Here is a 72,089-nt window from a genome sequence, read left to right on the forward strand (position 1 = left end):
AGATTGGGGTATGTACTGGAAGCAACCAGTCAATGTTTCTCACATCAGTATTTCTCTCTCTCCCTTTCTCTCTAAAAGTCAATAAAAACATATCCTCCAGTGAGTACTTAAAAGTAATAAAAATAATCAGCTCATGATATAATACTTATGCCAAAGAGGTATGTTTTGGGTGTCATATTCTGCTCCCCTTCATATTCAATGAGACATAAAACTTGAAGTTTATTGAGAACCAAGAGCATGCCCTACAAAATGTGCAAGGTTTATTCTTGATGTGCTTAGTTTTTAAGTATGGAATTAACAGCCAAATAATAACTTTTATATACAGATACTCCTCGCTTTACAATAGGGTGTTGTCCTGATAAACCCATTGTAAGTTGAAAATATAAGTTGCAAATGCATTTAGTACACCTAATTTACTTACCGAACAACAAAGCTTAGCCTTGCCTATCTTAAAGATGCTCAGAACACATTAGCCTGCAGTTGGGAAAAATCATCTAACACAATGAATACACTATAGAGTATCTGTTATTTACCTTCATGATTGTGTAGCTTATTGAGAGAGCTGCAGCTCACTGCTGTTGACCAACATCACAAAAGACCATTGCTAGCCCAGGAAAAGGTCAAAGTTCAAAATTCAAAGTACAGCTTTTATTTGATGTGTATGGCTTCCCCATCATAATAAACTTGAAAAATCATTAGTCAAACCATTATAGGTCGGGAACCATCTATATAGTGAAAGGAAGCAGAATTACCCACCCCAAAATGCATCTCTTTGACATAAGGATTATTTTAGGCTGATTATTTTTTTAAAAAACAGCAGATGTTTACTATGATTTTCCATGTTATCTCCCATAACTGCTACATCCCATCCACTCACCCTTGCCCCACACTGCCAACATCTTTTGCCTTCAACTGAAGATGTTACTTCTGTCAACATCTTTTGTCTTCAACTGAAGATTTTACTTAAGGTGAAGGCTTGGGCTATTTTAAGGAGTTTCTCAGTTTTCCTGGGGGTACATGTTATTAAACTCCTGTGTACAAGAGGTGTACATGTTATTAAACTTCTGTTTGTTTTTTTTCCTGTTAATCAGCCGTTTATTACAGCGGGTCTCAACCAAGAACCTAGAAAGGTAGAGAAAAAATTAGCATTTTCTCCTGACAGCAGTAAATCTTCCTTCTCTTGTAGCTATTGAAAGAAAGACCCATCTGAATTCCTAAAATGATAAATTAGGAATGCTTTAAGAGGAATAGTTTTTAAACTTTCAAGGTTAAAATATACTATTAGTAGCCACATTTGAAAAATGTTTTCACATAAATGTTATGTTTAATTGTTCTTACTATCCAATAAATTAGGTAATATAATATGCTTCTCTAAATCTCAAGGTATCAAAGAAACTAATAATTTCCTGGATCTCTCAAAGGCAAATCATGGAAGAACTGAGTCTGGAGTAATTTGTTTCACTCTAAATTCCCTTTCTTATTTATTGTACCAGCTGTCTCTGAAAATGATGCCCTAACAGTTCTTGGATGACAGAGCATTTAGAATTAAGGATTATTTGCTTTTTTTTTTTTTTTTTTACTTGTTTGCTCTAAAGTAACAAGGATGACTAAACTGCATGCTGCTTTGATGATTGTACATGCCATAACTATTACTCATATGGAGGATGAAGTAAATGATGCCTCTCTGACCTAGAGTTGTGCAGCAGAGGCACTGATTACTCAACTTTTCTGTAATCAACCATTCTCATTTCCAAGATAACTAAAATCACACCAGGGTTAAAAGTGAGTGGAGAGAACATCTAATCCAACTACTTAACTTTACAGATGAAGAAATCTGCCTAGAGATTTTCTTTCAAATTTATGAGATCAGAAACTAGTCTTTTTGATTCCCAATATGCTGCTCTTTACACAATACACAAGTTTTAGGTACAGCTTTGGTTATGGTGGAAACTTACCTTCCCAGATATTAAGTACTTAACCTAGTAATTTAGATGAAAGGTTATTATAATAGAGTAATATAGTATATCAGTATATACTATACTGTCAGGGAAGGAGAAATTTCCCCCCTACCCTGTTTGAATTCTTATGGCTAAACTAGTAATAAAATTGACGACGGGAACTAAGATGGTAATATAGATCAACACCTATACTTGCTGCCTCTCCCAATACATCAAAACCACAACTAAATGACAGAACAACTAGCACCCAGAACCTTGGGAAAGCTGGCTGAGTGGAAGTTCCACTACTAGAGAGGTGAAGAAAGTGCATTGAGACTAGTAAAAGGTGTGGAGATGCAGAAAGTGATGGCACCTGGATGTGCTGCTCTTTTACTTGGGAGGGAGATACAAGCTCTTGCTTGCTTTGAACTTCAGTTCCAGGAGAAACTTTGGGGAACCCAGACACATACAGGGAGAAACTGGACTGACTGTCATCTGAACAGGAACACGGGACAGCTTTCTCTTAAAGGGGTTCACAGTGATCATTGTTCCTGCATGGGGGCACAGGACACTGAGAACTGGGGACTTCTCCGGTTCAGGGCTGACTGGGAGCCATTGCTGTTTGTTCTGCCCTGGTGATTCCCAGAGACCCCACCCCACCCAATTTACAACTCCACCCAAGCTGTGTATGTTGGCTTTTGCACATGGACAGCCTGTCCTTTCGCCTAAAACAAACTGCAGCTGGGTCACAGAGCCCCAGAGCTTCCAAAAGAAGGCCCAAAGCTGAGCCAGCCTTGCTTCACAGCTAAGCCATGTCTGGGCACTTCCAAACCTCATAAAAAGAGGAGGAATCTGCAGATGTCTTCTGATGAGCATCCCCAGACAATGCCTGACCTTGCACCTCCTTGAAGATCCAAGAGCCAGTGTACCCAGTGGTCAGAGTGAAACCATACTAGATTACAACTCTTCGCATCCATAAGAGACACATTCAGGGGCAGACTCAGTGAGCACCAAAGTCCCACTGAAGCAAGTTCTGCTCCATTAGGATGTCACCTGTGCAACAGATCTTCCAGTGTAGATACAGCTGGTCATCACAACCAATTAGCCTGGAGGTCAATTTCTCTCAGTGATACCAACAACAATCAAGGCTTAACTACAAAAAGACTGTGCACACAGCCCACAAAGGGGTGCACCAAGAGCGTCCACCTCAGGTGACTAGGGAGGCTGAGCAACTGGGCCCTATAGGACACCTAACACACAAGGCCACTCTATCAACAGGGAAGCAGCCAAATGCAGAGACAAAGAAGCATGATGCCACAAATAAAAGAAATGGAGGAAAGCAAACTACTGGATATAGAGTTCAAAACCACAGTTATAAGGTTACTCAAGACTCATCTAGAAATCTTTAAGGAACTTAGTGAGACCTTCAAGGATCTTAGATAGAATGCCAAAAAAAAAAAAAAAAAAAAAAAATGGAAAAGGACCAGTCAAATATTAAGCATACACTGACTGAAATAAAGAATAATATACAGAAGTTCAAGGATATACAGGACTACAGGATCTCAAGAATCAAGTCAAAGATTTAAAATATGAGGAAGCAAAAAACACCCAAATGGAAGAGCAAAAAGAAAAAAGAATAAAAAAATATGAAGATAGTGTAAGGAGCCTCTGGGACAACTTCAAGCATACCAACATCAGAATTATGGGGATGCCAGAAGAAGAGAGGGAGCAAGATATTGAAAACCTATTTGAAGAAATAATGACTGAAAACTTCACCCAACTTGTGAAAGAAATAGACTCATAAGTCCAGGAAGCACAGAGAATCCCAAACAAGAGAGACCCAAAGAGGACCACACCAAGACACATCATAATTAAAATGCCAAGAGCAAAAGACAAAGAGAGAATGTTAAAAGCAGCAAGAGAAAAATATTTACCTACAAGGGAGTACCCATACGACTGTCAGCTGATTTCTCAAGAGAAACTATACAAGCCAGAAGGGAGTGGCAAGAAATATACAAAGTGATGAATAGCAAGAACCTACAACCAAGATTACTCTGACAGCAAAGCTATCATTTAGAATTGAAGGTCAGATAAAGAGCTTCACAGACAAGAAAAAGCTAAAGGTGTTCATCACCACCAAACCAGTATTTTGTGAAATGCTGAAGGGTATTCTTTAAGAAGAGAAAGAAGAAGAAAAAGGTAAAGATAAAAGTTATGGACAACAAAGTGACTCTAAGTACATATTTATAAACAAGTGAATCTAAAAATCAAGTGAATAAAAAATCTGAAGAACAGAATAAACTGGTGAATATAATAGAATCAGGGGCATAGAAAAGAAGTGGACAATTCTCAGGGGGAAGGGGGTGTGGGTGTGCAGGAAGAGACTGGATAAAAATCTTATACCTATGGACGAGGACAGTGGGGTGGGGGTAAGGGTATGGGGTGCGGGGGGGGGGGACCAGGTAGAGAGGAGCTAAGGGGGGAAAAGAGGAACAACTGTATTAATCTAAACAATAAATATTTATTTTAAAAGAAAAGAAAAAAATGACATAAAACAGATTAATAGGAGAAAAGACAATTTTATTTTATGCACAGGGAGATCAAAAAATTTGTGCTCAAAGAGTGACTTAAAGTCAGGCAGCTTTTACATATTATTACACAAATAAATAATTTGTGAGGATTTGACAGGACAAAGAAACTTAGATTGGGTGCTCAGTAGTAAGAAATCTAAGCAAAGTTTGGGCTTGAGTAGTAAATTTGCAAAAAAAAAAAAAAAAGTAACATTTGTTTATACAGGTGTCTGAGCCCTGGATTCTTTGTGGTAATAAGGATGTCTCCCTCTCCAGGTGCACAAGGGCACTTTTCAAAGGGGAGATTTATTTTCTGCATTCAGGAAGACAATGGAGGGTTAAGGTATTGTTATTGCACTGGCTGCTTTTAAAGTAACTTTCATTCAAAATAACCAAAATTCCAAATTGGCATATTTTAGGTGCCCTGTCTGGACCCCAACATCACTATTACTTATATCAGTGGTTCTCAAACTTTAGCATGCAATCAGAATCACCTGGAGGTCTTTGTAAAAACAGATGGCTGGCTGCCCGTTCAGCATGGCTCAGTGGTTGAGCATAGACCTATGAACCAGGACATCACAGATGGCTGGGCTCTACCCTCCAAGTTTCTGATGCAGCATGTCTGGAGTAGGGCTTGAGCATTTGCATCAGCAGCCAATGCTGCTGGATCAGGGACCACACTTTAAAAACTGTTGGTTTAGATCAGTGTTTCCCAAACTTCTCTCATGATGAGAATCACCTGGTGGAGTTGTTAAAACACAGATTCCTGAATCCCAACTAAGAAGTGCTAAACTAAAATTTTTGGGAACATATAGGTAAAATTGTATACTTAACTAGTGCTCTAAGACAGATTTTATATACAGAGCACTAAGTTAGGTATGCAATTTTACCTATATGTTCTCAAAAATTCTAGTTTAGCACTTCTTAGTTGGGATTCAGGAATCTGTGTTTTAACAACTCCACCAGGTGATTCTCATCATGAGAGAAGTTTGGGAAACACTGGTTTAGATCAAAGGCTTTTTTTTAGTATTGATTAAGGTATTACATATGTGTCCTTATCCCTCCATTGCCCCCCCCCCACTCATGTCCTCACCCCGCTGGTGTCTGTATCCATTGATTAGGCTTATATCCATGCATACAGTCCTTTGGTAGATCTCTCCCCCTTACCCCCACCCTCCCCTACCTTTCCTCTGAGGTTTGATAGTCTGATCAATGCTTCTCTGTCTCTGGATCTACTTTTGTTCATCAGTTTATGTTGTTCATTATATTCCAAAAAAAGGTGAGATCATGTGATATTTATCTTTCTCTGACTGGCTTATTTTGCTTAGCATAATGCTCTCCAGGTCCATTCATGCTTTTGCAAATGGTAAGAATTCCTTATTTTTACCGCAGTGCAGTATTCCATGTGTAGATGTACCACGGTTTATTAATCCACTAATCTGCTGATGGGCACTTAAGCTGTTTGAACATATTTGCCAAAATTATCACCGATAAGTATTAAATCTCCAACATTTACAGGGAGCTCATACAACTTAACAAAAGAAAGATAAACAACCCAGTCATAAAATGGGCAATGGACTTAAATAGACACTTTTTGAAAGAGGACATAAGGAAGGTCAAGAGACATATGAAAACATGCTCAAAGTCACTAATCATCTGAGAGATGCAAATTAAAACAACAGTGTGGTACCTGTCAGAATGGCTATCATTAAAAATAAGCAAACAAACAAAGACCAGTGCTGGCGAGGATGTGGAGAAAAAAGAACCCTCGTGCACTGCTGGTGGGAATGCAGACTAGTGCAGCCACTGTGGAAGACAGTATGGCGTTTCCTCAAAAAATCAAAAATGGAACTCCCATTTGACCCAGTAATCCCACTTCTAGGAATATATCCCAACTAGAAACAGCAATCAGAAAGGATATATGCACTCCTATGTTCATAGTAGCACAATTTACCATAGCTAAGAGATAGTTCAAAGGCTTTTAAAGCCAACTTATCTGCCACTGAAAGCTGTGTAAACTGTGGCATATTCATTTTTTGTGCCTTAGATTTGTCATCTGTAAATTAACATGTACTTTATATGAATTTAGTATAACATGAAACAATATATGTAAAGAACTACATTTCTTGTGTCTAAGGCACTTGATACATAGTTGCCATCATTATATATTTTTATCATTATCATTGATTTTCTAAGCATTCATATTCACTATGCACAGAAAACTAAGTTAATCACAAATGATTTCCCTTTTATATAAAATACTTATAATTTTTGCCACTGAAAACATTTGAAATAGTTTTGTCAGTAAAGTAAATGTTTGACCACCCAACTCCTCCTACCCCCACCTCCACCCCCTTGAGTTTAATAAACTCAATTTGTTTGGTAGAGCCCTACTTTATCTTCAGAAAGTAACTGGTTTGAACTGCCATCAATTTGAGTCACTGGAGTCTGCATTAATGTGGTTTTACTGTGTGTAAATGTTTAAGTATAGGGGGGGGGGTCTTTGTTCAAGAAATAGAGTTTTTATGGAATTCAAATGCCCTCATTGATTGCTAGATAAAAATATCTTCAAATGCAAATGCTTATTATCTGGAGGTAAATAATATCCAAGACATTTGAGCAACATAAAAAAAGAAAAAGCCAATTCTTTTCAATCCCAAATGTCAGATGAGTGGTAAAAAGAATTCTGTTGAATGTATTCAGGGAGGAAAGTAATTTTTTCCCCCTGAGCACTCCTTGCTACTGTGCCACTCTATATTCTGTGGCTGGCCTCCTGGCAGATTGTTTCATTATCCAGCAGTATCATTAATCTTTTTTTATTAGCACCTTGAAAAATAAACAAACAATGATTTTGTTATGTTTGACACAAGTAGTGCATTTTAATTTTGTAGGCTTGTATTATTGACTTGAAAGAATCTGCAACAATTCAGATTAAAATACCACACTCAATCTTTAACAATACAAAAACACTATTTGATGTGTGGAAATAAAATGGCATCTGTTGTACATATTAAATGAAGCAAGCTATTTTTGCATCATCCACATGGAGCTTTGAATTAGCTAGGAAAGTTAGTATTAATTACTGCTGAAAAATGAAAACTTGTCATTCAATTTTGTACTCTCCATGAAAACATTACATGAAATGAGTCAACACTTCATGAAATATATTCAGAATCATTTGACAAAGACCACACAAAAGAATGCATAATGGATCAGCTAAATAAGATACATTTCAAAGTTAGTCAATAAAAATAATATATATTTGCTGTCATCACATATTTTTTCAATTTCTTAAGCCTAGATTATGTTAATATGTTTATTACTCATGAGTAAAATTCATTAGTTATAACAAACAAGAGATAAGTATAGCAAAAATTAAGATAAATCATAATTTATGCTTTTATTCAATATATTCATATATTTCATCCTACATATTTATAAGTTACAGATTTCTTTACTGTGAAACAGGATTTCTTAAATCTGTATGCATATGAAAATCTTTGCAGGTTTTTTTATGAGTGATTTTTGAGTCTATAACATAAATTATTAAATTTCAGTCTTCAGGGCTGAGACTAAGAACCTATATTCTTTTTTCTTTACTAGTGGTTTTATTGCAATTAGCAAGTCATCAGTCATTTAATAAACATTATTATAATGTACATTATTATAAGGTAAGTGTTGTCAAATGAGAAAATTAAAACAATTTACTGATGAGTTTGATGTCCTATTTTTAAGGGAAAGCAATCCATGGACTGGGGAGAGTACAGGGCCTCTAAATCAGTGGATCACTCTTTCTGAGGGATTTTTGGAAAGAGAGTTTTATACAAAGTTAGAAGTTGCAATGTAGAAACAGGGCATGATTGGTTGGAGGTTCGGGATTTCCTTACAGGGCTAGTGTGTCCTATTTTTATTTTATTTTTAAAATTAAACTTATTGGGATGACATTGATCAAATGCCATTATTGAATGGCTTCAGGTATGGGTTTCTATGTTACAAGATAGGTACATTGTACTGTGAGCCCACTACCAAAAGTCAAATATTTTCCTGATACTATATATTAGATCCCCTTCTCTTCCCACCCTCTTCCCTCTGGCAATCACCACACTGCTGTTTGTGCTCACCAGTTTCAATTTTATATCACACATATGAGTGAAATCACGTAGTTCTTTAGCTTTTTTTTCTGACTGACTTATTTCACTTCGCATAATGTTCTCAAGGTCTAGCCATGTTGTTGTGAATGGCACTATTTCATCTTTTCTTGTGGCTGAATAGTATTCTATTGTGTATTTATATCACATCGTCTTCATCCAGTCCTTTATTGTGGGACACTTTCTTTGTTTCCATATCTTGACTACCATGAACATGAGGGCAGATATATTCTTGTGAATATACTGTATGTACCCAGGAGAAGGATTGCTGGGTCATATGATAGCTCTATCCTTAATTTTTTGAAGAATCATCAGACTGCTTTCCATAGTGCTTGAACCAATCTACATTCCCACCAACAATGGATGAGGGCTTCCTTTTTTCCACAGCCTCTCCACCACTTGTTATTGCTTGTCTTGTTGATAATGGCCACTTTAACATGTGTGAGGTGGTATCTCATTGTAGTTTAGATTTGCATTCCCCTAACTGCAAGTGAGGTTGAACATCTTTTAATATATCTATTGCCTGTTCATATGTCTTCTTGGAAGACGTATATTTTCAGGTCCTCTGACTTCTTTTTAATTGTGTTTGTTTGGTGTTGAGTTTTATGAGTTATTTACATATTTTGGAAATTAAACCTTTGTTAGAGTTACAGTTTGCAAATACCATCTCCCATCTGGCTGGCTACTTCTTTTTTGTTGTTGTTGTTGTCAGTGTCTTTTGCTGTGTAGAAGCTTTTTAGTTTACCTTTACTTCCCTTGCCTTTGAGGTCAAGTTCATAAAATGTTCTCTAAGACCAATGTCCATAAGTTTGGTACCTAATTTTATTCTATGTAACTTATTGTTTGGGGTATTCTATTTAGGTCTCTGATTTTAAAAAATTAATTCAAAATGAAGACCAATTTTCTAAGGTAAAGTAAGCTATCTAAGACTGAGTTGGAGAATTATGATTGGTGTGTTTGGTTTCTTTTGACAGGTGTGTCACTTAAGTGCAGGCTGACTTAGGTTTCAATTTGTGATGTGTGATGGCCTACTGTAGTGGCATTTATTTTGTGCGGCTCAAAATAAGAATTAATTTTATCAGTTATTTTATTGTAAAGCTGTTATTAAATTAGAATTTTATTTTCTGAGAAAAACAAGAGCAGCAATGCCAGAGATGCCATTTTATTATTTTCTAGAAATTGTAAGGGAAAAAATCAACAACCTTACATAAAATAATTAACCAAAATCAAATAGACTATACATTCCTATAGAAATAGTTTGCACAATCTAACATTATCTGACATGCTATAAAAACTTGACTTTGAAAGAACACTTATTTAGAATTAAAGTTTCTGGAATGGACATAGAAATAGATATTAGCTTCTCCTTCTCTGACTTTGGAACAAAGCAGGCTTTAATAAAAGCACAACATGTGATCCAAACACTCAGTGAGCATAATAATACTTACACAATATAGTCTGTTACCAACCTTCATTCTATAGCAGCATTTCACTGACAATGAAAGTACTTCCTTCGGCTCTAGGGTTCCTCCCCAAATAGGAGCAAATCACTCCAAAGTTTTAAAACTAGTTAGCATTCAGATATGAAACTAGGGGGTAAACCATATTTCCATAGATCTGGTCTATGAGGATTAGACGTTAAAAGAGGTCAATGGGGGAAGAAAGGGGATATATGTAATACTTTCAACAATAAAGATTTTTTTAAAAAAAGTTAAATGCAAAAAAATTACTGTAAGTAAAATATAATAAAAAAGGAAGTTCAGAAAAATACTACCATTGTGTTACTACAAATTAGTGGTAAATGCATTGTTTCATAAATGATTTTGGAAAAACGGGCTTTCTAAATAAAAAAAAAATCAAACTATATTATATTCAAAGATAAGCATGAATAATTTAAAGACCTAAATGAAAAGGTAGAAGTATAAAATAAAAGATGAAGTGAGGGATAATTACTATAATTTTGATAGAGGGAAAGACCTTTCAAGCAATAGCAGAAAGGACACACCCTTGGACCAAAAAAAGAGAGATGTAATTATATAAAAATTATGAATAGCAATTATGTAGAGAATCCAACTTCCTTAGTGTAACAAAACAGTCTGATTTGGTTTTTAGCTAAACTGCTTTCAGGTGCACCCCTAATTATGCTTGGATTGAGAAGAAGATAGTTCAATTGTTCTGCATAAAAATTGAAGTTGAGTACTGGAGTCAGAGGTGAATGAGCTAGTGATTAGAAGGAAGGAGGAAATGAGCATGAGGAGAAGAATGAGACAGAGGGATAAAAAGAGAGAGAAATTTTAAGAATAAACATATATAGTACTCATTTTCAGATTTTTTTCTGCTTGTTGCTAATATGTAACAGCCCCCTGTACTTCTTCCTTGTCCCCTGTTGTGCTTAAATCTTATGTTTAGTACTATTATTGCATGCAATGACTATTTGTGAATACACAAAATTGAGGGACGAAGGTGATGTTTCATATCTGGGTTTATGTGAGTTGGATGGATAAAGAAAACAGCTGCAAGAGTCCAATTAAATGTTCAATAAAAACAGAAAAATATGAGGCAAGAATGACCAAGTGTATCATAAGTACATGATGATAAGAATATTTGGAAGGATTCAGGGTTCTTCACTATATGTGGGATAGGGTTTTAACCAAATACAGGTACATCTTAAAGGTCATCCCAGCTCCAACTCATATACATGATAGAAATTAGGCCAATCAGATCCTTTCTCCCTGGACTTGAATCTTGAAAGTGAAATAACAATGGTTTCTTGATGAAGCACCCCATTAGACCCTATTCCCTGATTGTCCAGAGTTGTCTCAGCTTTTTAATTTTCCAAGTTTATATTGCAATTAAGAAATTTTAATTAACACACATGTAAAAGCTGCTTGGTGATTCATTTTATCCCACTTTATTAGCCCCTCGTGAATTTCTTTCCTTTTCTTGTCAATATGTTCCTCCATGACTTAACATTTCATTCTCTTACTTTTCCCTTAATTCTCTTGCACACTTACCTTGCCTTTGAATCTCTCCTTCAAAATCTCCAATCCTAGCTTAATTTAACCTTCTATTCACTGTTACACCTGAATAGTTGAAAATTGAAATAAATTTCTGTGAATTAGAACCAATATGAGTTGATAGCATTCAGTCTCACCTCTTTCATTATCATTGGTCATTATTCTTGTCTTTAAACTATTACCAATTATATTTTCCTTTTATATTTTCTTTTTCTCCACAATTCAAACTTCCTCTCAAACCTTACTCCCAACACAAGAGTGTACCCATGTCTTTAGCCTTGTACTCTATCTCCTTATCTTTAGCCTATAAGAATGGTTGTCTCTTATCTTTCAGATACCCTAATATACAACAATACTAAATCAGAATTTCTGGTGCTTATTCCCTAATATGTGTATTTTTAAAATGTTACCCAGGCAGCACTATTATGGACCCCATGTTAAAAAAGAGCAACTACATTAATGTGAAATAATAAAAATAATAATAAAAACAAATAGATGCAGTAATCTTGAGAAAGAAGAACAAAGTTGGAGGGATCTCAATAATAGATATCAAGCTATACTACAAAGTCACTGTTTTCAAAACTGCCTGGTATTAGCACAAAAACTGACTTATATACCAATGGAACAGTACAGAGAATCTAGAGATTGGTCCAAGCCATTATGCTCAATAAATATTTGACAAAGAAATCAAGAGCAAACAATGGAGTCAAGACAGTCTCTTCAACAAATGGTGTTGGGAAAATTGGATGGATACATGCAAAAAAAAAAATGAAAATAGACCACCAACTCACACTATACACAAATATAAACTCAAAATGGATAAAGGAGTTACCATAAAAGTAAGACAGGAAAACATACCAATTCTATAAGAAGCTATGGGTAGAAAACAGCAGACATTTGCCATAGCAGTATCTTTATAAAAACAGCTCCTAGGGCAATGAAATCTAAGAAGAAAATAAACAAATGGGACTACATCAAAATAAAAATCTTCTTCACGGTAAAAGAAACAAAACAACAACAAGAAAGCCCACTGCATGGGAGAACATATTTGTCAATGTTATCACCGATATGGGTTTAATTTCTAGCATTTACAGAGAACTCATACAACTTAACAAAAGGAAGATAAACAATCCAGTCAACAAATGGGCAAAGGACCTAAACAGACACTTTTAGAAAGAAGACATACAGAAGGCCGAGAGACATATGAAACATGCTCAAAGCCACTATTCACCTGAGAGATGCAAATCAAAGCAACAATGAAGTACCACCTCATATGTGTCAGAATGGCTATCATCAACAAATCAATAAATGACAAGTGCTGGCGAGGATGTGGAGAAAAAGAACCCAATTGCACTGCTGGTGGGAATGCTGACTGGTGCAGCCACTGTGGAGAATAGTATGACATTTCCTCAAAAAATTAAAAATGGAACTCCCATTTGACCCAGTGATACGACTTCTAGGAATATATCCCAAGAAACTAGAAACATCAATCAGAAAGAACATATGCATCCCTATGATCATAGTAGCCCAATTTACAATAGCCAAGATTTGGAAATAGCCAAAGTGCCCATCAACAGATGAGTGGATTAAAAAACAGTGTACATCTACACAATGGAATACTACACTGCTTAATAAAGAAGGAATTCTTAAGATTTTCAACAGCATGGATGGAACTGGAGAGCATTATGCTAAGTGAAATAAGCTAGTCAGCCCTAACTGGTTAGGCTCAGTGGATAGAGTGTTGCCCTCCAGACTGAAGGTTCCCAGGTTCGATTCTGATCAAGGGCATATGCCCAAGTTGTGGGCTTGCTCCCCAGTGGGGGAGGGAGAGGCTTACAGGAGGCAGCCAATCAATGATTTTCGCACATCATTGATGTTTCCATCTCTCTCCCTGCCCCTTCTTCTCTGAAATCAATATATACATATAAAAGCCTAAGCGACCTTTATTAATGGAAGACTGGACAACTGGCCTGTAGCTATGATGCACACTGGCCACCAGGGGGAAGATGCTTAATGCAGGAGCTGCCCCCTGGTGGTCAGTGTTCTCTCACAGCCAACCTCCTGCGGTCCCTCCACTTCCCCCCTAACCTCCAACCCCTGGCTGGCCAGGCTGTGCATGAATCCATCCACCAGGGCCACAAGTAAATATATATATTTAAATAAGTAAAATAAATAAGCCAGTCAGAGAAAGATAAATAAAGATAAATATAATATTATCTCACTCATTGGTGGAATATAATGAACAACATAAACTGATGAACTAATATATAACCAGAGTCATAGAAGCATCGAACAGACTGTCTAACCCTGTGGTCAGCAAACATGCGGCTCTTCGACTTGGACAAGTCTATTTTGAAAAAGTGGCATTAAAAAAAGTTTAGCCAAAACCAGTTTGGCTCAGTGGATAGAGCATCGGCCTGTGGACTGAAGAGTCCAGGGCTTGATTCCAGTCAGGGGAATGTACCTTGGTTGAGGGCACATCCCCAGTAGCGGGTGTGCAAAAGGCAGCTGATCGATGTCTCTCTCTCATTGACGTTTCTAACTCTCCATCCCTCTCTCTTCCTCTCTAAAAAAATCAATAAAATATATATCTTTTAAAAAAAAGAAGTTTAAGTTTTAAAAATGTGGCTCTCAACTCTCAAGAGAAATTTCAATTGTTGTACTGTTGATATTTGGCTCTGTTGACTAATGAGTTTGCCGATCACTGGTCTAACCTATGAGGGAAGGTGGAGGTGTGAGGGGGTAAGGACTTGTATGCATGCAGATGAGCATAAACAATGGACACAGAAGGGGGGAGGTGAGGGCATGTACTGGGGATAGAGGCAGTCAGGGAGAGGTCATTGGGGGGAAAAGGAATCTATATATATATATTTTATTAATTTTTTACAGAGAGGAAGAGAGAAGGATAGAGTTAGAATCATCGATGAGAGAGAATCATCAATCAGCTGCCTCTTGCACACCCCCTACTAGGGATGTGCCCACAACCAAGGTACATGGCCTTGACTGGAATTGAACCTGGGACCTTTCAGTCCTCAGGCCGATGCTCTATCCACTGAGCCAAACCAGTTTCGACGGGAATCTTGTATAATACCTTAAACAATAAAGAATTTAAATTAAAAATAATAATATATAAATAAAACAGTGACTGTCTCCAAAAGAAAACAAAAAAGAACAAACTTTAGATGTTCTAAACATAAAGATCAAGTTGTTTAAATATTACGGAAGATTTTACAAGAAAACAAAAAATTAAATAATTTTCATTTTAATAGCTCAAACAATTGTATTTATAGTTGCATGTGTTTTTTTCCATAACAATTGGAATTATCTGAGAAACAGGGACCATATGTTATATTTTGGTATCAATAATTCACTTGGAGGCAAGGGAGGGTGGCATGAACTTTGGATTCAGACACATTGAACACACACTATTCTAGTTATTTGTCTTTTAAAATGTTACTTAACCTTCCTGAGTCTGTTTTCTCCTTTTAGAATGAGCCTGTAATAGCACCTCTCTTATTGAGCTGTTGTAAAAATTAAATGAGATAATGTATGCAATGAATTTAGTAAAGTCCCTGGTATATTGTAATTACTCAGAAAAGTAGCTACTTTTATCGTGCTCATAGTAATCATACTATGCACTTGAAGTCTTCATGTTTCTTGTATTTGTACTTAGACAAAATATTCTACTATTTGTTTAGCACTTTACTAGGTATTTTAATTTATATTAAAAATAATCCTTATAAAACAACACAAGTTAAGGATAATTATATATTATAGGTTAGAAAAATTAGCCACCGATGGGTAATTTAGGTTACATAGAAAGCCTGGATATGAGATAATATTATAGGTCTGGGGCCTTCATAGATTGGGAGGGAACAGTGCAAAACAATAAGGATTGAAAAGTAATCTACTTGAAACTACAAATTATATTGTAGTTTACAGCTATGGTTATTGTTGATGTATATGTACATAATCATCTTGTTTCTGAGTTGCCTCCAGGATCATAGACTGAGAAAATAACGCATTTGGTTATCAAATTAATCTAAACACCTAGGTTTATTTCTAAGCTGCATAAATATTTCTGGGACTTTCTTATAACAACAGCTATCTAATGACACACTAATAGCACATTTATTAATAGAATCAATGTCATGATATATGTAGAAGATTGATAAATGAGCATCTTGTCTATATCTTTCTGTTTGATTTCACACGCTAGCTGATGTTATGTCTTTCACAAAAGTCACACTCTGAGTTCATTTTATCAGTATGAGGTTTTGTTTTTGTGTTTGTTTATTGTTTGTTTGTTTTATTTTAACCAACAGGTGTTTGTTTCTTCCTACCCTAGTGAAGTACAATTACTATTGAAGAGCTGCTGGACACTGTGCTCCTACAGGCTTTATATTCTCTTCCTCTCCCTTGGATTTCTTCCAAAGTCATTTTTGTTTAATATGCCTGCTGCTGCTCTATAAGTGACATCTGTTCAAATTTACACTCTTTATCATGGCTGACATGTTGTTTGCGTGTCTGTTTACCTCAAGCATAGTCCCAACTTCATCTTGCCAATAATTTGTGATTTCTTCCTTCAGTCTATTAGAGGTTGATAGTCATTGTGTTTGTTTATGCAATCTGACTTATACTCCTTATTTTTGTCCCTTGCACTACCTGTAATTATGCTTTGAAGGAAGCTGGAACTTATATGACAGGGAAATATAAATTAGTAAGTTCAGTGGGAACCAAAATAATTTTATTGCTTGCTCACCTTCGGGTACCACCAAAATATGCTCCAGTAATTAGGCAAACTGACCTGCATGAAACCCAGAAAATGTATATCAAGGAACTTTATTTATTTATTTTTTTATTTTTATTGATTTTCCACAGAGAGGAAGGGAGAGAGCTAGAGAGCTAGAAACGCTGATGAGAGAGAAACATCGACCAGCTGCCTCTTGCACACCCCCTACTGGGGATGTGCCCGCAACCAAAGTACATGCCCGTGACCCGAACCGAACCTGGGACCTTTCAGTCCGCAGACCAATGCTCTACCACTGAGCCAAACCTGTTTTGGCTATATCAAGGAACTTTAGTGTGTGGGCAGAAAAATACATAGAAAGAATGCTCAATGCCTATTCTTTTTTTTTTTTAAAGACTCCTGGAAAAGGTTGAGAATGAGCAGAATAAAAATGTATCCCCATAGTAAATATGTGAAACTGTAATTTTAGCCACCAAATTCACTGCAGTTGGATCACAGCCAATTAATTGTAAGGAAATCATTTAAAACTGAATCTAAAAATAAAGGCGATAAAAGAGTATAAATCATTATTCCCTATATATTACAGTAGTAAAAAGAGATTAATATAAAAAACAGCAGCAGCAAGGCAAATTATTTGAATTCTGCAATGTGAATTAATTTTGTGTACTGATTTTAGGAATATCAGTGAATGCATTATGGATTTGTAAGATCACATGTAAGACCCATTAATAGCAATTAGAGCAGAGACACACATTTAAAAGTACAATAGATATTAAGAGTAAATGCAAATAGCAGGAACAGTACATCTGAGAATGAGTATCAGTCAGGCAGAGCAGTGAAGAATAGTATGGATGAAAAGCTAACATGGTCAAAAATACTGGTGTTATTTCTAAAATAAATAAATAAATAAATAAAATTAAAGACTATTGAGTACCTCTTAGAATGAATTTTTAATGTCTAGAAAACATTCTGAGATTTTATTGACTTCATTAACATCTCCCAGGGAAATGTACCAACCAAAGAAAGATGCGTGAGCAATTTTTATTTACAGTAAAATAGTTCCAATTGCCTACACAGGAAACATTGTGTATCCTCTATCCATTCTCTTCCCAGGTTCTAGATGTAGATATCTATTTCATTGGTTGTCTATGTAAAACATAAGAAGGGTTGCCTTTCTGAACTATGTCATGATTGTAACTGCATCAGAACCTTTGTTTCTTTGATTGTAGGAATTACAAGAATAAGAGAAGAAAAATGAATCTAGCTTTCAGTTTCTCAAAGCTGTATTAATTACTTTTTCCTTTCTATGCCTTTCCCATGCTATATAGTCTCTCTAATTTATTTTTCCATTTAGGCCCTTGAGGCTAGGTACTGTGAATATGACAACACTTTTTGGCAATGGCAGTGTACAATCATGACACTTGGAATAATTTCACCGGTGCTAGGAACATTTTTCTGCATTTTTTTCAGATAACACATTAGTCAAATATTTCTTTATTGAAGAATCTTGGCAAATAAGGAGTTTCAAAACCTGGTCCTCTTCAATTACTTGAGAAGTATGAAGATTAGTAGCAGAGAGCTATAAATTACAACATCTTGAAGACAGGTAGGCTAATGCAAAAAGAGACCATATTTTAGCAGTGTAATGTTTAACTCAAGTACAGGTTAAAAGGAAATTAATGCCAAGGTGGATACTTGTTTTCAAACAAAAACATAAAAATGGATCTGGTTTATTTCCATAAATTATCAGCAAATGTCTTCATTTTTATATGCTGAAAACATGTATTTCATAACACCTGCTATAGTAAGTCAGTCACTTCCAGGGGTAGGGGGTAGATATTACACTCAAAATGAGTGGTGAAGGCATTTTTAATGCTATTTTAAAATTAAATTTATTGGGATGACATTGGTTAATAAAATTATACAGGTTTCAAATATACAATTCTAAAATGCATAATGTGTATATTGTATTGTGTGTTTACCATTCAAAGTCATATCTCCTTCTGTCGCCATATATTTGACCCCCTTTACCTTTATTACCCCCTCAGCCCCTTTTCCTCTGATAACCACCATACTGTTGTCTGAGTCTGTGAACATTTTTGTTTGTTTGTTTTCTTGTTTGTTCATTTGTTGTTTTGAGTTTTATATTCCATATATGAGTGAAATCAAATGGTTCTTACTTTTTCTGTGTAACTTATACCCTTCTTCTGGGTATCTACCCTTCAAATTTAAAAACATTTATTCACAAAAATGAATGCATCGTATGTGAGGGTTTTTTAATCCTCACACAAGGATATCTTTTAATTGATTTTTAGAGAGAGAAGAAGGGAGAGGGAGACACACACACATACACACGTGTGTGAGAGAAACATCAATCAATTGCCTTCTGTATGTACCCCGATAGGGGGAGGGGGATCAGTCCAGCAACCTGGCTATGTGCCCTGACTGAGAGTAGAACCCACCACCTTTTGGTATAAGAGTCAACATTACAACCAACTAAACCACTGGGTCAGAGCTGCATCCCTATGTTCATTGTGCAGCTCTGGCCCAGTGGCTAAGACATGGAAAGAGCCAAAGTGTCCTTTGATAAATGATTGGATAAAGAAGATATGGAACATACATACAATGGAATAATACTCAGCCATAAGAAAAGATGAAATACTGCCATTTGCAACAACATAAATGAATCTTGAAAATATCATGTTAAGCAAAATAAGTCAGATAGAAAAAGCCAAGAGCCTTGCAATTTAATGCTATTTTGAACTAGAAAATTCCGTTATTACTAAGAATTCAGCAAGTAAAACCCTTGATAAACACCTGAGATTCTTCTTCTTATAGATGATTAATTTACATGCAGAAAACTATACTAGTATTGTCCTCATACCATATGTAAGAAGCTTTAGGCGAGTACTCAAATGTTAGCATAGTGAAAGACATTCCCAAATTTTAAATCCTTATTAAATAAGTACATATTGTTAAAAAGAAGTGTACCATCTCAGAAAATAATCTCCTTATTAAGTGTTTGGTTTTTATTATTATTATTATTCTTTATTGTTGAAAGTATTACATATGTCCCCTTTTCCCCCCATTGTCCTCTCCTAACCTGCCCATGCCCCCCAGCCCTGGCTTTCAACCCCCTCATTGTCTGTGCCCACTGGTTATGCTTATATGGATACAAGTTCTTTGGTTGATCTCTTATCTCCTCCTGCTCCCCGAGGTTAAGTGGTCTGTTCCATGATTCTGTGTCTCTGGATCTATTTTTTTCATCAGTTTATGTTGTTCATTCCATTCCACAAATGAGTGAGCTCATGTGATACTTATCCTTCTGTGACTGGCTTATTTTGCTTAGTATAATGTTCTCCAGGTCCATCCATGCTGTTGCAAATGGTAAGAATTCCTTCTTTTTTACCACAGTATAGTATTTCATTGTGTAAATGTACCACTGGTTTTTGTATTTTTTTTTTTAATCCACTCATCCACTGATGGGCATTTAGGCTGTTTCCAAATCTTGGCTATTGTTAATTGTGCTGGTATGAACATAGGGATGCATATGTTCTTTCTGATTGGTGTTTTTGATTTTTTGGGATATCTTCCTAGGAGTGGGATTACTAGGTGAAATGGAAGTTCCATTTTTAATTTTTTTAGAAAACTCCATACTGTCTTCCACAGAAGCTGCACCAGTCTGCATTCCCACCAGCAGTGCAAGAGAGTTCCCTTTTCTCCACTTCCTTGCCAGCACTTGTTTGTTGATTTGTTTCTGTCAAGTGTGAGATGGTACCTCATTCTTATTTTGAATTGCATCTCTTTAGTGATTAGTGACTTCAAGCATTTTTTCCATATGTCTCTTGGGCTTCTGTATGTCCACTTTTGACAAGTATCTATTTAAGTCTTTTGCCCATTTTTTCCGTTGGATTGTTTATCTTCCTTCTTTTAAGTTGTATGAGTTACTTGTAAATGCTAGAAATTAAACATTGATAACATTGGCAAATATATTCTCCCATGCAGTGGGCTTTCTTGTTATTTTGTTGATGGTTTCTTTTACTATACAGCTTTTTATTTTGAGGTAGTCCCATTTGTTTATTTTCTCTTTCATTTCCATTGTCCTAGGACAGAGGTCGGCAAACCACAGCTCGCGAGCCACATGCGGCTCTTTGGCCCCTTGAGTGTGACTCAGCATTAGAACCACTTCTTCAAAATATACTTGCCCAGGCCGAAAACCGACTTTTGTGCATGGGCAACAAAGTTTCAATCACATTGTACGTGCACGCCCACAAGTGATATTTTGTGGAAGAGCCACACTCAAAGGGCCAAAGAGCCGCATGTGGCTTGTGAGACTAGGTTTGCCAACCACTATCCTAGGAGATGCTTCAGTTAACTTTTTGCAAGGAGTTATATCTGATATTTTTCTGCCTGTGGATTTTTCTAAGATTTATGGTTTTCTTTCTTACATTTAAGTCCTTTATCTATTTTTAGTTTATTTTTGGTATGATGTAGTAAGTTGGTGGTCAAATTTTATTTTTTTGCACGTATCTATCCAATTTCCCCAGCACCATTTATTGAAGAAACTGTCTTGACTCCATTGTATGCTCTTGCCTCCTTTGTCAAATACCAATTGAGCATAATGGTTTGGGTCAATTTCTGGGTTCTTTGTTCTACCATTGGTCTATGTGTCTGTTTTTGTGCCAGTATAATGCTGTTTGAAAACAATGATTTTGTAATATAACTTTATGTATAGTATTGTGATCCCTCCAACTTTATTCTTTTTTCCCCAGGATTGCTGCAATTATTTAGTGTCTTTTTGTTTGTTCGTTTTGCTTTGTTTTTGTTTTTTTTTGTTGTTTTTAGAGAGCGTAATTACAGCATGCAATGTCAACCTCAAAGATTAAAGATGTTTTTGAAATATCCTGTTCTTTTCAATAAACTATGGATTTTCATTCAAATATTCTAAACATTCTTGAAACTATTTTCTTTTTACTTTTTTAAAATATATTTTTATTGATTTCAGAAAGGAATGGAGACAGAAGAAAGAGGGAGAGAGAGAGAGAGAGAGAGAGAGAGAGAGAGAGAGAGAGATTGATGATGGGAGAGAATAATAGATCAGCTGCATTGAACTGTGACTGCCTGGTTCATATGTCAATGCTCATCCACTGAGACACGCCCTCCGGGCGACTTTTTTACATTTATTTTCAGAGCAATGATTTAATAGAAAACTAGTCCTAATAAACAAACTGTTATAATAATTATACCAAACTTTCTGAATCACTTTGATGATTTTTATGGTAAATTGAAAAATTGTGCATACAATGCATGCCAAATTGAATTTTTATGTAGGTAGTATTTGAAACATTAAAATGAAATTGCTGCTCTGCTGGAGGTCATAGTTTATTTCTGGTCAGGGCATATGCCAGGGTTGGGGGTTTGCTCCCCAGTGTGGGGCCTGCAGGAGGCAGTCGATCAATGATTCTCACTCATGACTGATGTTTCTCTTTCCCTCTCTCTTTCTCTCTGAGATCAATGAAAAAATATTTTTTTAAATAAAATAAAATTGCTGTGAATTGTTTGGTTAAATCAATTACAAAGACGACTTCATAAGTCTGTAGGAATATTAGATTAATTTAGATTTATCTAGATTCTAGAACACTTTATTTGTCCATGGTATTAGATTAGATTTTGGTTTACTCTTAAGCTGATATGATATGTGGCTTTAGTCATGAAGAAAATATTTGCTAATGTATTTATAACGATTTCTTTGGTACAGGCTATTGTGCAGCTAAAATTACCTTTTGTTGTAAAAAATGTAATCTCTTTTATTTTCTTCAAGAGCAATAATTATTGATATTCATGTGTCATGTTGCTTGTTCAAGCGTTACTCCTTTCCTCACTTGAAACAATAAGACGTGTTTTGCATATTGCCAACAATGATATTTGAAAGCAAAATAATTCTACTGTATCTTCTCATAAAAGAGTGGCAAACGTCATTGAACAAACTGGAAGTGTTATTTTCTTGAGGATTTTCTCTCACTCTAGAATAATGTATGCTCCTGGAGTAACTATTTGTAAATGCAACCCCTTTCCAAATATATTGATATTAGAGGCCCCATGCACAAAATACGTATGTGCACTGGGGGAGGGGTCCCTCAGCTCGGCCTGAGCCCTCTTGCAGTCCAGGACCCATCAGGGGATGTAGCTGTGTGCCAAGCAGCAGGCGGCCAGGGAGGAGCCTGAATCAGGACCGGGCAAAGTTCCCTCTCATCCTGGCCCACTGAGCCTGATGCCACAGAGTGGGGAAAGGCTCCCAACTTGGCAGTTGTGCTAGCCAGCTGTGAGCCCAGCTCTGGCTGAGCAGTATTCCCCCTATGCAAGCACACTAACCACCAGCGGGCAGCTCCTGCACTGAGTGTCATCCCTCTGGTGGTCAGTGTGCATCACAGTGACCAGTCATTCGAATTGTTCCACCATAATGGTCACTTAGGCTTTTATTATGTAGGCTAGAAGCCCAGGGTACAAATTCTTGCACCAGTGGGATCCCTTGGCCTGGCCTGCGGAATCAGGTCGAAACTGGCTCTCTGACATCCCCTGAGGGGTGCTGGATTTTTAGAGGGTGCAGGCAAGGCTGAGTTACCCCACTGGTACATGATTGGGCCTGGGAAGAAACGTGGGAGGTTAGCTACCTCGGGAGGGACCACAGAGGGCTCCAGGACATGTATGGCCCGATTTGCTCAGTCCCAATTGGCCAAAGCCCAGCACCATGCTAACCTACCAGTTGGCGCATAGTGACTGGTCCACTGGTCAACAGTCTGCCCCCTGGTGGTCAGTGCACATTATAGCAAGTGATTGAGCAGCCTTAGCATATCATTAGCATATTAGGCTTTAATTAGTTGAATGGACGACCAGACAACTGTACTCTTAGCATAATAGGCTTTTATTACATGGGATTATGGTAAGTATGGTTCATTAAGATATAATATTGAGTATACAATATACCTGTATAGATTATAATATTTGAAAAACAAAGAGAAAGGGGAGAAGTTAGGGTATCACTAAAGAAAATACATTTTAGTACAATTTGGCTTAGGCCAGTTTTTAACAGACCTTTAGAATTATTTGTAAAAGTTACTGAGTTGTTTCGGTTTATTTTTATTTTTAATACATTTTTTAAAATGTAAAACAGTTTCATTTTTGCAGAATTAGCATGAATTGTATGGAGAGTTTCATATATTTCAAACTAAGTTTCCTTTATTATTAATATTTTACATTATATTTTTCACAATTAATTACTAATATTGATACATTATCATTAAAATTCACATTTCAATCAGGTTTTCTTCCTTTTCCTTTACTGACCTTTTTCTGTTTCAGGATTCCACTCAGGATATATTACCACATTTAGTAGTTATGTCTCCTGAGGCTCCTATAATCTGGACAATTTCTCAGCCTTTCCATGTTTGTTTGTTTTTTAAAAATATATTTGTGTTAATATCAGAGAGGAAGGGAGGAGAGGAAGATAGAAACATCAATGATGAGAGAGGATCACTGATTGGCTGCCTTCTTCATGGCCTCTACTGTAGATCAAGCCCACTATCCGGGCATGCGCCCTTTTCCAGAATCAAACCTGAGACTCTTCAGTCCACAGGCTGATACTCTAACAATTGGGCAAAATTGGCTAGGGCACCGTTTCATGTTTTTGTGACCTTAACAGTTCTGAAGACTACTGGTCAGGTACTTTAAAAAATATCCCACAATTTGCATTTGTCTGTTGCTTTTCCCACAAATAGACTGGGGTTTTGGATTTTGGGAAAGAAGACCACTCATCACATTATATGGAAGGACATACTATCGATCTGACTTACTACTGTTGATACTGATCTTGATCATCTGGCTGAGATAGTTTTTATCAGGCTTTTCCACTGTAAATTAACTCTCTTTTTTTCTCCCTTTCCACTTTGTAATCTTTACAAGAAAGTCATTTAGCTCAGCAAACAATTAAGGATGGAAAAGATATATCTCACCTCCTTAAGTATAAACTACATAAATTATTTGATATTCTTCTATGTGAACAATTTGACATTTCTACTACAGTCATGTATTTATTCAATTCTTTATTAATATCACTGTATACTCATGGTCTATCTTTTATATATCGAATTAAAATTCAATAATCTTTATTTATTTTGTTAATCAGGTTATTTCAGCTTTAAACATTGGGAGTTTTTTCAGTTGACTTCTGTTTCCCTTTGTCACACTCCTATTGTTTTTGCTTTTTATTTAGGATTTTTAAAAAAACTTTCTGGCACTAAAAAATGTTCCAGGTTAATCAAATATGTTTTATGCCCCAGTCCTAAAATCAGCCATTTTTCTAAGAAACCCTAGGTAATAGTATTGGGGGAAAAATCTGGGTCCTAGGTATGCTTGTTGCTACCTGGCCATAATTACTTCTAGGCCCTCTTAACTAACAAAGCAAGGAAAATGTTTTTGTGTATACTAGCCTGTGTGTGTATGTATTTAAGTAATCTGTGTCCCTATTAAATTAAATATTTGTTCATACCAATGTCTTCCACTCAAATTCACTACCCTGTGAATCATACCACTCTCTTACCATTAACTATCCATTTACTTAATTGTTTAATTACAGTATACTTGTACAGTGATTTTAGAATTGTTAACTTGTACCATGTGGGGAACAATTTTGTCAACTAGAGTACAGTGGTTATATACATTTCACCACCGATATAGTTTTGCCTTTTCCAAAATGTCATATCATAGGAATCATACATTATGAAGCTTTCTAAGAATGACTTTTTTACTTAGCAGGGTATGCTTGATTTATCCATGTATTTTTCATAGCTTGGTAGCTCATTTATTTTTATCATTGAATAATATTCAGATCTATAGATGTACATAGTTATTTTTATTTGTTTACCTATTGAAGGACATCTGTGTTGTTACCAATTTGGGGCTATTATGAATAAAGCTTCTATTAATATTTGCATGCAAGTTTTTTTGAAAACAAGTTTTTTTAAATCAGTTGGGTAAATACCCAGGAGTGTGATTCTTAAAACATATGTTAAGACTATATTAGTCATCTAAAAGTCAAACTGTTTTCCAAGGTGGTTGTACCATTTTACATTATCAACAGCAATAAATGAGATTTTTGCTGTTGTTCCACATTCTTGTCAGCAATTTATAGTCAGTGGTTTAAATTTTAGCCATTTTAACATGTATGTATAAATATCTCATTATTTTAATTTCTTAATGAAAATTGAATCTGAGCAGATTTTCCAATACTTACTTGCCATCTATAATTTTCTTTGGTAAAGTGTTCAGATGTTTTGCCCATTTTAAAAAATGGGTATTTGTTTTCTTATTGTTGAGTTTTAAGGGTTCTTGTAAAGTGCCATGAGGATATACTTAAAGGACAACTAATTGTGCATAGGTTACTCAAGAAAAAATATTCCCAAAGCATCAGGTAAATGGGAACAGCAAAGGATATGAAATACTATTTAGATTGTGTGTACTAGTATGTGTGTGTATGCACACACCTTGAATACAAGTTTAATATGGTTAGGAAGTTGAAATGTAGGGATGTTCAGGATATTTGATGGTCATTATCTGTAAATGTGTTTGAACACATTGTATTTTTTATGCTAAAATAAGAAATTTATACTTTATCTTATAAGTTATAAAGAGCTATACAAAGATTTTATGTCAAATTTGACTTGCTAGCTCTGACTTGTTCACCCTGGCTATTGAATGAAATTAACCAATCCATATTTTTGAAAGAATACTCTGCCAATTGCAGTAATAACTTGAAAAGAAATATAGAAAGTCATGAATATCAGTGAGAAGGATTTATAATAATCAATGTGGAAAATAAAGGCAACACCTGCGCAGTGTCAATGAAAAAAAAATAGAGTAGTAGTTTGACAGGACTTGGTAACTGACTAGATGCAGGAAAAGGAATTTTAGAGTCAAAAAGGATTTTAGTTTGCTAGTTTGGATAAATGTGCAGAGTATGAGGTAGAGAGGAATGGGAAATAGATTAACGAAAGACTGGGCCTAAAAGAAAACACAATTGCATAATGAATGTCTCAACACAGTGCAAGAACTTGTCATCTCAGATCCTCGTGACTTCAAATGCTTTCAGCACTAGAAATTGTGGAATTTGGAAGTCCCAATAAATATATAAATCTTGAGAGTTATAAAAGCAACAAATCATTGAAAATCTACATTGCTATCAGCAATTAGAAAGATGGTCATTTCATCTTTGGTCATTGGACCCCTCAACCTATTCCTATTTTAAAACTATAATAGAACAAAACAATAGCACAACAGTACTTTTGCTGTTGAGAAAGATTTTGAGGGTACTTTTAGAAAATGTATTGCTGAATCTAATTGCCACTCAGGTCTTAATATGTTTTTTCCCCCCAATACAGTTTACAGAACAAATGTCTTTACCCCCCACCCCAAGTAAGCAAATCATTACACGACAAGTGGCATTTCAATTACAAAGCACAATAAAAAACAGTATCAACTATCTGGAGAGGAAATTGAGCCTCAGGACTATTATGTTGTCACATACTTCCAGTTTAGTGCTTTTTTAGTGACCACTCAATGAACGTAAACTACTTTCAGGAAAATACTAGCATTGACTTTATGTATTCTACTGTTTCACTTCTGTGTGGAGTTTAGCCTTTTGAGATTAAAGGTAGTCCCTTTCATCTTCTTTGTCATATCTTACTAAGTAGGGAAGAAATTGGAAGAGACAGCTTTAATAACTTTACATACAGTAAGGAAACTAGGCATTGGCAGAATATAAAAAAGTAATCTAAAATTCAGCACTTTAAGTTCCAAGAGCTTGAAAATGACGAAGGTGTTATAGCTTAATAACATCTTTTTGGAATCACATTTTACACTCAAAAAAAAAGGGGAGGAAATGCAACTTGTGATTTGTGGTATGGTATATTGCCCTTCTGAGGATAATCTGCTGCTTGTTCATTATTACATGCAGCTTGCTCAGAAGCAAGTTCGAGTTTAAATTAGCATTTGCAGATTATTGCAATTCTAATTTATAGTAAAAGATTAGTAATTAAAACCAGTTTTGTCTGGTACTATTTTGTGAACCTTCTTGGATGTTCAAACCTAAATATTTAAAAAGGTTAAAAAAATAAAAGAGAATTGTCCAGCTGGCATGGCTCAGTTGTTGAGCATTGACCTATGAACCAGGAGGTCACAATTAGATCCCCAGTCAGGGCACATGCCTGGGTTGCAGGCTCCATCCCCAGTAAAAGGCAGTTGATCAATGACTCTCTTTCATCGTGGATTTTTTTTTCCTCTCTCTCTCCTCTCTCAAATATATTTTTTAAATAGAAAATTATTTTTTTCACCATAAAAAAATCCTATATAATAAAGATGGGATATGCAAATTGACCATCATTCCAACACACAAGATGGCCACCCCCATGTGGTCAAAGATGGCCACCCCCATGTGGACACAAGATGGCCACCACAAGATGGCTGGCAGAGGAGGGCAGTTTGTGTGCAATCAGGCCAGTAGGGGAGGGCAGTTAGGGGCAATCAAGCCAACAGAGGAGGGCAGTTGGGCTGACCAGACCTGCAGGGGAGGCCAGTCAGGGGCAATCAGGCTGGCAGGGGAGCAGTGAGGCATCAATCCGGCTGGCAGGGAAGTGGTTAGGGGGTGATCAGGCTGGCAGGCTATCAGGGAGGCAGACGGGCAAGGAGTTGGGAGCCAGCATTCCTGGGTTGTGAGAGGGGTCCCAGATTAGAGAGAGTGCAGGTTGCCTGAGGGACACACACACACACACACACACACACACACACTCATGCACGAATTTTGTGCACCAGACCTCTGGTGCACAAAATTATAAGCAACTTGAGAAGAAGTGTAATGTTCTAAATTTTGTATTTGTTTTTCTTGTGTTTTGCTGATAAAAATTGTTTGACAATAGGTGGTAGAATCCAGATTAAAATGTTTCGAACCAAATATTTGTATTTTTTTTATTTTTGTAAACACAGTAAACACTTTATGTGAATTTGGAAAAGAAAAGTAATTACAACAACCTCAGTTCCTCCTCTCTGATCCTATCATAGTTTCACTTTGTCCTTCCAATATTATCATTAGATTGGATAGAGGCAGGAGGGAGAGAAGTAAGGAAAAATAAATATAAACTATTAGAATAATTATGAAACATGGGATTAAAGCTGTATAACCACTGCATTAAAATGACTCCTACTTAATTTATAGGTTAAACCCATACTTTTAATAAGGAGTCTAATTGAGTGGTGTTTGTATATTTCAGGGCTACAATGCAATACTATTCAAAACCTTAGGGACAAGGTAAAAAGCTTCCTTATAGAGGCAAAGTGCAAAATCAGCACCTAATGGATTGGAAAAGAGATAAGCAAAGTCACCTAAAGGAGAAAGAAATTGGCTGTCAGGCCTTTAAGACTAGATTTTGTAATGTTCTAAATATAAATTAACAGAGTAAGAATTTGGTTTTTTTCTTCTCCTATTCTTATGTTCAGCTTAGGTAATATGAAATGGTCATTCATTGGGCATTGACAATAACTGATCTCTTCTAATTAAGGACACATTTAGCACCACCTTTCCTCAAATAAAACAGAACTAAACAGATTTGTCTTTTTGTCTCAATAGGGATATTGCTCTTAAAAATAATCTCTTTCTACATAGGCCATATTTCAACTGAAGAATGGTAAAGAGCCTTAAATACAGTTGGCTTGTTATCTTCAGGTAAGAATCAAGTTTTAAGAGTAAAAAATACAAAAAAACAAAGGTAATAATAACAGTTATTGATATACCTTTTAATGTATTCGATCCTCATATTGATCTTATGAGATCTGTTACCAGATCCATTTCACAAAGTGAAAACAGAATAAGAAGAGAGGTTAAGTAACTTTCTCAATGTAACACAGCTATTGAGTGAAAGAAACAGAATTTGAAATGAGGCATTATAGAGACTATACTCTTGTCCTTGCTACTTTATCTCCCTTGCCTATTAACTTGTACATAGTAAGTGCTCACAAAATATATATTGATAAATAAATCTAATACAATGTTTTATTTATGTGAAATAAATTATTGTTTTCAAAGTGACTTTCTATCATTTTTTTCCCCAGGAATCTGTGCCCCGACCCGCGGGGCAACAACGGGGGTATGCAGGAACCACCTAAGAGAATGAAACAAACAAGGAACTCGGAAGAATGGAGGCAAGACAAGGTTCTGATCAAGCCTCAACTTTATTCTTTGAAATGGCTGTATATATACAGCAGAAACAAAGAGGGCAGGGTTGCCTATGCAGAGGGGTCTTTGGCAGTGTATAATTGGTTTAGGCACTGAGTGGCAAGGTGGTAAGGTATCTGGCAACACAGGATTGCCTAACTGCCAGGGCAGCGTAACATTCCAAGGTGTAACATTCCAAGGCTGGGCTATCTATGGGGGAGGATCAGGAAGGGGAAGTTGCAAAGATGTTAAGCGGCAGGTTAATCTTATCTTCTGGCCAAACCCTCAGGGCACCGAATAACTTCTGCTAGAAGGAACTTAATTCTATTTCCTTAAGACAGAGTTGCTTGTCTCAACTCTGATGGCTCCCAACAAATTGTGTTAAGCAAGGGAGGTAAATTTATTTTGCATTTAATAGATGATAAATCTGAGAATCTGGTTGCTGGATTACAAAAAAAAAGTAAAGTTTAGTTACTTCCTTGAAGAGCTGAGGATAAAATGAAGGGAAAGATGTCTAAATAAATGATTACTAGAAAATTTGGTAAGAGTTTGATGAGAAGCATAAAGAGCTATATAGCAGTAATACTACTAATAAAATTTTAATGACAGGAGATATGTTTGTTTTCTTTCGTGGTTTTCTTTTCTTTTTTTTTTTTTTTTTTACTATATTTTATTGATTTTTTTTACAGAGAGGAAGAGAGAGGGATAGAGCTAGAAATCGATGAGAGAGAAACATCGACCAGCTGCCTCTTGCACACCCCCCACTGGAGATGTGCCCACAACCAATGTACATGCCCTTGACCAGAATCGAAGTCTGCAGACCGACGCTCTATCCACTGAGCCAAAACAGTTTTGGTGATGCTTTTCTTATTGCCTATCCTTAAGGTATCTTCAAAAAGAGGTTTGTGGGATTCTTAATATTGAACCAAAGTTATTAGAAGGATGGATAAGCAATCAACTGAGAAATGCACATCAGGAGTAAGATGCAAAAGTAGGACTTACATATCTTAGCTTAGGTTGTAGAGGATTGAATTTGAGGTTCTCTGAAATACACAGACAGAAGTTTTAATAGGTATTTTGAAATATAGATCTATAGTACATTTATAATTCATCAGTCCAATAGTGCTGGGAGTGAATCAAGTCATTGAAAAAGAATAAGAGGGTAGAATCTTGGAGATCTAGATATTTTTAGGGAGAAGGAGTTTAGCTCAGAATCCATGACTGATATAAGGACAAAGAAATGGCAAATAAATTATATGGGTGTATTTTTATCAAAACCGTGAGATAAAAATAGTCCAAGGGAGAAGTCAACAATGCCTGGTGAAGAGATCTGAAGCTGTGAACCCGGATGCATCAATTAAATATCATTATCTCCCTCATTTTAGTGATAACTTTCAGGAAAATAGGAAGGCAGAAATTACATTTTAAGAGCTTGAAGTGTCCAGATTTTTGAAGGTCTAGTAGTCTTGTGGTAGGCAGTTAGACAGACTTGAGCAGAACAAGGACAATGGGCCAGATACAGAAGGTCATCAGGGTGGAAAAGCCCCAGGTATAGAGTGGGACCTTGCCTCAAGGTGACCTTTCCTCCCCTAGCATTTTGCTGGTCAAGAGATTTGGACTCCCTGACCTTTACTCTCTAGAGATAACATCTATGCCTCAGTTGTATTTCAGCTCCAGGCTCAGATAAGCAGCGAAATCAATCACAGCTTACCTTAGGACCAGCTTCATTGATTAACAACACCCTTCCCTAGTGCCAGACAATCAATCAGTGGATATCACAACCCTGAAAGAACACACCGGGAAAACCACTGAATATTCCATTGAAATCTTTCCCAGGGACCTCACCTAAAATCTCCACCTTCAAAAGCCTTAGGATGCAGGACCCAGTGAGCTCTCCGCCCTGGGAGCAGGACAGTGCCTTTTTCCTTCCCATCCCTCTAACCATCCCCACTTCCAAGCATTACCATTACTTCCCTCACTTTCAAGCTCCTAGGGCCCTTTATTTACCTCTATAACTTGTTTCCTAAGTCCATTTCTTTAACAAATTACTTCTTTTACCTTTGTGATCTTATACATAAACTAGAAGCCCAGTGCACAAATTTGTGCACAGGTGGGGTCTGGCTAGCCTGGCCCCAATTGGCTGGGCCTGTTGGAAGGAGGAGATAGTAGGTATTTGGCTGTCCAGCCTGCCCCAATTGGGGCCTGATCACGGCCTGGCTGGCTAAAGGTAGGGGCCGTGGGTGGCCCTGCCCCTGATTGGGGTGGGGGGCTGATTGAGGGTGGGATTGGCCATGGGGAGAGGTTTTGGGCAGTGGGCTGGCCAGTCCTACTTCCAATTGGGGTGTGTGTGGGGAGCCAATCAGGGGTGGAGCTGGCTCGGGGGAGGGGCTGTGGGCCGATAGGGGTGGTGAAGGCCCATCAGGGTTGGGGCTAACCAGGAGATGGGGTCACAGGTGGTTGGCCAGCCATCCCTGACCCTAATCATGGTGAGGGGGACAATCTGGAGTGGGGACAGGCAAGGGAAGAGGCTGCAGCAGCTTGGACAGTTGGCCCTGCCCCGTATTGGGGTTGGGGGTGATCAGGGGCAGGGCCAGCTGGGGGGAGGGGCTACAGGCCAATAAGGGTGGGAGAGACCAATCAGGGGTGTAGCTGGCTGGGGGGGAGGAGCTGCAGGAGGTTGGCCAGCTGACCCCATCCCTGATCGAGCCAATTCACTGGCTGCAGTGGGTGTCATAGCAACTGGTCATTCTGGTCGTTACAGCTTTCCAGTTGCTGGCTTTTTATATATATACCAGTGGCCCAATGCATGAAATTCATGCATGGGGGTTGTCCCTCAATCCAACCTGCACCCTCTCCAATCTGGGACCCCTCAGGGGATGTCTGACTACCAGTTTAGGCCTGATCCCTCTTGTAAGTGTCACCACTGACGCCTAACCACTCACCTGCCTGCCTGCCTGATCATCCCTAACCATTCTGCCTGCCAGCCTAGTCACCCCTAATTGCCCTACCCTTCTGGCCTGCTTGACCCCAACTGTTCCCCCTGCCAGCCTCCTCACCCCCAACTGCCCCCAACCAGCCTGATTGCCCTCAATTACCTCCACTGCTGACCTGCTCTCCCCCAACTGGCCCCCCTGCCAGCCTGATCACCCCTAACTGCCCTCCCCTCCTAGCCTGATCACCCCTAACCGCCTCTGCCTCTGCCTCAGCCTCGCCATCATGGCTTTGTCCAGAAGGTCTCTCGGAAGGTCTTCTGGTTTAATTAGCATATTACCCTTTTATTAGTAGAACTATAGATGTTCTATTATAGTTTGAGTCACCCCTGAATTGTTTCCATAGCCAGAATGCAAGTACAGAGGTTGCTGAACCCAGGTCTGTTTTGACTCCACCATCTAACACCCAGTACCTTTCCAGCTGCTTATAATATTATAAGTGGAAATAAGGAAAATACCAATTCTTCCTGTTTGTCCTAGGAGAAGCAGCAGTCATCTTTGAAATATGTAACAAGAAAAGAAGTGTGTTGGTGTCGATAGAGATCCCAGTAGTAATTAAATCAAAGAGGTTTGAAAAGGTTGAAGGAATAAATATATTAAACATTAAATAATATTGTCAGCAACAAAATGGGGGGCTTTAAGCACAGAATAAAGTGCTAAGTACCAGGTAAAAGAGTCTTGGGTGGGGGGGGCCTACCTGGTTTGGCTCAGTGGATAGAGTGTTGGCCTATGGACTCAACGGTCCCAGATTTGATTCTGGTCAAGGGCATGTACCTTGGTTGTGGGCACATCCCCAGTATGTACAGGAGGCAGCTGATCAATGTTTCTCTCTCATTTGTGTTTCTAACTCACTATCTTTTTTCTTCCTCTCTATAAAAAAATCAAAAAAATATATATATTTTTATAAAGAGTCAGGGGGTCAAATGAAAGATTAAATAAGTAGTATTGAATTGAATTAAGATGGTTACTTAGCTAGCATAGATTAAACCACACAATAACCAAATATTTAGTATTTCAATCATTTAATTTAATGCATAAGATTCTAGATAGTTTCATGTCACATTGAATTCCCTTTCTATGGAATATGCTAAGGAGTAAGTTTGAATATGTCTGTAACTATGAGCTAGTACTTTCTGAATTATTTCCTGACTAGAGTCCTGGTGCACAGATTCATGCACTGGTGGGGTCCCTAGGCCTGGCCTATGGGGATCAGGCGGAAACCAGCTCTCTGACATCCCCCAAGGGGTTCAGGATTGCGATAGAATGCAGTACAGTCCAAGGGACCCCACTGGTGCATGATCAAGGCCCGGGAGGGACCATGGGAAGACTCCAGGGCATATCCAACCAGTCTTGCCTAGTCCCAAATGACTGGACCCCAGCAGCAAGCTATCCTACCAGTCAGAGAATCTGTCCCCTGATGGTCAGTGCGCATCATAGCTACTGGTCGAACGGTCAAATGGTTGAAAAGTCAAAAGGTCACTTAAGCTTTTATATATATAGATGGTCCAGAAATATTTAGTTCTGAAGTTGTCAAGTGTATAATTAGGAAGCAGTCATGAGAATGTGACTTTCATTTTAATTTCATTTCTAATTATTATTTCAATTTTCTTTTTTAAGCTTAGATCAAATTAAAATTAATTATAATACAGGAAGCATAAAGTTAGTATATGGTTGACGTCCTTCAAAATTTGCTTCAAAATTTCCTTCACATATGCTAACAATTTTAGACTTTAAGAATATGGATTTGCTTAATACCATTTTGAAGGTAGCATGAGTCAAACCACAGCACTGTTTTATCCTTAGCATTGTAACATAGAATAAAATAAATATAATTTATATGTTTATGTTCATTAGTCTGTTATATCATTTACACTTCAGAATTCAATTAAGAACACTCTCAGAATGATTTAATTGGAACTAGGTTTTTCAGTTTGCATTTTCTTGAAAAATCGGATCATTTCCGAATATATATCAAATAACATCATTTTATGTGATATTTTTCCAAGTACATATTTCAAGCAAACACCCCTCTGTGGTAATATAAACTGTCATAAATCATATTTTTGAAAGTTACATGCACAATATATCACTAAATATGGGCACACAAATAAGTAAAGTGCATGGTTTATTTATGTAATTATTCAGGAAATTCAACATTGGTTTCTAGTGTAATAAAAAAAGGATGTTGCCAGAGGATATAAAGCACACTGCTCCATCAGGAGTGTTGCTTTAATCTGGAAGCAGCTATAATTTAAAAACTGGAGCTTGAGTCTCTTCATACATCTGCTAGTTAAGATCATTTTTCTTACAGTTATTTGTTTACAGACTTTGTTTTAATTTGGAGAATTAAATGCCCTTACCAGGCCTTCTTAATCTTCCTTTTTTCATTACTATTTTTGTCTTAATAGTACCAACAATGAATTGTGGCATGGAGCATTTTCTTTTACAGTTATACTTGCCCTTAGAAAGTGAAAAATGAGCTAAGGAATTGGAAGTTGGATTTTTTTTCTCCCTAATTGATTCAAATATAGTCGACATCAGATAAACTTGGAAAAATGCAACATTTAAGGTTTTGTTATGATAAATACTTCATATTCATAAATAATTTTCTCATAAAAGAGCACAATTATCCATTTTATGAGCTAGCCAAAAATAGACTCAAGTATTCTTTGGATAACTATGTAACCAGAACTTGGAAACCACATCAGAAGCTGACACTACTGCAATAAGTCATGTGTCTCTTTCTGGGGAAACATTCTGAGAAAGTTATGGACTGGCAATTTTGTCATTTTGCCAACATCATAGAGTGCACTTACACAAATATAGATGGCCTAGCCTACCACACAACTAGGTTATATGTTGTAGCCTATTGCTCCTAAGCTACAAACCTGTACAGCATGATACTGAACTGTAGGTTGTTGTTACACAGTGATAAATATTTGTATATCTAAACATACAAATGTACAGTATAAGATGTAATGTGTCATACTTTTTTACAGCAAACTTTTTTTTTACATAAATCAAAAGAGTACACTCAATGTTGACCAGGATGTAGAGAAAAGGGGACCTTTCTGCACTATTGGTGGGAATGCAGATTGATGCAGCCACTATGAAAAACAGTATGAATGTCCTTTAAAAAATTAAAAATGGAAGTGCCTCATGTAATATACATAATTGTATGTACTTGTTTACACCAGCATCACCACAAACATGTTAGTAATGTGTTGTTCTGTAACATGACAGTTATGCCATCACTAGGTAATAGGAATTTTCAACTTCATTTTAATCTATGGGACCACTATCTTATATGTGGTCTGTTGTTGACTGAGATATCATTATGTGACACATGACTGTACCATATTTTACTGTTATACTGTGCTTTCATTGATGATGCAGGGTTTAGCTGCTTTATAGGCCTCAAATTTTATGTAATTTACAGTGATTCTGTCCAAGGCATGCATACCTGTTCAGAGTTTGAACAAAGATATCATTTTGGTATTTCGCCAAAGAAACAAATATTTTATTCCATCTTATTTAAACATGTATCTTTTCTTTCTAGCATTGATTAGAAAATGATCTTGTATAAACTTAGGTTTTATCATGTTTCAGAAGCATTCCAGACAAAGAACATTGCACATACCTCTGAAGAGTTTGGCTTATCATACACAAGTGTGTTTCCATTTATATTCAAAATGAAATAGTAACACAAGGGTCAATCAATGAAGGCCAAGTAATTTGACTATGGTAGAAACAATTTATTATAATATTGAATGAATGAAAGTTCAATAAGCAGCAATTCTACTTGTTTACTGCTTGTTCAAACTTTCAAGTCAGTCATGCTACTTATACATGTCAGACTTTTTGTGTGATTGTATAATGAAGACTAAAGATATCTATAGATCCTTGAGTTTCCTGAGAAATATGAAACTGAAATGTATTCAATATAGTTAGAAAATATTTAACATGAATCTCGGGAGAGCAAAATTGTAGAAAACTGCATTTCAAATGAAACTGAATAATTTGGCATCTGTATTTATTAAAAGAATATAAGTTACTAAAAGGCAAGAGTTATGTCATGCAATTCTTTCTAGCCACTCAAGTTACTAGTATCCAATGAATGTATTTTGAATGAGAATGCTCTACAAGTGAATTTAAAAGTTTGTTGCATTAAAAATAGAACTAGCTTGCCCTGGCCAGGGTGGCTCAGTTGGTGTGGCATCATCCTGTGCACCAAAAGGTGGCTGGTTTGATTCCTGGTCATGGCATATGCCTGGATTGCAGCTCAATTCCCAGTAGGGACATGTAGGAGGCAGCTGATTAATCTTTCACTCCACTCTCAGATGCATTATGCATCTCTCTCTCTCTCTCTCTCTCTCTCTCTCTCTCTCTCTCTCTGTCACTCTCTCTCTCTCCCACTCTCTCTCTCTCTCTCTCTCTCTCTCTCTCTCTCTCTCTCTCTCTCTCTCTCTCTCTCTCTCTCTCTCCCTCTCTCTCTCTCCTTCTCTTTTCTTTTTCTAAACAGAAGTACCTTATGACCCAAGCAAATCTACTGCTAGGTATTTATCTTAAGAAATCCAAAAAAAAAGAGAAACTAATTCAAAAGATTTATGCATCCCTTGTAACATTGTAACATTATTCACAATAACCAAGATATGGAAGCAACCTAAGTGATCATCAATAGACAAGTGGATAAAAAAAATGTTGTGGTACATATATACAGTGGAATATTACTCAGGCATAAAAAAGAATGGAATTTTACCATTTGGGGCAACATGAATGAATGTAGATGGTATTATGTTAAGTGAAATAAGTCATTCATAGAAAGGCAAATGCTTATATAAAGCTACAGAAATATTTTTAGTTAATAGAAAACACACATATATACATATATTAATTATTATATGTATAGACTTTTATGGAGGCTGACAATTTCTGAGGCAGCTCAGTCTTTAAATGACAAGTTGCTTCTCCCATGGCCATTAGAACTAGATAGGCTGTTTCATTTTCAGAAGGCCTCACCAGAGGTCTTTGCTCTGTGTTCTTTCAGATCTAGGCTTGTGCCTTATAGCTTTCATATGTTATTAGATCTGCTCTAGTGGAACTTCTGTGCTTGACACTCTTGGGCCTAACTTCTAGTATTCTCTCTTCAATATTATCTGAAGAGAAGAAATAAGACTTTAACCATGAACCAAACATTATCACTTCTGGAGAAATGCCAGGAAAAGTGCCAGAACCTGACCGACAATTTCCCTAGATGTCTAATATTTTCTCTGAATTATATGACTACATCGCATTGCCTCAATTTTAGTTAAATGCCTATTGAAGCAAACCATTTTCAAAGAACCTTCAGAAAAGAGTTCTGCTTTTATTATAAACATGTCAATGGATTTCTGATTTTCCTTGCATATGCAAAATTCATTGTTTAACACTTGGAAATTGAGGCCTTTGATATATGTTACTTGGGATCATTTTCAGTAAATAAAACCAGAATTACAAGGGGATGCCATACACACTACATAGTAATAGAAGGAAGGAAAGTAGAAAGTAGGTTTATACTTCAGATATCAAAGAATTCATAGATAGGAGGTATTTGTGTGTTCATCAAGCATTTGTTGAATATCTAGTATATGTCAGGCACTCAGCTAGGTAGTAGGAATTCAGAGATTAATAAAACACAGTCCTCACTTGTTTGTGATAGCTTGTGGTTAAGTGAGGGGGAGACAATATATATAAACAGATCACTGCAGTATAGTGTGGCAATTGTCAAAACAAATTGTCATTAGGAACAGTTACTGAAACAGGTAACTGAAAGTGTTGAAATGAAAAAAAAAAAAACAACACTGAAAGTCAAAAAAAAATATTAAGCAAAAAATAATTAATACTTGATTTTTTTTTCTTGAAAATGAAAATCACATTGTACAAACTGTACATGAATTCAAGCGATGAATAAAAAGTCCAGTGTGGTATAAGCTACATGTTGCCTGGGACCTGTGGTAGATGATATGGCTCCAAGGATGTGTTAAAACCTGATTGTCTGTGGCCTTAAGAGTTATAGAATTTTGAAGTAATTTTATAGAAAATGAGGTATTCAAAAGAAGCTTTGTTTTCAGTAAGATATTATTATAATATATTTTTAAAGAAATATAATCAGAAGGCTTAGAATTAAAAGGAGAATGGAAAGAATACTGCTAGAGACAAAGACTTTTTTCACTTAATCAAGGGTTGACAGATTAAGCAAAGGAAAATATAAGACCCCCAGTTAAATTGAATTTCATATATGAATTTTTCTTTATTATAAGTATGTTTCATGTACTATTTTGTGACATACTTATACTAAAAATTACTTATTGATTATCTAAAATTCAAATAATTTAGTATTCTATATTTTATTGGCCAACTATAGCATAGCTAAAACAGAAAAAAATGAGTAGAGCCTTAAGAAAGGCACTGAAGTGTCCAGATTCAAGAGAGACAAGGAGATAGAACTGGCTGGACCTAGTGACCAGCAAAGTATTGAATGCTTAGGAGAAAAAGAGTCCTGGGTGATTTCTAGTTTTCTAGCTCAAGAGATCTATTTGGGGTTGAAAAAAATATTTTGGTGTAGTAGCAGAATTTAAATGTGAATAGGTTAGATTTAAACTGCAATAAAGATTTCCTAAGACTCTATCCTTCCTACATTAGTAATAAAATATTATTTCTTTATTTAAAAGCTGTGAAAGATATAGTTAATGATAATTCTAGAAATTCTAAGAGGAACTTGGGGTAATGAATTGTTGGAAAGGAGCCATTTGCATAGTAAAAACAATTTTCCCTAAGATATACTTATTTTAGATGGTTTTGAGAAAGGTAGTGGGGATCGTTAGCCCAGGCACTGCAAAAGCATTGTTGGTTTATTTGTTGTATTGTTTTAATTGTCTTACTTGGAAAATACAACCACCTTAGGAATACTTTCCTTATCAATTATTTTTTAAAGTTTACGTTGGTCCATTAAATGCAAAAGCTTAAGGAGCAGAGTCATAAATCTTCTGCATCTAATGGCTTTACTTAATTCAGCCTATCTTTACAAAGGAAACTCCCAACCTCCTCTTTTTAACCGTCTTTCTCAAGGTTTACCTATGAGGCTGGACCTTCCCAGGAGAGTTAGGATTAAAAGGATGCAACAGGCCAGGACCGGTTTGGCTCAGTGGATAGAGCATCGGCCTGCGGACTGAAAGGTCCCAGGTTCGATTCCGGGCAAGGGCATGTACCTTGGTTGTGGGCACATCCCCAGTAGGGGGTGTGCAAGAGGCAGTGATCGATGATTCTCTCTCATTGATGTTTCTAACGCTCTATCCCTCTCTCTTCATCTCTGAAAAATCAATAAAATATATTAAAAAAAATAGGATGCAACAGAATAGAGTTATCTGAAATGTAAAACTTTGTAGATACTAAGACAAGAATTTTAAAAAGCTAAAAAAGCATTTCAATGAATTTCATAGTCCTATATAATAAAAGCCTAATATGCTAAGTGTCAGGTCATCCATTCAACCAATCAAAGTGTAATATGCTAATGATATGCTAAGGCCTCTCAACTGCTCCCTATAAGGTGCACTGATAACCAGGGAGCAGACACTTTGACCTCTGACCTGACTGGTAGGTAAGCTTGCTGCTGGGGTCCAGCCGATCAGACTGAGCAAGATGGGCCAGACATGCTCTGGAGCCCTCCCATGTCCTTCCCTAACCCTGATTATGCACTGGTGGGGCCCCTCAGTGTGGCCTATGCCCTCTCACAATCTGGGATGAGGGGACCATCCCTCCCTGAATACAGATTTCATGCACTGGGCTTCTAGTATAATAGAAATACTTTTAAGCAGAGAATTGATCCTAAATTTATTAACTCTCTGGACACTTATTACTCTGCAAAATGCCATCTTGCATTTTTATCATTATTTTAAAATTAGTAGTTCATTTAAAAAATCTTTAGACAGCCTGGCCTGTGTGTCTCAGTAGTTGAGCTTTGATCCATGAATCAAGATATCATCAGTTTGATTCCCAGCCATGGCACATGCCTGGGTTGTGAGCCCATTACCCAGTTGGGGCAAGTAGGAGGCAGTCAAACACTGTTTCTACCTCTCTGTCCCCATCCCTTGCTGTCTAAAAACCAAAAAATAATTCTACAAAGCATTAGATAATAGTGCAGTGGGTGGTATGGGAGTTGGGGAGAGGGAGAAAAGTGGGGGAAATGGTGGACACCTACAATACTCTCAACAATAATTTTTTTAAAGCATTATCTCAGAGCAAGTGACTGGAACATTTGGGACTTGGGGTTTCTCCTCACTTAAATTGGTAAACATAATGCTAAACATTGGACATCATTACCACATACTAGAGATAAGTATTTCTAGTCAATAGTTACATAAATAAATGCCAATCACATTAGTTCATTAGCAGTTTCAGCAGAGATATGTCAGTTCATAAACCTGAGGATTAGCCAAAATGCTCATATCATATAAATGGAGAGAGGGATCCATTAAGGACATATTCTAGTTACACTAGTGCTTCTTATAATGAGCTTGGGTCTTCATAATGTCTGTGCCCTCATTTCAACAATTAGCACAGACTTAAAGTTCATCACTTGAACTTAAGCATTTCAACAGAAACAAATTTATACACCACATTACACAGATTTATTTCTTAATGTACAATACTGGGAGAGTAGTTGTCACTTATTTTCATTAACAATGAAGGATAAATTACATCAGCAAAGAAATATCAGCCAAAGGGGACCAAGTGTTTTTGTTGAAGATTGTCTCATTAACTTGTTTCCAAAATAAGTTCAACAGAGTGAAAAACAATCATGTGACTACCTGAGTGACAAAACAACTGTTATATTAGCTCCAATAAGGCTATTGGGAGTGGGTAAGGACAAATTGTGTTCTGATTGAATAAGGTTAAGTGGAAACTGATAGTCTATCATTTATGGTCTTGTTCCAGCCTGCCATTTCTCCTAAATAATAATAATAATAATAATAATAATAATAATAATAATAATAATAGCTGAAACCGGTTTTGCTCAGTGGATAGAGCATTGGCCTGTGGACTGAAAGATCCTGGGTTTGATTCCGGTCAAGGGCATGTACCTTGGTTGTGGGCACATCCTCAGTAGGGGGTGCGCAAGAGGCAGCTGATATATGATTCTCTCTCATCGATGTTTCTAACTCTCTATCCCTCTCTCTTCCTCTTTGTAAAAAATCAATAAAATATATTAAAATAATAATAATAATAATAATAATAATCAACTTAGAAGTTAAAGGTTGCCATTAAAGTTTTATGTTCATTTTGTGAGTAAATGATTTCCATTTGATTTCTAATGAGTTTAAATGCTGTAGCTGCAAATTGTCCAAAACAAAGCAAATGTCCCTGCTCTTGAGAAAACACACCCAGGCCTGAAATTACTTTGTATCTCTAAATGAAATATTCCAATAATTTTAGAAGATAGATTCTTTGTACAAAATGACAATTTATGCTATGAGTTAATGATGAACATTAGAAGAGTTGAGCACAGGTTTCAAGTTGTTGTCCAAACTCACATCCAAGGAAGACTATATTTTGTTGCTGAGAAGCATTTCAAATAGCTATTTATGCCATTATATGATACCAAAATAAAGTACATTTTTGCATAGAAAAATCAACTCCTTATTAATGTACCTTAACAATTTATCAAAGTAGAAAATCACACACACACACACACACACACACACACACACACACTGTGTGTATGTATGTGAGAATGAATAAATAAACATAGTTTTAGATGGACAAAAAAATTACTGTTATTTTAAAAAGAAGAAACATTTCCATTTGCTGGTATGCATTGGTAAATCACTTAATCAATGCTTTAAGGAGTATATTGTACATGGCCAGGTGCCATTCCTTTGATAGACTAAATTCTGTGTTTCCAAATGACCAGAAAGCATCATTGACAGAAGCTTTTTTCTGTTTTCCTTACTGGTGTCAGTATCACTCTGCTAAGATGTGGAAAACTCGGTATTGGTAAAATAGTTAAAAAGTGGAAGGACACTATTAATGTCAATGCATTATGAAACAAAGCTCTTGTTTTTATATTTTTAGCCATACAACTAACTCTAACAGGATGTTTAGTAATATCTTGTCCCTAAGAATAAACAAAATATACTGTGATATTATAATTTTGAAAGTGATCCCAAGAAAAATACTTTTAACTTCAGAAGGTAGCAGTTGTTTGTATATCTAATCCTTATAGTATAAACAAGTTTATTTTTTTTTAATTTTAAGTTATGTATTAGTAATGTGCTCTCCAACTTTCTGATTGGACAGAGACTGAGGATATAATACCCCATTTGCTCAACCATTTCTTTCTTCTCTTTTCCACTATCTCAAGCAGATTCTGAGACAGTTTTATAAAATACAACTTAAAATATGTTCTATATTATATGCACATTTGTATGTGTGAATTATATTTATATACATATAAATATAAAAAAGCTGACATTCTGATATGCTCTTATTTACATCCATTCTCTTAGCTTTAATTGCTAAATATCTCATGAATTTTACCAGGGTTTCCTATACTCACAAAATAAACCAACCAGCATTTGTTCAATACCTTGTGATTTGTCCTGCATTAGGTTGAACACTAAGAGGGATAAATAAGGCATTTTACTATAAATGTATAACACAAAATAGACAATGGTTGGGAATGCCGAGGTAGGTTGATTCTTTAAATGGTGATTTCAGGATAGGCTTTAGTGTGATGGTAATTTTTTTAAATTTATATTTATTGTTGAAAGTGATACAGATATCACCCTTTTCCCCCATTGACCCCTACTCCCCACTTTCATTCCCTCCCCAGCCCTTCACCTCACTATTATCTATGCCCATGGGTACATTTTAACACAAACTTGAATTAAATTAAATGTTAGTAAAATAAAGAGAATATAAATATTGATGGCTTATAATGCCTATCTGGCTTCATATGTGCCCCATGGATTGATGAGTTTGCCTTCTATCACTTACAGTTCTCAATTAAGAAAGAGCACATATGATTGAAATGGTACATAAGGCAAACGTAATTATTTGTGTGCTGATTTTCACTTTGAAAACCAAAATATTTTCTAATTAAGATTTAAAGTCACCTAACTTTGGATTCCTCTTAAGAGTTGCCTAGAAATCATCACAGAATTACTTAACAGGAAAGAAATTGCTTTTGTGTAGACTTTCTTTCAATGAAGACATAAATATATGTCACTGCCAAAGTTAACTCTTTACTGTGTATCTGCTTTATTTTGATTTATACACATGTATTAGAAAAACAAATTAGAGTTAAGGCTTCAGAAATCTAGGAAAGGTCATCCAGCACCAAATGTTAGTTCATTTGTCTTCTGCTACATGTTTATAAATCAGAAGAAAGGTCGTTGGTACACTTAAGATGGTAAGTGGATAAGTAATGAACAAAAAAAAAACAAAAATAACAAATGATCACTAAACTTCTCATGTAAACTTGAATAATTATATTACAACTGTCAACCCAGAATCTTGCTTTATTGCAGTTTTGTCTTTGGAAAAAGTGTTCCAATGCTAAATGTTCAGTCTATGATTATGCCCACTAAACAAGGATCATTACACAAATGAAAATCTAGGACTTTATTATGTGCTTCTTCTTTTTGTCTTCTTAATAGTGTCCCAGTGTGTGAAATTTGTGCATGGGGGTCAGGGGGTTGTCCCTCAGCCCGGCCTGTACCCTTTAGAATCTGAGACCCCTTGAAGGATGTCCTACTGCTGGTTTACAGGGATCAGGCCTAAACCAACAGTTGGATATCCCTCTCGCAGTCTCAGATTGCTGGCTCCTAACTGCTCACCTGCTTGCCTGCCTGCCTGATTGCCCCTAACCACTCTGTCTGCCAGCCTGTTTGCACCCAAATGCCCCCCGCCAGCCTGATCACCCCCAAATGCCCTCCCTGCTGGCCTCTTGCCCTCAGCTTCCCTCCCCACTGGTCTGCTTGCCCCCAACTGCCCCACTGCTGACCTGCTCACTCTAAATTGCCCCCTGCTGTCCTGATCACCTCCAACTGACCCCTACTGATGTCCTGCTCTCCCTTAATTGCCCCCCTTAGTGGTCTGCTTACCCCCAACAGCCCCACCCCTCGCCAGCTTGATCACCCACAACTGCTGTCCCATGCTGGCCTAATCACCCACAACTGCCCTCCACTCTTGGCCTCTAGCTGCCTCTACCTTGGCCCTCCCACCATGGTTTTGTCCAGAAGAACGTCTGGAAGGTCTCCTGGAAGGTCTCCCAGTCTAATTAGCATATTATCCTTTCATTAGTATAGATAGAGGCCTGGTGCACTTGTGGGGGCCAGCTGACTTGCCCTGAAGGGTGTCTGGATCAGGGTGGGGGTTCCCTTGGGGAGTGGGGTGGCCTGAGCGAAGGCCCTGGGATGGTTTGCAGGCCAGCCACACCCCCATGGGGTGAGGGTCCCCACTGGGGGGGGCAGGCCTGGTCAGCCTGGGTGAGGGGTTGAGGGCTGATTTCAAGCTGGCCACACCAGCTTCAGGGTGGGAGTCCCTGCGAGGGTGCCTGGCCAACCTGGGTGAGGGACTAATGGCTGTTTTCAGTCTGGCCAAGTCCCCCAGCAGGGATCCTCACCCCATTAGGGTGTGGCCAGACTGGATGAGGGGCTGAAGGCTGTTTGCAGGCTAGCCACACCCCTTTCAGGGTAGGGGTCCCTGCTGAGGTGCCTGGCCAGCCTGGATGAGGGGCTGATGACTGTTTCAGGCTAGCCACAGCCACTTTTGGGTGGGGATTCCCCCTGGAGTGCCTGGCCTGCCTGCGGGTAGGGCTTATGGCTATTTGCAGGCTGGCCATGCACCCCCAGTGGGGACCCTCACCCCATGGGGGTGTGGCCAGCCTGGGTAAGGGGCTGAGGGCTGTTTTCAGGCTGGCCATACCCCCTGGTGACTCAGGATCCCAGCCACTCCTTTTTCTCTTTTTCTTTTTTTCAGTACCTCCTTGAGCGGAGGCCAGGGCAAGCTGAAAGCAGGTATCTGGGATTTATTTATCTTCTATAATTGAAGGTCCCTGCTTGAGTGGAGGCCAGGGCTGGCCAGGGCGGGTGGGAAGCTTGGCTTCATCCATCTCCAGGGGCAACCCAAGCCTCCTGCTAGCTCCAGGTCTGTGGCCACTGCCATCTTTGTTGGGTTAATTTGCATACTTGCTCCTGATTGGCTGGTATGTATAGTGGATATATGGTCAATTTGCATGATTCTTTTTTATTAGTGTAGATTTTCTCTCACCATGTTATAGTTTGGTATTCATTGTGATTATAAGATCATGTTACTTCTAACTAATCTCTGTCCATTTTTCTAGCTTTATTCTTGAAAACACACACACACACACACCATTCAATTGAGAGTTTGTTTGAATGGCACTTTATTCTCTAAATGACATGTAAAATATTTTGACCATTTTTGCTGAATTTATTTGCATATTCAATTACAAAAAAATCACTTCAAAAAAACATAAATTTTTTTTAAATTAAATTTCTGACAGTTAAATTGAACTACATGGTGCTAGGCCCACTAGTTAGGTCAAAATTATTGAACCAATTGTTCATAAAGACATATTTACACCAATTTTAATGTAAAAAGCAAGTTAAAAATACAACAAAATGGTGCTTCTGTTCTTAACGTTATCAAAAATGTTTTCCTTACTTTTTACTACTTTAAAAATATAATAACTATGCAGATTACATTCATATTTAAAACAGAGAAGAGATATTACTGATAGAAGTCTGGATAAAATGATGAGTATAATGCATTATTATCTTATTTTTAATTTTCCCATACTGGTTAATTTATCTTCTTTAATAACAGGGACAAGTATTCATTATAAATTTGATAGGAGAATGCATTTTTAATAGTTGCCTCTCTGAAAGTCTGGCTCCTTTGTTTTAAATGATTAATGTAATTCATATAAAAAAGGATGTCAAAGCACATGAATTTAAGTATGCCTTATCTGACTGTAGCATTTGGAAACTGCATTTAAATAAGAATCCTACTTATTTTACGCATGTGAAAAAAGAACTGTATACTATAAATGAGTTAAATGCATTGTGGTTATTAAACCACATACCTCTGTTGCTTATTTTACGATAGCTGGGTTATGATTGGAATGAGAAGGATTTTATTTGCAATTTGTTCCATTTTGAAATCTCAGTTTCTGTGGTTTAGTTGATATTATTTCTTTTGAAATGCATTTTCCTAGGATGATGGGAGGAGTAGAAAGAATCAAAGATACACTTTATAACAGCCTGATTGTATTCGAAGATTGTGGGTCATTGTTAAGCTGATTGTATTCAAATCAAACATATAAAATTAAAAATCTCTTCTGATAACCCCTAAATTTATTCAACATAAATTTCAATAACTGGTCTGTAAATTTTAAATAAAATATTCGAGAGTGAATCAGTAATCAAAAACCTTCCATCAAAGATAATTTCAGGACCAGATTGTTTCATTGGTGAATTCTGCTAAACATTTAAAGAATTAATGCTAATCCATATTATACTCTTCCAGAATATTGAAAAGAAGGAAAGATTCCAAAACTAATTTTATGAGCCTAGAATCGTCCTGACACCTCTAGCAGGCTGAATATTAAAGTATATTGTTTTTTACCAAGAAAAAAATAGACAGTATACACATATTACACTGGAAGTACTCACTAAATTTTGTGGTTTATAAGCTAGGTACACTATATATATATTGTGTACCTAGCATATATATATATATATATATATATATATATATATATATATATATATATATATATATATATATATATTTAAATAATTTTCTTTCATTTTATCATTTAGTACAGACGGTCCAATTTGTTGGCATATTCCTGTTTATAATATTTTCTTACAATCCTTTGTATTTATTTGGCATCAGTTGTTATGTCTTTTATTTTGTTTATTTGGGTATTCTCTGTTTTTTTCTTTATGAGTCTGGTGAAAAGATTGTCTATCTTGTTTATCTTTTCAAAGAACCAGCACTTGGTTTTATGGATCTTGTCTTTTGTGTTTTTTTTAGGTTCTAATTCTTTTCTGCTGTGATCTTTATTATTTCCTTTCTTCTATTCATTTTGGACTTTGTTCGTCATTCTTTGTCAAGGTTCTTTAAATGAAAAGTTAGATCAATTATTTGAGCTTTTTTTATTTCTTGATTTAGGACTGTAATGTTATGAATTTCCCACTTAGGACTACTTTCCTTGTGTCCCATAAGATTTTGAGTTGTGTTCTCATTTTCATTTATTTCAAGGTATCTCTTGATTTCTTCCTTGACCTCATTGTTAACCCATTCATTATTTAGTAACATGTTATTTAGCCTCCATGTCTGTGTGTTTTTCAGTTTTCTACTTAGGATTAATTTCTAGTTTCATACCATTATGGTCAGAGAAGACACTTGAAATGATATCAATATCTTAAAATTTATTAAGACATGTTTTCTGTCCCAACATGTGATATATCCTAAGAAATGTTCCATGTGCACTTAAAAAGAATGTATACAAGTATTCTGCTACTTTAGTATGAAATGCTCTGAAGATTTAAATTAAATCCACTAGATTGATTGTTTTATTTAAGACTACCATATCCTTGTTGATTTTCTGTCTGGAAGAACTATTCATTGATATCATTGGGCTATCAAAATCCCCTACTGTATTACTGTTAATCTCTATCTTTATATCCATCAATATTTGATTTACATATTTAGGTGCTCCTATGTTGGGTGCATAAATGTTAACAAAGGTTATATCCTCTTGTTGGATTGTTCCCTTTATCATTATATAATGTCAATCTTTCTCTCTTACTAGTACTATACTGTTTATTTTAAGTTCTATTTTGTCAGATAAAAGGAATAGCACTCCAGCTTTTTTTCTCTTTCCATATGAATGAAATATCTTTTTCCATACTTTTACTTTTAATCTGTGTGAATCTTTTGTTCTGAGGTAGGTCTGTTGAAGACAGAATATATATGAGTCTTGTTTTATTTTTAAAAAAATATTTTTTATTGATTTCAGAGAGGAAGGCAGAGGGACAGAAAGGTAGAATCAATGATGGGAGAGAATCATTGATCTGCTGCCTCCTGCATGCCCCATGCTGAGGTGAGCACACAACCTGAGTATGTGTCCTGACCAGGAATCAAAGCATGAGCTCCTAGTTCATAGGTTGACACTCAACCATTGAGCCACACCTGCAGGGTGAATCTTGTTTTCTTGTCCATTTAGCTACCCTATGTTGTTTGATTGAAGCACGTAAGCCATTTACATTTTAAAGTAAGTATTAATAGGTACATATTTATTGCCATTTTCTTTTTTAACAATGTTCTCCCTCCTCCTCCTCCTCCTCCTCCTCCTCCTCCTCCTCCTCCTCCTCCTCCTCCTCCTCCTCCTCCTCCTTCTTCTTCTTCTTCTTCTTCTTCTTCTTCTTCTTCTTCTTCTTCTTCTTGCAAGCCCTTAACATTTCTTATAATACTGGCTTGGTGGTAAGAAACTCATTTATCATTTTCTTGTTTGAAAAGCTCTATATTTCTCCTTCCATTTTAAATGATAGCCTTGCTAGGTAAAGTAGCCATGGTTTTAGGTCCTTCCTTTTCATCATTTTGAATATTTCATGTCAATACTTTTTTACATGAAATATGATATTTCTGTTGAGAAATTAGCTGACAGCCTATGGAAGCTACATTGTGGATTACTAACTGCCTTTCTCTTATGGATTTTAAAACTATCTCTTTAACTTTAAAATTTACCATTTTAATTATGATAGCTCTTGATGTGGAACTCTTTGAGTCCATCTTATTTGGGACTATCTGCACTTCCTGCACTTGTATGTCTTTTTCCTTCACCAAGTCAGGGAAGTTTTTGGTTATTATTTCCTGAAATAGGTTCTCAATCCCTTGCTCTGTTTTCTCCTCTTGGTGCGGTACCTTACCTCTGTGATACTGATATTGTTATGTTTCATGTTGTCCCAAATGTTCATTAAACTATCTTTATCCTTTTAAATTATTTTTTTTTCCTTTTGCTGCACTGATTGGGCTAATTCTCTTTTTCATTTGAGGCCTTTTTCTTTGTCTCCATAGATTGTCTGCCTCTTTGTATTTGTTTCTATGTATTAGGTAGATCTGCTCTGAATCCCAGATTTGGTAGGATGGCCTTATATAGTAGCTTTTCTTTAGGGCCCAGTGGCATAGTCTCCCTGATTACCTGAGCTGGGTGCTCTAGGAATGTCCCTTATATGCACTCACTATCTCGGCCCTCCTGTTGTAATTGATTATTGATTGTTATTGGCCCATTTGAGTGTGGGATCAACCCTCAAGCTGGCTGATAGTGAGTTTCAACCCACAATATGGTATGTAAGCTACTGTGCAGGTGCTGAGCATAGGAAGTGTAATTTGCCTCAGCAGGATTTGGTGCCTTATGGGATCTCCATTTGGATATGCTGCTTATAAATTTTATTGGATTCTTGCTCTGTTGATTTCTGAAACTGGCCACTGGTCTGGGCTTCTTGGGAGGGATTCTGATGTAGGCCAATATCAGACACTGCCTGGAATTGGCCCTGGGCATTTGTTTGGAGCTATTATTAGTCCACAGTTTGTGGCTACCTCTGCTGGGCTTGGGTACATATGGGAAGGACCAAACTTCACACTAAGGCTGACTATTACCAACACAAGGCCAGAAAAAGGTCAGCAAAATTCTCAAAGCACTCAGAGATCCACCTCTAACTCTGGATGCCTATTATGCTCAGATACTGAGAAAGCATCTGGCTATATTCAGCAGGGTGTAGGTTCCATAGGGTGGGACAAGAGATATTCCAGATGGTGGGGCTATTGCTTTCCCTGATGCTGATGTCTCATGGAGGGGAGTATTCTGCCCTAGAAATATGGCTTCTGCAGTATGGGCAAATGACTATTCACAGAGATCCTGGAGGCTGACCATTTAACTCTCTCCCAGAGCCACCAACCCCAGATTCTTCTCACGCAGCTCTAGTCTCTGTTCTCCCTCTACTGTATCCCAAGCTAAGTGACTGCAAACTGAATTTTGTGCTATGGTCCTTTAAGAGGGTACCTGTGACTATAGCCATCTCTCCCTGGCTGACAGAAACCTTGCTGCTTTTCACAGCCAGATGTTATGTTCTTCCCAGTTCTAGTGCTCTAGGCTGATGAATCCATCTTGGGTTTTAGAATCCATACTTCTCAGGGTAAATCACCCACAGCTAAGATATCCCTCTGTAACTTCAGCTGCCACCTGTGGGAACTTGGCAGTCCTCTCACAACTCTGCACTTCCAGCAATCTTGATGTGGCTTCTTCTCTAAATCCTTGGTTATAATGCCAAAACAGGTTTGGCTCAGTGGTAGAGTGTTGGTCTGCGGACCGAAGGGTCCCAGGTTCAATTCCAGTCAGGGGCATGTATGTTGGTTGCGGGCACATCCCCAGTGGGGGATGTGCAAGAGGCAGCTGGTTGATATTTCTCTCTCAATCATCGACGTTTCTAGCTCTCTATCTCTCTCCCTTCTGTAAAAAATCAATAAAATACAATAAAAAATCATTAAAATACAATAAAAAAGCCTTAAATCCTTGGTTATAAGGCTTCTCTCCTGCTAGTCTTCAGATGGTTATTCATGATGATTTTGTTAATAATTCTGCTATAATTCTATTTTGGTCCTTGGAAGAGATTAAGTGTTCCTTCTATCTAATATTACTTCCCTCTTTGGCCTCCACATTCCTTAGCAAATATTTATTTTTGACTATCTATAAATGACTGTGCTAGTTTAATGCTAATTTGGGGCAAATAAATTTGAAGTTTTGAATAAACTAGATGTTGAAAAGTAAACTCTAAAAATAGGTGAAAAACAAAACTTCCAAGGATGTGTAAAAACCCCACTGATTCTGACATTAAATGTGGCATGAAAGCAAACTACTAGCTAGGTGGCATTGAGCTTGTATCTCAGCCCTTCTAAGAAATTCTAAAATGATCATTGTAATAGTGCCTACCCTATTCACCCTATTCACTATTATGTATTTGAAAAAAATACCTAGCACCACAATTATTGGTCAGTCAGTGTTAATTCCCTCCATTAAACACTTAATAGTACAAGCTATGCTTTAGTAAGCATCTTTTACCTAATTAGTAGATTTAAAATGGCTTCAGCATTTTGTTATTACTTCTTTCAAAAATCAATGTGTCATTTACAAATACAAATTATCATTATCTGGAATTGATAAATCTAAGGTATCTCTCAATATTATTTAGCTCATATAAGTTTCATATAATGGAAATAATCTCCAAATTAAAGCAAACTGTTGAAAAATATATTCATTTAAGTGAATTTTTACAAGGAATGAAAAAAGAAAGAAAAGAAATGATTCTCACTCTTTTTTATTTTATTCAATTCTCTACTATTAACATCCACTGGCAGCAGCTCCAGAAACTAGCATGAAAATTATAAATGTTGCTGATCAGAGGACTGAACTTGTTCTGAGGACTTGTTACTTGTTCTGAGGACTGAACAAAAGAAAGGAGAGTGATAAAGTAGAACACAAATAATTTAAGAAAAGAAAGATATCATTGTCTATGGCTATCTTGAGTTATTAAGAGAAATTTTGATGTTTCCTTCTTTTTTTCATCTTAATTTAAAATCTTAATGCAAGTGTTCTCATCACTCTCTCTTTGAGCAATGCCAGGAAATCAATAAGTGAGGCATTTGCAAAAAAAAAAAAATATATATATATATATATATATATATATATATTATTACTTACCTGGTTGATAATTAAAAACAAACACATACACATTGAGCAACTTTGGAACCACCTTAATATGCTAAAATGCCCTAGACCTGTGGTCAGCAAACTGCGGCTCATGAGCCACATGCAGCTCTTTGGCCCCTTGAGTGTGGCTCTTCCACAAAATACCATGGCCTGGGTGAGTCTATTTTGAAGAAATGACATTAAGAGAAGTTTAAATTTAAAAAATTTGGCTCTCAAAAGAAATTTCAATCTTTGTACTGTTGATATTTGAGTTTGCCGACCACTGCCATAGGAAAAACAAGCATTATGAATAAAGATAGCCTTTATGTGTAACTAGAGGCCCAGTCCATGAAGTTTGTGCAAGTGGGGTGTGTCCCTCAGCCCAGCCTTCATCTTCTATAACCTGGGACCCTGCTAGGGATGTCCGAATGTCCATTTAGGCCCAATCAGGGATCGGGCCTAAATGGGCAGTGGGACAGCCCTCTCACCATCCAGGACTGCTGGCTCCCAAACGCTCGCCTGCCTGCTTGCCTGATTGCTCCTAACCACTTCTGCCTGCCAGCCTGATCGCCCCCTAAGGATACCCCTGCCAGCCTGATTGATGCCTAACTGCTCCCCTCCTGGCCCAATTGTCCCTAACTGCCCTTCCCTGCCAGCCTGGTCACCCCTAACTGTTTTCCTCTGCAGGCCTGGTCACCCCTAACTTCCCTCTCCTGCTGGCCTGGTTCCTCCCAGCTACCCTCTGTTGCCAGCCTGGTTGCTTCTAACAGCCCTCCCTTGTAGGCCTGGGTCCCCCCCAACTGCCCTCCCCTGTTGGCCTAGTTGCCCCTAACTATTCTCCCCTGTAGGCCTGGTCTCTCCCAACTGCCCTTCCCTGCTGACCATCTTGTGGCAGCCATTTTTTATCTGCATGGGTGGCTATCTTTGGCTACATGGGGGTGGCCATCTTATGTGTTGAAGTGATGGTCAATTTGCATAATACTCTTTTATTAGATAGGATTATGGGAATCTCATTACATAGATAAGCTAACACAAAGGTATATACAAAGAGTTATATATATTAGCATCATTCTCTTAGTATTATGAAAATATGGTATCAAAACTACTTAATGGTTAGCATTATTGATGTGAAAGATTTTATAAATAGCAACAGTCTAAATATTTAAATATTATAGTATTGACTATTTTATTTTTTGAAATAGATTATCTAGAAGCTTATGCTTTTTAAATGGATCAAAATTATTTTGATTTTACATGACTGAATGGGCTAAATTAGTGATGTTTGGAAATTATATTAGGTAGGAACAATTTTAGTTTCAAGAGTAGATTCAAATAATACTGTATGATAGTCTACTCAAGTAAAAAGACATTTCATGTTGTTTGCTGCAATAGCTGATTAACTGACTCAATACAGTCAGGTTTACTTTCTGTGATTCTATCATTCTTTCCCACAAGGTTGCAAAATAGTTGCCATAGTTCTGGGCACTCTATTTATGTCCCAACTTATCTTGGTGTTTATTTAGCCAAAACTCTTTTCTTGGCCCTTAGATACAAATAAGATCAGGATTTTAAAAGTATGTACCATTTACCTTATATAGGTTACAGGTAAGTAGAGTATAAGACTTGGGAAACGAATATTGGGATTAGCTGACCTAGTTTCTACCATAGAGATAAAAGTTTTGATGGAGGTCTATATTTTTAATAAGAGTTATGTTCTCTCTATTGGACCTTCTCCTCCAAAGTGGTTGATACTTTTATGTATAACATCAATTATGTTCTCTTATTAAATGGTTTTTACATACACTATAAGATAAATATTGTATTAAGTAGAATATTTGCTTCATTTAATGGCAAATTTATTTTTACTCTTTTGTTTAAAATGAGTCTCAACAAACAACATGAAACACTTTAAATATATGTATTTGCTTTTGAATAGATAAAGCATAATGTTGTTGACTTATTATTTTCCTTAGAATCATTACAAAGTTATTTCAATTACAATTGCTAAATCAGATGGAACCTGGCGGATTATGGAAGTTTTAGTAAAAAGTTTTAGTAAATTCTTAATAAAAGTACAGAAACAAACACATAAAAATAGATTTTAAATAAGAATATGCTATTGCACAAAGAAATTAAACTTGTCACTAAGGATCCTTATGCTTATAAATCCAGCTATGCATTAAAATACTGTAAGATCGTTTAAAAAAAAATCATGGCTGTACTTCAGTCAGGCTAAATCCAAATAGTGGGGTTGTTGGGGGTGGTTTACAATATATCTCTACTGTTAACAAGTAACTGGATGGTTTTTATGCATTGGTTTTCAAACTAACATTTAATAACAAGTATATAACCTAATGTCATATCTTTTAAAATATATTGCTTCTATTATTTTTAATACAGTAAACTGCAAAAAGAGTAATGAGTAATTACTAATAAAATAGAATGCAAGTGAACCTCATCAGTAAAGTTGATTTGAAATAAAGCAAATAATTTTATTCTGGGAAATTCGGAGCTCTCAGTATTTCAAGATCTAGGATATTATACTTGTAATTCTTAAGAGGAAAAATATTAAAAGAAACAGATTGTACTTAAAGAAATTAAGTCTAGAAAGCTTTGATTTCCAGTTCATTGGAATTCAATTAGGCCACTTATCTGAAAAGAAATTTCAGTTCAAGATCCTCAAAAAGTTCAAATTCTCCTTGAGATTCAGTGCTACACAGCTACTGCTCATCAGACAGCTGAGCTTGCTGATGGGTTAAGTAGTCACATGAGCCCAACTAGAAGGCAACAGTTTCAAATTACTCAATGGAGTGTTATCTCACTGCCAATGATTTTTTAAAATAAATCTTTATCTTTCAGATTATTACAATTTTTCCTTTTTGTCCCCCACATAGATCCCCACCACCTTGTTCCCACCCCAACCCATGCCCTTACCACGCCCCATTGTCATCATTAATAAATTTAAATTTTTTGTCCAATCTCTTCCTGCGCCCCCACACCCCCCTCCTCCCCCCCCAAAAATGTCAGTCCACTTCCTTTCTATGCCCATGATGCTATTATATTCACCAGTTTATTCTGTTCTTCATATTTTTAATTCATTTGATTTTTATACTCACTTGTTAATAGATATGTATTTGTTGTCACTTTGCTGTTCATAATTTTTATCTTTACCTTTTTCTTCCCATTCTTAGAGAATACCCTTCAGCATTTCATATAATACTGGTTTGGTAGTGATGAACTCCATTACCTTTTTCTTGTCTGTGAAGCTCTTTATCTAACCTTTAGTTCTACATGATAGCTTTGCTGGATAGAGTAATCTTGGTTGTTGGTTCTTGCTATTCATCACTGTATATTTCTTATCACTCCCTTCTGGCTTACATAGTTTCTGTTGAGAAACCAGCTGACAGTTGTATGGGTACTCCCTTGTAAGTAACTAACTGTTTTTCTCTTGCTGCTTTTAATATTCTCTTTGTATTTTGCTCTTGGCATTTTAATTATGACGTGTCTTAGTGTGGTCCTCTTTGAGTTTCTCTTGTTTGGGGTTCTCTGCACTTTCTGGACTTGTAAGTCTATTTCTTTCACCAGGTAGGGGAAGTTTTCTGTCATTATTCCTTCAAATATGTTTTCAATATTTTGCTCTCTCTCTTCTGGCACCTTCATGATTCTGATGTTGGTACACTTGAAGTTGGTACACTTGAAGTTATCCCAGAGGCTCCTTACACTTTCTTCATATTTTTGGAGTCTTTTTTCTTTTTGCGTTTCCGTTTGGGCATTTTTTCTTCTTGTATTTTAAATCTTTGACTTGATTCTTGGAATCCTCTAGTCTGCTGTTGGATATCCGTATATTATTATTTATTTCAGTCAGTGTATGCTTAATTTCTGATTTGTCCTTTTTCATATACTTGAGGGTTTCACTAGATTTCTCAGAGGTTTCTAGAAGATTCTTGAGTAACCTTTTAACCGAGGTTTTGAATTCTGTATCCAGTATTTTGCTTTCATCCATTTCTTTCATTTGTGACTTGTTTCTTTGTCTCCACATTTTGACTGTTTCCCTGTGTTTGTTTCTATGTACTGATTAGCTTCTAAGTCTCCTTGAGTTGATAGAGTGGCCTTGTGTGGTTGGTGTCTTATAGGGCCCAGTGGCTCAGCCTCCCCAGTCACATGAGGTGGACATTCTTGGTGCACCCCTTTGTGGGCTGTTTGCATAGTCTTCTTGTAGTTAAGCCTTAATTGCTGTTGGTGTCACTGGGAGGAATTGACCTCCAGGCCAATCGGCTGTAATGACCAGTTGTGTCTACAGTGGAAGATCTGTTGCACAGGTGACACCCTTATGGGGCAGGAATTGCTTCAGTGGGACTTTGGTGCTCATTGAGTCTGCACTTGAGTGTGTCTCTTATAGATGTGAAGAGTTGTAATCAGTATGATTTCATTCTGACCACTGGGTATACTGGCTCTTGGATCTTTAAGTAGGGGTAAGGTCAGCCACTGGCTGGGGCAGCCCAGCAGGACCTACAGAGACATCTGCAGATTCCTCCTCTTTGTATGGTGTTTGGAAGTGCCCAGACCAGGCCCATCTGTGAATCAAAACTGCTGCTGATGCCAGGCAGTGAGCCTTCTTTTGGAAGCTCTTGGGCTTTCTGACTGAGCTACAGTTTTAGGCCAAAAGACATGTCATTCATAGGCAAAAACTAATGCACACAGCTTGGGTAGGGTTGTAAATTGGGTGGGGCGGGGCATTTGGTAATCACTTGGGCTGAGCAAACAGTAATGGCTGCCCTGAACCATAAAAGTCCCTGATTCTCTTAATCCCATACCCCCATGCAGAAACAATGATCCCTGCAAACACTTCTAAGAGTAAGCCACCCTCACATTCCTCTCCTGATGTCGAACAGTCCAGTTTCTCCATGTTTGTGCCTGGGTCCCCCAGAGTCTGACCAAGAACTAGAGTTCAGAGCAAGCGGGAGCTTGTATCTCCCTCCCAATTTAAAGAGCAGCATATCCAGATGCCAGTACTTTCCACACCTCCACATCTTACAGGTCTCAGTGAGCTTTCTTCACCTCTCTAGTTGTGGAACTTCCAGTCAGCCAGCTTTCCTGCAGTTCTGGGTGGTAGTTGTTCTGCCATTTATTTGTGGTTTTGATGTGGTTGTGAGAGGCAGCAAGTATAGGTGACTACCTATGCCTCCGTCTTGGTTTCTCCAATGATTTCTTATTCTATCTTGATGGAAGATAGTTTATTATTAATAAATAAGTGGCTTCCAAAACTTGCTTAAGTGCTCTCTTAGAGACCAAAAAAATTAAATTTCATTCCCAAATTTCTAAATTCTTCTTAATAAGATGGCATGAAACTCAGAAATATGTTAGTAATGAAAAAATATATAGTACCAATTAAAAAATAAAATGTATTTTTAGTTCTCCAGACTAAACTGATTATAAAGACAATTGTATAATGATAAAATCTATTCTAAATATTTTATTCTTTTCATTGTCTTCTTCCTGTACATATGCTATTTTTCTTATATAGGTAACTTTGTCTTTTACTTCAACATTTTTATAACTTTCCTTGTTATTCTACTTAATGCAATATAGAGTGTTCATAAAAATTTCAAAGAGCTCAGTTTACCTTATATTATAGTTTCAATGTGATTTTGTTTCTATTAACAATAAATGTGAAAATAAACATTCAGTATTTAATAAATTGACATATTGATTAGGCCAGCCTTTAACTGTTTACCTTGCCAAGTATAAGTGCTAGCTACAAGGTATCAAAATATATTGTTATTTCAAATTATATAATAATATTAGCATTGCTGATATTGATAATAATGTTTAAAACTTGCCCAGCAGGGTAGTGGACTAATATATTTGTTACTTTAAAACCATTTTTTATAGATTTTACTCAATGGGTCTCCTTACTAATAGGTAAATAGGAAAAAAATAAGTCAACATTCTACCAAAGCATCTTTTTGCAAAAATCTTTATGTGCATTATTTATTGTTATAACTTTTATTAAAAAAAAATTCTAATACTCATATAATAAAATAATAATAGTAATAATCATAACCCAGTAAAAGTGGTTAATAATCAGAAAATGTTTTTGATATACCAGGCATTGTAGTATATCAAATTGCAACATGGATTTAGACAGACTTAATTTATTCTGTTTTTTACCTTTAAAATTTTATTGATGTGTCTGAGTTTCAATATTCTCATCTATAAAACAGATATAATAACAACTACCTCATATGATGGTGATAAATAAATGTGGAAATGAATGAAATGTGCATGTAGTAAGAGCTCACTATATTATAGAATGTATGATGATTATGAAAGTGCTAGTGGTAATCTATCAACTCTGCTTCCTTCTCTAAATTTTTAACCTTTCAATTAATCTTTCTGTTATCTAGCATTGAATGTGTGATTTTGTATTTACTAAAAAATATTAAATTGAACAGAGCTTATACCAATGTATGGTCAGAGAGGCCCTAAATGAACTATTTATATTTATTTATTTATCTATTTATTTATTTTTGTTAATTCTCAGATAAATATATTTTCCTATTGATTTTTCCTATTGATTTTAGAGTGGAAAGGAGAGGGAGAGACAGACACAGAGAAACATCAATGTGAGAGAGACACCTTAATTGCTTGTCTTCTGCACACACCCCAACCGAGATCAGTGATGGAGTCTGCAACTATGGTACGTGCCCTTGACTGGAATCAAACTAAGGACCCTTCCATCTACAGCTTAATGCTCTATCCACTGAGCAAAACTGTCTAGGGTTGCACTATTTCTTTTAATAAGAATCCAATGAGAAGTTGGCAGTGAAGTGGGTGGAAGTTACACTCACCTCCTCCCATGACCAAACTGGAATTACAGGTAAAATATACAATAGTCCATCTGAATAACCAACTGAAGACTAACTCAATAGAAGTCTTATAAACAAGGATTTCCACAAGAAGCCACCATCAAAAATCACCAGAACTTGAAAGAAGTACCCACGTAGAACCTTGCTATGAAAATCAGTGGGGATTCTGTCTGCCAGAGAAAGATAGGAGTTGGCTAGAAACCCAAGTGCCCTCTTAAAGGTCCAACATACAAAATCTCATTTGCAGCCACTCACCCTGGTCTCTGGCAGAAGGAGAATTGAGCAGACTAGAGTTGACTAAAGAGAGACTGGGGGTTTGTGGCTCCAGAGAGAGAGCTGAAGGGAGAGCTGCTGGGATCCCTGTTCTAAATCTGTCTTCCACACCACAGATGCCATCTTTCTTGGAAAGAGCACTCACCTCCTGATGGGATCAGGCTGAGAGAATGTAATATCCCCATCATCCGAATATATTGTCAAATGCCCTGTGGGATTTAGTGGAGGATTCAGTTGCCTGAGCCCAGAATATAGGGGGCCAAGGAGACTCAGAGGATGTCAGAGAGTCAGTTATGTGGCTCTGGAGCATGGCCATTCTCCCCAACTTCTCACTAGCAGTGCCTCTGCCTCATGGGAGATCCACTAGCTCCACTCTCCTGACTCACAGCAGCCCACCTTGCCAAGCTTGGATTCTCCATGTGATCCCGACAGAATCCAGGACAGACTGAGTTGTGTGGTTCTAGGACAGGTTCCATTTTTTTTTTTTAAAGCCAGACTGATGCAAAGCTCTCCCTTTACAAAGCCAAATCTTAGCCTTTTAGGCCTGATAACTCTTCTGTTCTCAGCCTGATGACTCCCTGAGAGCCCACCACAACACAAAGGTCTAAGAGCACCTTGTGAGTGGTAGCTAGCTTTTGTGTATCCTGGGATTTTTGCTGAGTTGCCTCAGACCTAGAATGCACACCAATTTTGATTCTGATAAACACAACTCACCCATATCTTGTGTCTCACTAAGAACCTAATTCAATTAACCAATCTACTGCCATAAGCTCTTTCAGTGACCGATCCTAAGAGGTAGCTGGCAGGTGAATTACTAGGTGCCTAGGGCCTTTTGCTGACCATCTGTATGGCTCATGGCTCTTGGAAGCTGACAATAGTGCATAACCTGGTCCTTCCCAAGTACAGCAGAGGCAGCCACAAATTGTGGATTGATTTGTAGCTTCAAGCAGGCATTCAAGGGCAAGTCACAGGCAGAATCTGGCATTGACCTGAATCAGAGTCCCTGCCAATAGCCATAGAACCAACATGCCCAGTGTCAACCTTCACACAATATCAGAGTAGGATCCAATCAGCAACACATAAAAAGAAATATGTCAGCAGGCACCCAACCCCGTAGTGGTGAATCCACTCCATATGGTCAATACCAGCACAGCAGCTCATACACTGTGCTTTAGGTCAATATTCAGAGTGATCCAACCTAAGGGTCGATCCCAATCATGAATAAGTCAATAACAATAAAGACTCAGTTACAACAGGAGGACTCAACCCACATAAGGGATATTTTTGGAGCACCCAGCTCAAGTGATGAAGGAAATTGTCCCAATGGTTCTCACAGGATATTTATTACATAAGGTCGGCCTACCGAGACTGGGAGGCATAACAAATCATAGTAATATACAGAAATGAAAAAAAAAAAAAACAGCCAAAGTACAGATACAAAGAAATAGGCCCTTAATGAAAGAATAGGAGTAATTGCCAGAACAATAACTAAATAAAACAGAGGCAAGCAATCTATCAGATATAGAGTTCAAAACAATAGTTATAGGAGGTTCAAGGAACTTAGAGGAAAAATGGGTGAACAAAGAATTTAAAAAAGGAGATAATAAGCATTTAAAAAGACACAGAGTTTTGTTGTGGCAGCTGAGGGAGCAGCGGGAGCCTTGGAAGCCAAAGGAGAGGCAAAGGAGTAGTGCTGAGCTGACTCCACCCTGAGGCCCTAAGGTGGGGAATCTTGCCACAGAACTGGAAACTTTGCCAGCAAAAGTTGACCTCTAGCTGAAGAGAAAATTGAGAACAAATCTCCCCCCACCCCTTTTTTCCCCCCAGTGAACAGGAGAAGTTGCCAAAAATAGCTTGCACAATGTGGTCAGGATTATGCTTCACAGTAAACTAGCCTGAGAGGGATCCCACCCATACTGGGACAACAATCAAGAACAATTACAACAGGATATCCTAAATAACACACAAAAGAGTCACTCCTAGAGTATACAGCTCAGTAGTTAAAGGAGACCCCACCACTGGGTCCCAAAGAACATTTACTACAAAAGGCAACCCCATGAAGACTGAGTCATAGCAGTGCTACATAATACACAGAAACAAACACAAAGAGACAACTAAAATGGGGAGACAAAGAAACAACCCGAAAATGAAAGGAAAGAAGGAGTCTTCACTAAATCAGCTAAATTTGATGGAAATAAGCAATTTATCACATACAGAGATAAGAGTAATAGTTGTAAGGATACACAAGAAACTTGGTAACGACTACAAGGAACTTAGAGAAAACTACATCAGCATGAAAAAGGACATAGAAACCATGTATAAGAACCAGTTGGAAATATTGAATACTATATTTGATATCAAGAATACACTGGAGAGGCCCTAGCAACTTTGGTTCAGTGGATAAAGTGTCAGCCTGTAGACCGAAGGGTCCCAGGTTCGATTCCAGACAAGGGCACATACCTCAGCTGTAGGCTGTTCCCTGGCCCAGGCCCTGGTGGGGCCACATGCAGGAGTCAGCCAATTGATGTGTTTCTCTCACATCAATATTTCTCTCTGTCTTTCACTCTCTCTTCTACTCTCTCTCTAAAAATCAATAGGGAGAAGATTAAAAAAAATAGAATACACTGGAGGCAATTAAAAGCAGGCTGAATGAGCAGATGATTGAATCAGTGATTTGGAAGACTAGGAAAAAAAACACCAATTAGAGTAGCAAAAAAACAAAACAAAAACAAAACAAAACAAAAAAACTTAAAAAGCATGAGGAGAGTTTAGGGGAACTTTGGGACAACAAGAAATGGAATAGTATTTGCAAAACATTAGTTAACAGGATGAAAAGAAAGTAAGCAAGGGATTGAGAACTTGTTTGAAGAAATAATGACTAAAAACTTTTTTAACCTGGTGAAGAAAAAGACACAAAAGTATAGGAAGCACAGAGAGCCTCAAACAGGTGAACCACAAAAGACCCAGACCAAACATATTATAATTTAAATGGCAAAGGATAAATTTTACTCAGTCATAATAAAAGAATTAACTCTTACCATGTGTGACATCCTGGATGGATTTAGAGGGTAATATGCTAAGTGAAATAAGTCAGTCAGAGAAAGGCAAATACCATATGATCTCACTTATGTGCTGAATCTAAAGAACAAAGTAAACTGAAAAACAAAATAGTAATAGAGGCATGTATACATGTAGAACCTAAATATAAAAACAAATTAACAACATAGAAACAGACTCATAAATAAAGAGAACATGAACCTTGTTGCACTGCTTGAGGGAATGCAGACTGGTGCAGCCACTGTGGAGAACAGTATGGAGTTTCCTCAAAAAACTGAAAATGGAACTCCCATTTGACCCAGTAATCCCACTTCTAGGAATATATCCTAAGAAACTAGAAACACCAATCAGAAAGGATATATGCATCCCTATGTTCATAGCAGCACAATTTACAATAGCTAAGATTTGGAAACAGCCTAGGTGCCCATCAGCAGATGACTGGATCAGAAAACTATGGTACATCTACACAATGGAATACCGTACTATGTTACCATAAAAAAAAAAAAGAAATTCTTACCATTTGCAGCAACCTGGATGGAATTGGAGAACATTATGCTAAGTGAAATAAGACAGTCAATGAAAGAAAAATAGCACATGATCTTACTCATTTATGGATAATAAAGAACATTATAAACTGACGAACAGAAAGATAGATACAGAGACAGTAAAGCATCAAACATACTCTCAAATTACAGCAGGAAAGTTAGGGAGAAGTGGGGTAACTAAGAGATCAACCGAAGGAACTTGTATGCATGCATGTAAGCATATCCAATGGACCCAAAACACTGGGGAGTGAAGGCATGTATGCAAGTGGGGTGGGGGGGAGGGACAATGGTAAGATATAGACACATATAATACATAAATAAAAAAATGAAAAAAAGTAAACTACAGGACAACTATCAAAAAAATAAATTAAATAAATAAAAATAAAATAAAATATTTGTTCTAATTTCCTTTCAATGTACATGAATTCGTGCACTGGGCCACTAGTAATTGAGTAAGAAGCCAATGAGTCTGGGGCCATATATAGACACCCAAATATAATGTTTCCATATCTGTTTTCTAATTATTATTCCATTTCTTAATTTATTTTCAAGTTAGGTGCTAACTTCTTTGATTTCTGGTTTATTGTATAAGCCTTCTATAACATATTTTTAATGTTCTAATATTTATTTTAATTAATCTGTGAAATAACATAAGCTTGTTTTTTATACATTTCCAACATAGTTGTTTTTTTTTTAATATTTTTTATTGATTTTTTACAGAAAGGAAGAGAGAGGGACAGTCAGAAACATGGATGAGAGAGAAACATCGATCAGCTGCCTCCTGCACACCCCCTACTGGGGATGTGCCCACAACCAAGGTACATGCCCTTGACCAGAATCGAACCTGGGACCTTTCAGTCCACAGGCCGATGCTCTATCCATTGAGCCAAACCAGTTTCAGCCCAACATGATTTTCTTGATTATAATTGATTTTATTGACAAAATGATTGTAAATACATTCAAATTAAGCTTATACTCTATTAATGAAGAGAGGAAATATATCAATTAAAAACTATTTTGTGGATATATATATATATATATATATATATATATATATATATATATATATATATATATTTGATGCTTGTTAGAGGAGATCATCAAGAAGACATGACCACTGGTTGACCAATATATTTGACTGAGGCAATGGATGGGGGGGGGTGGCTCTTCACCACACTCCCTATCTTTAGAGTGCATATCCTGCCCACCATTCCCACAGCTGGAGTTATTTCAAGCACGTGTACTTGAGAGAGGAAGGTGTTGTTGAGACCATCTAAACAGTATACATGACTGAACCCAGCTAAAACCCCTATATAAGCTTAAGATGCTATCTTGTGAGTGCAGATATTTACTCATCTTGTGGCCACCTAGACAAGCTTCATATGTAAGTTCTGTTGATTATTAAAACTGCCACTTACCAACCTTGAATAGTCTGCCTCTTTTTCCAGTCTCTTTTTCCCCTTAGTACAGGGTTCAATTTTTAATTTTACTGAGGAAGTAGGAAGGTTGCAAACAAACAATGCAATAGTTTGTTATTATTTTTAGGAGAGACAGTAAAATAATCTCTTTCAAAGGATATTAAATATTAGGTTGTAATTGGTATAATAGAAGAAAGTTTTTGCTTAGAATCTGAAGCCAGGTAAGATTCCAACAGTTTTTTGTTTTTTGTTTTTAAATAATGGAAATTTCATATGTGTCACTCTTTTAGAAAAAAAAGAAGGAGAGAAAGAATTGATGAATATGGGTAGAAAGATGGCATAAAGGACAGACGAATGTCAAAGCTAGAAAAGAAATCAGAGTTGAATTCAATGTATACTTATCACTTAGCTTACATTATTGAAAGTACATGTTTTCTTTCTATCTTGAAAAAATTAATACTAAATAAAGAATAATGTAAAGAATAAGGCTAAACAAAAACACTTTTTAAAGCCATTCTAGATAGCTAGTGGCCATTGTAAATTATCATAAGTTATTTTGGATACAACAATCAAACATGGTTTGTAAAAAAGTTAAAACCATACGATGATAGGTTATAGATAGAATCAATGTTTATCTTAGTAGATACACATCTATAGTTAATATTATTTATGCTATAGGTTAAGAAGCATGGTGTGAAGATTTATAACAAATGTTCATTTCTTAAAGAGTTTACAGTAATAACCACCTGGAATCTTATGAGGTCTGATTTCTTTTTTAGAACTTAGTATTTTTTCCCTATTCATTTGTTTTCTGTCTCGTGGCTTAAAAAATAAACCATTTAAAAAGGGAGGTGTTTGGGGAACTCTAGCATGTGCAGGCAACTTGTAAAAATTAATTTAAACTTAATTGAGCTACTGAGCCATCACAATATCCCTTTAAAAAAGTTTCAGGGAAAAGAAGTTCAATTCTGTGGGCTTGCTTTATAAACAAACTCAGTAAAGGGAATAAAAAAAAAGTGTCTGGAGGGAAAAATTAAATTAAAGGAGAATAAACCTATCAAAATGAATCTATTTTCTCTGAATTGACATGGAAATGTTGTTTCTTTTTCTGCTCTAACCCCCTAGATCAAGCATTCAGATCAATGTCTATTTATTGGAAGATTAAGGGTTTGAGGTTTAGGATGCCTTGAGAATTTTCTGGTGGATTGCTTGCCTTCAAGTGAGACTATCTCTAAATTTGTTTAGACAGATTAGTATTGTAATTTTAATGATTTCTAGTGAAAGTGATCCCATGACCTTCCTTCATTTGTTTCTTAGTAGAAAAACTCTTATTATTTAGATATGTATTTACAGTTAAATATTAATCTGAGAGCTTCATCCCAAGTATTGCAGTGTACCTTCACTAGTGCCCAACATATTACAGCTAGTTAGAAAGAAGAGTTAAATAATTACAGTGGGTAAAAAGCTGTATTTCTGTTCTTTCATAGTTTCTCAGTCTCTTGGTTCTCTACTTTCAAAGTATGAAAGAACAATAGAACTTCATTCCTTTAAGAATTTGAAGGAATCCTTAAAATTTCCCTACAATTCTCAAGTTGGAGCTTTCAAACCAAACTACAAACTTTAATACTGTACTAACTGAAAACAGCAGCAGCAGGGGGGGTGGGGGAGCAACATATAGAAAGTGTGATAGGACAAGGAAAATTTATGAAAAAGAAAAAAAAAACAGATGAAGGTTAAATGGGAGAACCCCTTACAAATGTCAATGGCCTTTACAAAGGGTGATTCTATATGGTTTTCAGAGCTTTTTCCAGGTCTGCGATTCCTTAAAATGAACCAGCCTTAAATAATCAATACTTCCAAGAGACATATTTTGGGGTAACAAACTCTGTTTCTCTTCACCTGTATTGAAATTCTCAAGAACAGGAGTAATGTTAGAGAATATGACAGTAAGCCAGGAGCTAAACCTTTCAAAATAACATGTGGAAAAGGAGGAGCAGTGGCAAGTGATTTAATTATCTCTAGCTGTCAAGTACTTGAGATTAAAAAATTGAGTTATTTTAGGAATGAAGAGAGAGGAATGGTCTAAAAGTAGCAATGAAGAGTAACTCTAACATTTACTTCATTTTTCAGCCTCAATAACATTAGTGATGTGGGCAGAAATGATAAAGGGAAAGCCACCACTGAGAGGGCTGCAGGAGGGGCAGAGTCCTCAAAGGGAGTCAGGATTAAATTCCAGCAAAATGTGGAGGTTGTTGAGGGTTTCTCAATGTCAGAACTCTTCACATTTTAGACTATATGCTTCTTTTTTCTCCTGAGAAGGTCTGCCCTGGGCATTGTAGGATGCTTAGCAACATCACTGACTTCTATAAATTAAATGATTGTATCTGTAATCCCCAAGCCCAAGCTCTCTTCTTGTGACAACCAAAAATGAGGTAGATCATGGAAAAGTTGAGGATATTAGGAATGTTTCCATGGGATTCATCTTCTTTAGTCCTCACAGTGTTACCGGTAGTGTTATCAGAAGGCTTCCTGCTAGGCACTGGCCCTATCTCAGCATACTCCAGGATCTTTCCCATGTCTGGTAACCTCCAGGTCCTTGACTCACCCAGGAAAAATTTCAAGGACAAATTGGAGTGAAACAATGCAAGTTCTATTCAGGTATAGAAGGAGAAAGAGGCCATGGTGTAAGCACCACTGTGAAAAAAGTGAAAATTAGCATCTGAGTAGATTGAACAAAGGCCAATTTGCACATGAGGCCAGTTAGTTCTTGGGATTTTGTGGATTTCTAGTTTTTTAATTTGTGGTGCCAAATTCAGTCTCCACCTCCTGGTTGAGAGGGAGGCTTGTTCCTAACTTGGTCTGTTCCAGAAGTGTCAGTATATGTCCCCTTAGGCACCCACTTCTCCCCCCCACCCCTCTACTGTGGTGTCAATTTTCATTATAATGATGCTATGATGAGTTTGGGGGCTGGTCTCTGGTCAATTTTTCCTCCATCTTGGAATGATCTATTTCTAGCCAATCCTTGTTGTTGTTGACCTATATGGCTGCTTACAGTGGTCTGTAGGCACTACGTGATTTGACCCTGCTTAGCTCTCTATCACATCTGAGACCACTCTCTTCTCCTTGGGCCAGAAACTCCAACTGTAATCTCTATTTTCTTTAAACAACGTAGCTCACAATCATCTCACAGTACTCATTCATTGTCTGTTTTCTCTGTCAGGAATGCTCTTCCCTCACAGTGGCTTCTCATTATTAAGATCATAGTCAAGTAGCTGCACCTCAGAAAGCCCTTTCCTTACCACTCAGTGTAAATTAGACACCACCACAATCTGAGAAAGTGACTGCAAGTCACAATCATATCACCCTGTCTTAGTTATTTTATTACACTTGCCACAACCTGAAGATATATTATGGGTTCACATATATATTTATGTGAAAACTCTCTGAGATCAGCAAACTTATCTATTTTGTTTAACAGTTATATTCCCAACATCTGGCTCACAGTAGGTACTTTGTAAATGATTGATACATGAATGAATAAATGAAAGAATTTGTAAAGTGGGTCTTGTAATCTTTCCCTTCTCCCTTCTCTGTTCAACTCACACTGTAATTTAAGTTTGGTTTAAATTTTTTCAGCTTTAATCCTACTATTCATTTATATGCAGAAATCCATCTTTGGGGGTAATTCCAAATGTAATATTGTGAAAAATTGTGCTAAGTCAAGAGAGAAAATTATTCTAATTTTAATCCACTTTGAAATCATTGTTTACCTGTTGCCTAAAGAGGATAAAGGAGATTAATTGTCTCTGAAAAACCACAAAATTAATTAGAGGTGATAGGATAAATGTAATCTATCCATTTATAGTGATACTTTTAAGACTTCTTCTATTATACAAAAATTTGACTAACTGGCAATGTCTGGTTTGGCACTGTGAGAATAACATGGAATTTGAGCATTAACTTCCTTAAGTGCTTTTAAAATTTATTACTTAATTTGAAGGGATTGGAGTGGCTTTTATATGATGTTGAATTTTATTTTCTTATTTACACAGAAGAATTGTGTCATACGCAGTGATTAAATTTAATCTATTATCTGTTTTCATCTCATTAAGCAATGTTTTCCAGCCCTAAATCAAATTATTATTGCAAAGACACAGACACTGGGGCAGTGCGGGCTTGCCCTCAGGGGTGGGAGTGGCCGGGGTGGTCAATTGGGGAAAAAGGAGAAAAATGTAATACTTTAAACAATAAAATAGATAATAATTTAAAGTTATTGTTGCAAGATAGCAGGCAGGTTCAGTTTCAGTAACAACAGGTGAGACAAGTTTTCTTTCTGCCTTACTATGCCCTCCAATTCTAACAACAGAGAAAATAAGTTTTCTTGATTTTACAATTTATTTTCAAAAGGAACCATTGTCTCAGGCTCCTTTGAGTGAAAATATTATGCTCATATATGTTAGTCGGCCCAGATATAACTATTAGTTTTGTAGTCTACAACCTTGCTGAAAAAAAATAAGCTCTCTAGAGATCTTTTCTGCCAGGTATCCAAATATTAGAATTATCCTTGCCTATTATAACTCTTTTGTTTGCCAGTAGCAAATGTCATATTCATTATCATTATGTTTGAGAAAACCAAGCTTTTTCTTTTCTTTTCTTTTATGTCTATTCCTTTTATCATGTTCTGTGGCCAAATGACATAAACAGAATTTACCTATGAAAACTAACCTAGATTTGACGAACCCCACTGCACAGCTGGTTCCCAGTTAAATTTAATCAAATAATTTTATGAAAGTAACTGAAACCATTAACCAGAGTCCCATTGTACAGTATCAGTGCCTACTTTTATATTTAATCATCCCTATATTCCACATCTTGTATTAGAATCTTGTTCAGTATCTTTTTTTTTTTTTTTTTACTGCAAGCAAATGTCAAAAACGATACCCACTTTTCAGTATTTGACACAGAATCCAATGAGAAGGAACAGATAGAAACAAGAAACCATCTTTTCATTGAATAAACATATGTTTATCCTCACTATATACAAGAAACTCTACTCAGTACTGGAGATACAGTGGTGGACAAGAAAGACATAGTAGGTGCATTTGCAGTTCTTCTTTCACCTATGTGAGAGATTAACTACATAAGGTAAAGTAAAATTACTACTTGTGCTAACTTCCACATAATAACAAAAATGGAAAATACTTGCTTACCATAACATTCAATTGTGCATTTAATGGTGTATTTTCTACTCTCTCTATTGAGGCCTTTACTTAGAGAAGTAGTGATTACGTCTGTTATTTAATTTGAGAGATTCTGTAATGATGCATACCAATACTACCTCTTCCATAGGATCTCTCAAAATATATTTGTGCTTATAATTACTATCTGCTCAGGCATTATTCTAATATATGTGATTCACCCACTCTCAATATTTTCCTCAGCACAAAGCATCTTTCTTCACAGTGTGTTACTCCATGTGACACTTTTCTTATATGTTGTTTGCCTTTTTGAACTGCACAATATGATATAGTATAGTGATAGCAAACATGAAAATAATATATATATTTAAAATATATGGTTGTTATAAATAAAAGAACTGAAAAATATAATTTGTTGGATAAAGTACACAAATGTAGAAAATGAATGGGTAGAAACACAGCTGTAGCAATGAAAACTCCTGGAAAAAAAGACACACTCTGCATTTAAATTTATTGCAAAATATTCCTGTTCCAGCTGAAACACATTCTTAAGTAAATAAACAATAATTTGTGTTTGGAATTATAAACCTGGAAAATAAATATTCTAATGCAGAAATAACTAAAATAATTAGAATCTCCATATCCTGAATTCTCAATTAAATATCCCTCCAACTGATTCTTCATTTTCTGCATAAATTGACAAATTTTAAAATATGTTGAGCACAGAGGTTTATCCAGAAAACACTTTCAGAGGAATGGTATAAATTAATAGTGATTCAGCCCATTTTTGTATCCTCTGTAGTCCCATCAATAGTTTTAGACAAAGATAATTTACATTTGTATGATTTCCCAGGGATATTCAATTATATAATACAGCTGCCCCCCCCCTTCTCTGGGCAAATTAAATGTAATAATTTTGAAGGCCAGCTTTATATAAAGGTAAATTGCATGAGTAGACTTATTTAACAATTAGCCTATTATTGAAGTTTTAGTCATAATTTCTTACTTTTAGCCTCATCTCTAGCTAAAATGGACTTAGGGGTTTGGGTAGTTAACAATGTAAAAAAAATTGCTTCGTGTAAATGAGTTTCCTGAAGGTAGCTTTTAATAATTAGACATGAGCAGTTGATTTTTGAAAAAGACATGCTTCAAGGATAGCTCAAAGTTCAGATTTTAACAGCACTATATTGGGACTTGAGGCCTGAATTTCAACTAAGCATTTTAATATATGGTGTTTCCCTATATAATGAATATACACACTTTGAATAATTACAAAGGCAGTGTTTATTAAAATACACTTCATTTTCAAAATTGAGCTATAAGTTGTTATAGTGTGTATGCAGTTTGGGGAGACACCCTGTATATCATAAGAATAATGCAACCACTCGATTATGCACATGTAGCATCTAAATAACATTAAGAACCAATGATGTCTATACAAGGCTACTTATACTCTAGTAGTCTGTGTAGTTTAAATAGTGTTTCATATCATAAAAGAAAATACATGTTCATTACTAAAATATTTTCATCAACAGAAAGAATAAAGCAATCACCTACCATTCCATTATCCAAATTAGTTACTAATTATATACTCTTTGTATAATTCATTTAATATTTTATACATATATTTGTATTTGTTCTCACTACTTACCCATTGAACATAGCTAATTTCATATTTAGCTTATCACATCTGGAATTAGTCCAAATTCATGTTTACAAAAACTGACTCTGAACAACATAAGACCATTTTAATGTTTGAAAACATGTGAGTACCTAAAAGAATTCATTGGAAAGCCAGAGACCCTGATTTAGGAGATAAGCAGGAACCAATCTCCATTTTTCCAGTAATGATAATTTACATACATTATATCACTGAGGCTGAAATATATAACCTTCTTAAATATGTCTTAGAGCTAACAAGATAGTGAGGAGTTACTGACAAACTAGACAGAGTAGGATTTGTAAGTAAACATAAGTAAAGTGCTAGGTGCTGCTTTTCCATAGGGACACTTGTAAATCTGAAAGAAACAGTTTCAAGTGAGTTGAACTGCATTGTAAGTAGCCATAAAGGACTTGACAGAAAACGAAGACTTAAAAAGATCAGATCCCATTGTACTAGGTTTGCGTTGGCACACAATAAATTACCATAAACATTGCTTAAAACAAACCCCATTTATTATCACATTGTTTCTGTAGGTCAGAATTCTGTGCATGGTTTAGATGGGTGTCCCTTCTTATGG

This window comes from Pipistrellus hanaki, assembly GCF_964339955.1.
Source record: "Pipistrellus hanaki genome assembly, chromosome: X".
Classification (NCBI taxonomy): domain Eukaryota; kingdom Metazoa; phylum Chordata; class Mammalia; order Chiroptera; family Vespertilionidae; genus Pipistrellus; species Pipistrellus hanaki.